The sequence below is a fragment of the Sesamum indicum genome, linkage group LG8 (genome assembly GCF_026168435.1).
Source record: "Sesamum indicum cultivar Baizhima isolate 11 linkage group LG8, ASM2616843v1, whole genome shotgun sequence".
Classification (NCBI taxonomy): domain Eukaryota; kingdom Viridiplantae; phylum Streptophyta; class Magnoliopsida; order Lamiales; family Pedaliaceae; genus Sesamum; species Sesamum indicum.
Window position 1 is genome coordinate 20,992,190 of NC_142664.1, and position 70,451 is coordinate 21,062,640.

At 32.0% G+C, this 70,451-nt stretch overlaps 4 protein-coding genes across 4 annotated transcripts; 3 read left to right on the plus strand and 1 right to left on the minus strand.

Annotated features, from left to right (window-relative positions):
* The first annotated feature begins 21,323 nt into the window (after positions 1-21,323).
* LOC105168295 (protein DETOXIFICATION 30) lies at positions 21,324-29,498 on the plus strand. Its single transcript, XM_011088318.3, has 8 exons — positions 21,324-21,999; positions 22,519-23,060; positions 24,064-24,150; positions 25,503-25,559; positions 25,915-26,153; positions 26,651-26,769; positions 26,902-26,988; positions 29,036-29,498. The coding sequence occupies exons 1-8, from the start codon at positions 21,610-21,612 to the stop codon at positions 29,117-29,119; spliced, it is 1,605 nt and encodes a 534-aa protein (XP_011086620.1). The 5' UTR covers positions 21,324-21,609; the 3' UTR covers positions 29,120-29,498.
* A 20,538-nt stretch (positions 29,499-50,036) lies between these two features.
* LOC105168661 (uncharacterized) lies at positions 50,037-51,305 on the minus strand. Its single transcript, XM_011088794.2, has one exon. It carries the CDS (start codon positions 51,303-51,305, stop codon positions 50,037-50,039), a length of 1,269 nt encoding a protein of 422 aa, XP_011087096.2.
* Positions 51,306-58,249: 6,944 nt separating this feature from the next.
* Positions 58,250-59,040, plus strand: LOC105168662 (uncharacterized). The gene is made up of 2 exons (XM_011088795.1): positions 58,250-58,298; positions 58,388-59,040. Exons 1-2 carry the CDS (start codon positions 58,250-58,252, stop codon positions 59,038-59,040), a joined length of 702 nt encoding a protein of 233 aa, XP_011087097.1.
* A 4,365-nt stretch (positions 59,041-63,405) lies between these two features.
* Positions 63,406-67,322, plus strand: LOC105168296 (protein DETOXIFICATION 30). Its single transcript, XM_011088319.3, has 8 exons — positions 63,406-63,871; positions 64,305-64,846; positions 65,430-65,516; positions 66,062-66,118; positions 66,251-66,489; positions 66,580-66,698; positions 66,813-66,899; positions 67,003-67,322. Exons 1-8 carry the CDS (start codon positions 63,515-63,517, stop codon positions 67,105-67,107), a joined length of 1,593 nt encoding a protein of 530 aa, XP_011086621.1. The 5' UTR covers positions 63,406-63,514; the 3' UTR covers positions 67,108-67,322.
* The last annotated feature ends 3,129 nt before the right edge of the window (positions 67,323-70,451 follow it).

Consider the following 70,451-nt stretch of genomic DNA (forward strand, 5'->3'; position numbering starts at 1 on the left):
CAAATGGGAGATTATGCGGAAAAAATGCCTCTGATGAGGGTGCTTTTAGAAAGACCAATCTGCCCCTCAAGCGAGCAAGGATAGTATATCCATAAAAATGGCAAGAATCCCATTAAGCACTCTACTGATTTATTTATGGCTGCTATTAAGGGATCTCAACTATGATCCAGGAGCATGATGTTAGCATAGTTGCTACTCTTCAGCTATTTCTTAATATATTTGGATAAGGATTATAAATATGAGGAGAGAGAGATATGGTTAGGCCGATATATCACCTACTCTTCAATAAAAAAAGAGTAAAGAGAAAACCGAGAGTGAAGAAGAAAGAGTGTAAAGATAGAAGATGTGTAGAAGGCGGGGATGAGTGTGATATTGGTATTAAATATGAGCGTGTGAGAGCTCTCAGAATCAAAGAGAATTTGGAAAAAATGAAGCAATTGGGTCTGAATATGAATCTTTTAGATCAAGCAAAAAGAGTATTCTGTCAAGACGTTCCACTCTCAATGATGGAAAAGAAAAAGCCTAAAGTCCCCACTGTTCCTCGTCTTCATAAGGATGCCATCAATCGTCGTACTTCTCAAAGGTTAATGAAGAAGCATCCATCATCGTCGGCGGGGGATGTAATTTGCATAGAAGACAAGGGAAAAATGAAGGTTGAAAATGAAGAGATTTATATGTCGGAACATGAGAAGCTGTTGGATGACTGCAACAGTCCGTGGACCTTGTTTGATGACCAAAGTGTCAAACGTTTCTACGATTCTAGTAATGGGATTACTTGTCATCATTGTAGGCAGAAGACACTTGGTCAACGCACTGAATGTAGCCTATGTCATCGTTCACATGGGAGATTATGCGGAAAATGCCTCTGATGAGGGTACTTTTAGAAAGACCAATTGCCCCTCAAGCGAGCAAGGATAGTATATCCATAAAAATGGCAAGAATCCAATTAAGCACTCTACTGATTTATTTATGGCTGCTATTAAGGGATCTTAACTATGATCCAGGAGCATGATGTTTGCATAATTGCTACTCTTCAGCTATTTATTAATATATTTGGATAAGGATTATAAATATGAGGAGAGAGAGATATCGTTAGGGTGATATATCACCTACTCTTGCATAAAGAAAGAGTAAAGAGAAAACCGAGAGTGAAGAAGAAAGAGTGTAAAGATAGAAGATGTGTAGAAGGCGGGGATGAGTGTGATATTGGTATTAAATATGAGCGTGTGAGAGCTCTCAGAATCAAAGAGAATTTGGAAAAAATGAAGCAATTGGGTCTGAATATGAATCTTTTAGATCAAGCGAAACGAGTATTCCGTCAAGACGTTCGACTCCCAATGATGGAAAAGAAAAAGCCTAAAGTCCCCATTGTTCCTCGTCTTCATAAGGATGCCATCAATCGTCGTACTTCTCCAAGGTTAATGAAGAAGCATCCATCATCGTCGGCGGGGGAAGGAATTTGCATAGAAGACAAGGGAAAAATGAAGGTTGAAAATGAAGAGGTTTATATGTCGGAACATGAGAAGCTGTTGGGTGACTGCAACAGTCCTTGGACCTTGTTTGATGACCAAAGTGTCAAACGTTTGTACGATTCTATTAATGGGATTACTTGTCATCATTGTAGGCAGAAGACATCTTGTCAACGCACTGAATGTAGCCTATGTCATCGTTCACATGGGAGATTATGCGGAAAATGCCTCTCATAAGGGTACTTTTAGAAAGACCAATCTGCCCCTCAAGCGAGCAAGGATAGTATATCCATAAAAATGGCAAGAATCCCATTAAGTACTCTACTGATTTATTTATGGCTGCTATTAAGGGATCTTAACTATGATCCAGGAGCACGATGTTAGCATAATTGCTACTCTTCAGCCATTTCTCAATATATTTTGATAAGGATTATAAATATGAGGAGAGAGAGATATGGTTAGGGTGATATATCACCTACTCTTGCATAAAAAAAGAGTAAAGATAAACTGAGAGTGAAGAAGAAATAGTGTAAAGATAGAAGATGTGTAGAAGGCGGGGATGAGTGTGATATTGGTATTAAATATGAGCGTGTGAGAGCTCTCAGAATCAAAGAGAATTTGGAAAAAATGAAGCAATTGGGTCTGAATATGAATATTTTAGATCAAGCGAAACGAGTATTCCGTCAAAACGTTCGACTCCCAATGATGGAAAAGAAAAAGCCTAAAGTCCCCACTGTCCCTCGTCTTCATAAGGATGTCATCAATCGTCGTACTTCTCCAAGGTTAATGAAGAAGCATCCATCATCGTCGGCGGGGGATGGAATTTGCATAGAAGACAAGGGAAAAATTAAGGTTGAAAATGAAGAGGTTTATATGTCGGAGCATAAGAAGCTGTTGGGTAACTGCAACATTCCGTGGACCTTGTTTGATGACCAAAGTGTCAAACATTTGAACGATTCTATTAATGGGATTACTTGTCATCAATCTAGGCAAGAGACACTTGGTCCATGCACTGAATGTAGCTTATGTCATCGTCCACATGGGAGATTATGCGGAAAATGCCTCTGATGAGGGTACTTTTAGAAAGACCAATCTGCCCCTCAAGCGAGCAAGGATAGTATATCCATAAAAATGGCAAGAATCCCATTAAGCACTCTACTGATTTATTTATGGATTCTATTAAGGGATCTTAACTATGCTCTAGGAGCATGATGTTAGCATAATTGCTACTCTTCAGCTATTTCTTAATATATTTGGATAAGGATTATAAATATGTGGAGAGAGAGATATGGGTAGGGTGATATATCACTTGCTCTTGCATAAAAAAAGAGTAAAGAGAAAACCGAGAGTGAAGAAGAAAGAGTATAAAGATAGAAGATGTGTAGAAGTCGGGGATGAGTGTGATATGGGAATTCAATGTGAGCGTGTGAGAGCTCTTACAATCAAAGAGAATTTGGAAAAAATGAAGCAATTGGGTCTGAATATGAATATTTTAGATCAAGCAAAAAGAGTATTCCATCAAGACGTTCCACTCCCAATGATGGAAAAGAAAAAGCATAAAGTCCCCACTGTCCCTCGTTTTCATAAGGATGCCATCAATCGTCGTACTTTTCCAAGGTTAATGAAGAAGCATCCGTCATCGCCGACGGGGAAAGGAATTTGCATAGATGACAACGGAAAAATGAAGGTTGAAAATGAAAAGGTTTATACGTCGGAGCATGAGAAGCTGTTGGGTAACTCCAACAGTCTGTGGACCTTATTTGATGACCAAAGTGTCAAACGTTTGTACGATTCTATTAATGGGATTACTTGTCATCAATGCAGGCAGAAGACAATTGATCCACGCACTGAATGTAGCCTATGTCATCGTTCACATGGGAGATTATGCGGAAAATACCTCTGATGAGGATACTTTTAGATAGACCAATCTGCCCCTCGAGCGAGCAAGGATACTATATCAATAAAAATGGCAAGAATCCCATTAAGCACTCTACTGATTTATTTATGGCTGCTATTAAGGGATCTTAACTATGATCCAGGAGCATGATGTTAGCATAATTGCTACTCTTCAGCTATTTCTTAATATATTTGGATAAGGATTATAAATATGTGGAGAGAGAGATATGGGTAGGGTGATATATCACTTGCTCTTGCATAAAAAAAGAGTAAAGAGAAAACCAAGAGTGAAGAAGAAAGAGTATAAAGATAGAAGATGTGTAGATGGCGGGGATGAGTGTGATATAGGTATTAAATATGAGCGGGTGAGAGCTCTCAGAATCAAAGAGAATTTGGAAAAAATGAAGCAATTGGGTCTGAATATGAATATTTTAGATCAAACAAAAAGAGTATTCCCGTCAATACGTTCAACTCCCAATGATGGAAAAGAAAAAGCCTAAAGTCCCAACTGTCCCTCGTCTTCATAAGGATGCCATCAATCGTCGTACTTCTCCAAGGTTAATGAAGAAGCATCCGTCATCGCCGACAGGGGATGGAATTTGCATAGATGATAAGGGAAAAATGAAGGTTGAAAATGAAGAGGTTTATACATCGGAGCATGAGAAGCTGTTGGGTGACTGCAACAGTTCCCGGACCTTGTTTGATGATCAAAGTGTCAAACGTTTGTACGATTCTATTAATGGGATTACTTGTCATCAATGCAGGCAAAAGACACTTGGTCCACGCACTGAATGTAGCCTATCTCATCGTTCACATAGGAGATTATGCAGAAAATGCCTCTGATGAGGGTACTTTTAGAAAGACCAATCTGCCCCTCAAGCGAGCAAGGATAGTATATCCATAAAAATGACAAGAATCCCATTTAGCACTCTACTGATTTATTTATGGCTGCTATTAAGGGATCTTAACTATGATCCAGGAGCATGATGTTAGCATAATTGCTACTCTTCAGCCATTTCTCAATATATTTTGATAAGGATTATAAATATGAGGAGAGAGAGATATGGTTATGGTGATATATCACCTACTCTTGCATAAAAAAAGAGTAAAGAGAAACCGAGAATGAAGAAGAAAGAGTGTAAAGATAGAAGACGTGTATAAGGCGGTGATGAGTGTGATATTGGTATTAAATATGAGCGTGTGAGAGCTCTCAGAATCAAAGAGAATTTGGAAAGAATGAAGCAATTGGGTCTGAATATGAAAATTTTAGATCAAGCAAAAAGAGTATTCCGTCAAGACGTTCCACTCCCAATGATGGAAAAGAAAAAGCCTAAAGTCCCCACTGTCCCTCGTCTTTATAAGGATGCCATCAATCGTCGTACTTCTCCAAGGTTAATGAAGAAGCATCCGTCATCGCCGACGGGGGATGTAATTTGCATAGATGACAAGGGAAAAATGAAGGTTGAAAATGAAGAGGTTTATACGTCGGAGCATGAGAAGCTGTTGGGTGACTGCAACAGTTCCCGGACCTTGTTTGATGACCAAAGTGTCAAACGTTTGTACGATTCTGTTAATGGGATTACTTGTCATTAATGCAGGCAAAAGACACTTGGTCCACGCACTGAATGTAGCCTATGTCATCGTTCACATGGGAGATTATGCGGAAAATGCCTCTGATGAGGGTACTTTTCTAAAGACCAATCTGCCCCTCAAGCGAGCAAGGATAGTATATCCATAAAAATGGCAACAATCCCATTAAGCACTCTATTGATTTATTTATGGCTGCTATTAAGGGATCTTAACTATGATTCAGGAGCATGATTGTAGCATAATTGCTACTCTTCAGCCATTTCTCAATATATTTTGATAAGGATTATAAATATGAGGAGAGAGAGATATGGTTATGGTGATATATCACCTACTCTTGCATAAAAAAAGAGTAATGAGAAACCGAGAATGAAGAAGAAAGAGTTTAAAGATAGAAGACGTGTTGAAGGTGGGGATGAGTGTGATATTGGTATTAAATATGAGCGTGTGAGAGCTCTCAGAATCAAAGAGAATTTGGAAAAAATGAAGCAATTGGGTCTGAATATGAATATTTTAGATCAAGCAAAAAGAGTATTCCGTCAAGACGTTCCACTCCCAATAATGGAAAAGAAAAAGCCTAAAGTCCCCACTGTCCCTCGTCTTCATAAGGATGCCATCAATCGTCGTACTTCTCCAAGGTTAATGAAGAAGCATCCGTCATCGCCGACGGGGGATGGAATTTGCATAGATGACAAGGGAAAAATGAAGGTTGAAAATGAAGAGGTTTATACGTTGGAGCATGAGAAGCTGTTGGGTGACTGCAACAGTCCGTGGACCTTGTTTGATGACCAAAGTGTCAAACGTTTGTACGATTCTGTTAATGGGATTACTTGTCATGAATGCAGGCAAAAGACACTTGGTCCACGCACTGAATGTAGCTTATGTCATCGTTCACATGGGAGATTATGCGGAAACTGCCTCTGATGAGGGTACTTTTAGAAACACCAATCTGCCCCTCAAGCAAGCAAGGATAGCATATCCATAAAAATGGCAAGAATCCCATTAAGCACTCTACTTATTTATTTATGGCTTCTATTAAGGGATCTTAACTATGATCCAGGAGCATGATGTTAGCATAATTGCTACTCTTCAGCTATTTCTTAATATATTTGGATAAGGATTATAAATATGTGGAGAGAGAGATATGGTTAGGGTGATATATCACTTACTCTTGCATAAAAAAAGAGTAAAGAGAAAACCGAGAGTGAAGAAGAGTGTAAAGATAGAAGATGTGTAGAAGGCGGGGGTGAGTGTGATATGGGTATTAAATGTGAGCGTGTGAGAGCTCTCAGAATCAAAGAGAATTTGGAAAAAATGAAGCAATTGGGTCTGAATATGAATATTTTAGATCAAGCGAAACGAGTATTCCGTCAAGACGTTCGACTCCCAATGATGGAAAAGAAAAAGCCTAAAATCCCTCCCTCGTCTTCATAAGGATGCCATCAATCGTCGTACTTCTCCAAGGTTAATGAAGAAGCATCCATCATCGCCGGCGGGGGATGGAATTTGCATAGATGACAACGGAAAAATGAAGGTTGAAAATGAAAAGGTTTATACGTCGGAGCATGAGAAGCTGTTGGGTAACTCCAACAGTCTGTGGACCTTGTTTGATGACCAAAGTGTCAAACGTTTGTACGATTCTGTTAATGGGATTACTTGTCATCAATGCAGGCAGAAGACACTTGGTCCACGCACTGAATGTAGCCTATGTCATCGTTCACATGGGAGATTATGCGGAAAATGCCTCTGATGAGGATACTTTTAGAAAGACCAATCTGCCCCTCAAGCTAGCAAGGATAGTATATCAATAAAAATGGCAAGAATCCCATTAAGCACTCTACTGATTGATTTATGGCTGCTATTAAGGGATTTTAACTATGATCCAGGAGCATGATGTTAGCATAATTGCTACTCTTCAGCTATTTCTTAATATATTTGGATAAGGATTATAAATATGAGTAGAAATATTCATTAAGAGGTAATGTTCACATACGTAAAAATTATTATTCTCTATTAATCCTTTGATATCGCAATTCTGACTTGAGCGTCGGAGTGTCCTCGCTGGGGATACGCCCTGCTAGTTTGATTATCTTTCTCAGGATCTTGGGACCGTTCGGGAATTTGACCACGATCGATACAACAATCTTAGAACTCATTTTCTTGGACGGATCAGTGACGATTTAGTGATAACAAATATGGTTGTCATTATATTAGTGATACTTAGCATATCCGCTTTCTTAAATTCCCAAAGTGTTGTCCAACCTAATTGATCCAAGAGCGGAAGCTCGTTTAAGGTAAAATCAGCATACTAAAGTACGCCAGGTCCTAAAGGCAAAGGATTACCTCTAGTCCAACTAAAACCCTCTATGAAGATCTGCAGTGCATGGATATGGACAAGGCGATACAAAAAATATAAAAAAATTAAAACACAACACAGCACTAACACGACTATATAATATATATTTTTATTATATATATTCTTAATTTCTCATAAAATTAAAATATGCAATATGAACGATATCAAGATAAAATATAAAATAGGCATGTCCTACATCTATATGTTTAACAAAATGTGGCTTCAAAGATATACATAATCAATTTATTTTAAAAAGTACACAACGAAAAATATTTAATATTGAAATTAATTAAATCATCATGACCATCTCTAAAAGTTTTTGGTAATTTCTTTTCAAAACATTTTAGTTGAGATTAATGAGTTAATTCTTTTTATTTTTTACTAGTCAAAATTCTTTTTTTCCCTTAAAAAAAATAGTCCACAACTTTTTGAAATTATAAAAAAAAATTCAAAATGTGTTTAAAACGTGTCCGACGATGTGTCTTTTTTTTTTTTTTAATTTTCTCACATGTCCAACATGTGTCCGAAGAGTGTCAGTGTCCAACACTGCATCGAGCAATTTTTCAAACTGTCCGTACACTAAAGATGGAGATTGGGTTAGTCCAAGTCCAAAATTCAAGCTAGCCCAATAATGGTCCAACCAGCCCATCTGACACGTCAAACAACACTTTTCACATTGGGTGATAAATTACATGTTAGCAAGCGATAAGCCTACCAGTCAAAATTTTTGTGATAAGATCAACAGGTAACTAAAACCCTAACTAGGCCACTTTCTTGCTGAGTGGCAAGTTACGTTCTTACGCACATGAAGCATAAATGACGTGGCATGCAATTGACCGAGATATTTCATAAAACAAGACTTCACAATCAATCCAGGGATATTCAGATCGTGCTCAACCACCTCCCTATTCTTCTCATCCAATTCCTATAAATAGGAATTTAGATAAGTTAAGGAAGTAACTCTACACTAACTTTACACTTATCTTCAGCTCACTTAAGCTCCTTTTTCTACAAAACATTTAATTTTCTTAGCATTCCACACATTCTTCACACGAATCATCATTAAACCTACGGACTCACACAAATAAGTATTCTTATTTTAATTTTCACTACGATAGTTACTATTTAAGTGTAACAATTCTAACCCCTATTTTGCATATTAATTTTCCAAAAAATTTAAAATTCTCAATCGACCATTCGACATTACATTGTGGTCGGTAAATTCCAATATGCACCAATTAATATCATCATTAAATGGTCGGTAACTAACTTAATAGACACGTGCGTGAGAATGCATGACCCCATGCAATTATACACTCCACTAAACCAAGTGGATGAACCGTACCCCTTGGACCACTAATCCAGATCCCATGCATCAATTCCAAACTTTAATTAATGGAAAAGGGTCACGATCTCTCAATAAGATGGAACAAGCCAAATTAATAAATGTCCCACTGACGATTCAACATCAACCATTTCAATAACTTATTCCACACACTCTCGAGAATTAATTTTAAGTTGGTTGTAAACTAATAAATAATTATATAAGTAAACAAAGATATTACATTAATATGACCATATATTATTATGATTAAATGCAATTTATCTTCCTATAATATAAAAAATAAGTACAAAAAAAATTCTTGGAAAAAAATATAACAATTTATCCATGTGTTTTGAGAAATGTCACAAATTACCTCCCTACCAATGGTTCAAACAGAGAGTTTTTGGGGTATTTTAATCGATTAATACATATGATCAATATTAGAGATAATTATTGTCGTATTATTATCTACTGTTTTGTCATTGTATAGTATAGTACATATGTTACTAATGTCAATCATGATCCTAAATCATTGCAACTCTTTGAAAATTAAAAAATTAATCAATATTTATTTAATTTTATGACTTTTTGGAGAGTTTTGTGCCCCGAAGAATAATGATTAGACATTAATAGAGTTGGACAAGTTTTTAAATGATTAATTAGTAAGTATATGAAAGGTGACATTTGCTAGCTACCTTCAGTTAATCAAATATATAACAAATGACAGACGAAACGAGACACCTACATCCTAAGGGATAAATTTGCAAATAAGGAAATAAATACATTATATATAGTATATACATTAGCAAAATTTGATTATGAATAACTATCGTTTTTCTCCATTCCAACTACGCCAGTAAATACGTATCCAATTAAAAAATTGAAAATTACAGTCATATTTTATTTAAAAAAAAGGGGGCGAGTAATATATATTCTAGCGTTCGAATTAGGCATGAAAAAATATTTAGCACAAATAATTTTGAGCATGAGTTTCAGCCCGATAGCCAAAAACAAAAAGAATATAGTGAGTTAATTAAACCATAAATTATCGAAGTTTGGGGTATTAAAGACTACGATTTCATCAATGTATATCGATTGGGCTCATACAACTGCACACATTTTGTTATGGGATCAATGTAGAGATTTGTAATAGCATAATTTTGTTATAGCATCAATGTAGACATTTCATACACCTGCAGACATTTTGGTATGGTGGCGTCAATGCTGACGTCTTGAATAAGTGTTTATCACTTCATACAATTGTCCATATATTCATAATAATTTCAATAAATATCGTAGACTTTCATAAAATAACCACTAAGCATAACATAGAGCGCACTAAGCAAATAAATTACAAAAAATGCATAAAGTCAAAAGATCAAGAGGTTATTTCACAGAGAAATAAAAAATACATGACGACGATCTTATCGGTATCAGAGATAGAACTTAAAGGCTCTGATACCACTGTTGGGTATATCCACCAGCAGTGAACCCAAAAAAGGAAAGCCCACAAGTCCTAATCAGACTATTACAGATAATTATGGGTTACGAAAATATCCTTTTACTATAAACCAATAATTACATACAACTATTTACAGATCTAATTAGTAAATGAGGAACAAGAACAGCAAGGAGATAATGGCTCAGAGAGCCAGATCCGGTCATGGGTAGCCTACATCCACCAAGACCGGCAACCATTACACCAGTTGCTTTACACCTAAAACAGCCACGAAACCTCAATTACTCAAACAACCATCAAGGCTTAGTCACAAAGACCCAAATCAACCACTCAGATTTCCATTTAGGAGATTGTTCACGAAAAACACTTTTATCAGAGGAAAGAGAGAGAGAGAGAGAGAGAGAGAGAGAAATTCCACTATTTTCTACCATTATATTTCTCCAGAAAACTGGCGGCTTAAATAAGGGGTAAGATATTGAAGAGGGAGAGAGAGGGAGACAGTGGGACAAGAAATCAAAAAGAGATCCGAGGTAGAAAATCGAGGGAGAGGAAAAAACAAGAAGAGGGAAAGAGACGCAGTGGAAGAAACAATGGGTTGGTGGAAATGGAATAGGATTAGGGTTTTACTAGATATAAGAGAAATTGGATCGGATCAGAGTGGGCCGAGAAATGAGTATGGCTATAGGCCAAGCCTTCCAGGTGAGTGGGCTTTAGACATTTGTGGGCTGGACCTACCAAATTATCTTGGGCCATAAATTTTTTCAACAAAAATTATGTATATTATATATATATATATATATAACACAATCACGTGTGAAAAGTATTTCATATTAGAAAAGATAAATCACGTTGAGCTATCTTAAAATTTGATATAATTATGATGAAATTGATAATTATTTTTATTTAAATACATATCATTAATGATAGCTTTCATATATTATCTACCAGACTACTATATTATACATATATCACTAACTAGTCATAATCCTGGTAAAAAAAAAAAAAACTACTAATCATAATAATAAATGCAGCTATTATGCTAACTAAAAAGAAAGTGGTCAATATTTATTTATTTGTATAATTTTTTGGAGATTTTTGTTCATGAAAGAATAATGATCGAACAATATTTGAGTACGACAAGTATTTAAATGATATTTGCTTGTTGTTCCTAATCAAATATTAAAGTATTAAAGGAAGAAGAAATTAGATGCGTACTTTGTAAGGGATAAATAATTTACAAAAAGGAAAACACTACGTTGTAGTATATAATTATGGACTAAACAAATACATTTAGCAGAATTTGCTTGTGAATAATTGTCATTTTTCTCCATTCTGACTAGCCCATGCATACATACCTAAATAAAAATTAACTGAATATTGCACTCATAATTTAGAGAAAAGAATCAAATAGTATTTTAGCATTCAATGTAGGCATAAAATTTATTTAGCACAAACAAATTTTGAGGTCGAGCTTAAGTTCGAAAGAAAAAAAAAATAGCAGAGTTTGATTAAACTATAAAATTGTCGAAGTTCGGGTTATTTTTAAATTTTTTTTAGCAAAGATTACATTAATATTTCAATAAACTGCACAATACATTCGGTCGACCAATTTGTTTATAGGACCTTAGTTTTAACCATAGGCTAAAATATAATTGATACGTTTGGGGTATTAATGACCACAATTCCATAAGCTTAATTCTTAAATATTTTTTTGGTCCTTTAACTTAGATTATTTGCGTTTCGTCTTTAACTTTTTAGGTTATGAATTAAGTTGGGCATTTTTTAAATTTTCATGATTTTAATACTTCGGAGTTCACCCTTCTCATCGAAAAAATACTTTTTTTTTCTCACGTGATACTTTAAAATGGGGGCTTTTATTCTTATTGGTCAATTTTAGTTAGTATTTTTTTATCATTAAACTTTTTAAAGTTGTGTTTTAGTCCTGCGTCTTTTTAATTTTTGCAATTTTAATCCTTTTTTTTTGCCAAAGTTCACCCTTCTCACCCGTGAAAGTAAACTCCAATGAACAAGAATACTACAATCGAGAAAATTAAAAGATTATAGTACTAAAATACTAATCTAATAAGTTAAAAAGACAAAAAGCCCAAATAATTTGTATCACGGGATAAAAGATACATTTAATCTTTCATTAATATCAATTGGCCTCAAGCGTAATAACCAAGTTTATTAAATTTCTAGATAGCTACACATTTATTTAATTAAGCTGTACATTTAATTTTATTTGGTACTTTGTCCTATCGACTAGTCGATATTTATGATATATCTTTCACTTGTATTAATGTTCACATGACTCAATACTTTGATGCCATTCATTATATTAATGCATACAACTGCACACATTTTGTTATGAATTGATAGACATTTCATACAACTGCATACATATAGTTATGTCATTAATCCAGAGATTTTGAATAAGTGTTCAACACTCCTTACAGTTGGTACAACAACTGCATGCTTATCGTTATTTCAGCATGCGAGATCAAAATACTGAGATTAAAATATTAATTATAATTAAAATAATAACAACTTATTTTTATCAAATCTAGAAATCAATCGGTAAAACTATTTTAACTAAAGTCATTATAAATTTAAAATAACTTTGGCTAAACTATTAAGTTTTTACGTTGGTACTGAATTTCTTTGCAAAGTTGTCTGTATTATACATTATATCACAAGCGAATGTATAATTACATATTAAGAAACCAATTTTCACTGTCCATAGGAATCTAACTGTTGATTGTCGCAAGTAGGATGTTCATAGTTTGATAAACGGATTGTATCTATAGAACCAGAAAATTTAGTAATAAATTTTGGCAATTTTGGTACGGTATTGAATTTGGGACCGATATACCGTACCGTATCGAATATTAATTTTTTAAAAATATATATTATATTATAATTATTTATTTTATATTTAATTATTTACAAAATAGAAAATAAATAATTATACTAAGCTCTGTAACGGACATATTTTTGCTACTATATATGATGCAATATATATTAATGGTTTTTATGTTAGAATTGCGACAGCTTATATGTGATGGAATGATACAGAAAAACAAAGACATGCATTTAATTGTAATAGACAAATTAAGTTCTATTCCAACCATCCCAACTCAAATCAAATTAATTATTTCCTCATTTGATCACATTTCTCTTTTTTTTCTTTCCACCCAAAAAGGTCCCACTTCCAATATTGTGTAAACAATGACAAGAAACAGCTTTCTGAAAAGACTTTTTAATTAAGTTTTTAAATATAAAGTTCCATTAATAGAAAAAATATTGACTATTTGGTTGTTATAATTAAAAAAAAAACCCTTAAAATAGGTCATATTTTTAAAAGTCAATTTTCAGAAAATAAAGAATTAGTGACTTTTTCAAACGCACTTATTGTATTTTTTTTTTAGGAAAGAGTGTAAATGTCATATATAGTACTTGAATTTTGTTGTGTCTAAAATCAGTTTAACCCTTCACCTTTATTTTCAAGTACTATAAAACATATGAATTTTTGTAATAGTTAATTACGCTACAAAAAATCAAAACATTTAATTATGGCTAAATAGTTAAAGACAAAATAGCCATAGCAAATAGTCATAGACCACGATCATGCAACAGTTGTTAGCCATAGTATCTGTGAGGGTGACTAAAACATTTGTCATGGCTAAAAACCATGACAAATAACTTTTTTTTGGTAGAAAATCCATGTTTTTATATCAATTTTATTTAACTATGGTCAATAAAAATTATTTACTATGATTTTTAGTCCATAGTTATTAAAATTGTAGCCAATAGTCATTTTTTTTTCTAGTGTTATCATAACCAAAAATAAAATTTATGGTGAATACTAATTAACCACGATTGTACAACAATAATTAACTATTATCTTTGTAGGCGATGTCAAAATATTAGTAACAATTTATTTTATACAAATTATTATTAGTAAGGATTAATGACATAAAATTATCACTAAAAACAATTAGTGGCATATATATAGTAACAAAAAATAATTATTATCATTATATCGTATACCATTATAAATGGATCATTAATTATATAAAGTAACAGCTTTATGCAATAATAATATAGTGAAAAAATCAAAACTAATTAGATGTAATATTTATATTTAATGATAAGTTTAAAATCATGATTTAACATTTTGTCATTAATAGTAGATTTTTGCAGCGCCGTGTAGAAAAGAAAAATTAATGAAAGCATGTTTTTTCATAATCAAGATGGCTCTTGATTATTTTTATTTTTATAAAAATAATTTTAACTCAAATGTACTATTTTTAATTTATTTTCAGAACTATACATCAAAAGTTGATATCAAAATTTTTAAATAATTTAAATTGTTTAAACTAATAAGCTTATACTTTCACGTATTTAATGTTTTAGAATTTTATATGTGTTTAGCTATAGTATCTAATATTATTTTGTTATCATAGAAAAATATAATTATATTTCTATAATTAATTACTAAAAACTATTTTTATTTTGCATGAATTAATGAACAATTATATTACTTACTGGAAATATTATTAAATTGAATATTTATTTTTTTATTATTATTCAATATTATAATAATATAAATGATAAATATTTATAAAAAAATTTATAAATGTCTAACATAGATTTAAGAAAATTTTACTCAAGTCATCATCGTACCTGAAATGAATTTTGAAATAATTGACCATCTCCCAAGAAATTAAAGTGAATCCGTCACACTCAATGATGTGAGTGCAGGAAATAAAGTTGTTAAGTAACGCTTAGCATTTACCACTTCAAGAGAACAAAATCAATTAATAAATAAATTATAAGGAGCTTCTTGAAAATTGAAATAATTATAAATATTTTTTATTATTTAAAAAATTAGCAATAGACTCTGTCTTTAGCAACCATCTAACTATTAGTTCAATCTTTAGTATTCGTTAAGTTTCGATCAATTTGTTATGATGAACTGATTAAAGTGCCTTATGGATTGATTATAAATTATAATTTTATTTATTTTTTAAAGTTTTCTGAATTTTTTATGGATTAAATGGATAATGATTTTGAAATTTTTAAAATTTGTCATCCATCACGTCTGATTTTTTTTTGAAAAAATACAACAGAATAGATCATTTCAAATCTCTATTCAAAAATAACATAATTTCAACAAATATCATGAGGTATTTATAATTTTTTAAATAATAAGGAAATTTTGATAATTGTAACAAACATCATAAGAAGTGGTTGTTATTTATCCCAAAAAAAAAAAGGGACAGTTACATTTATACCCCTCCCCTATTGTCTTTTTATACAGATCACCCATATCTTTTGAAAATTTACAGAAACCACCCCTAACTGTCTTTAAAATCCAAAAATGCCCCTATTGGCTAGGTCAATCTTTAAAATATTTTTCAACAATAGAAATGCCCTTAGGGCGTGTCTATAATTATCAAAAGGTGGAAGGGGTGGCAAAGTAATATTAATGAAGATGAGTAATATGACCCTATACATATTTTTTTATTATTTATTTTTAATATAAATTCAAATTATTTTATTAACTTTTTTGTTATTGAATCTCTATATAAAATTATACATTTTAATAATTAAAATGTTAGATTATTCAATTAATATATAAATAAAATTAGTTAAATCCTTTTTTGTGTATGGACGGGTTATTCAATCTCTATGTTATTCAATTTGTTGTTCTGTGTATGGACGGGTTAAATCCTTTTTTGTGTTGCCCGTAATTTATGCTTTTATTTTGATGAATGTAATGAAAAGTCTTACTACTTGTAAACTCTAGATTCCGCCATTTTCTTGGGCTACTTAGAAATTTAATTTTCTAAAGTTTCGTGCGTCTCCCGTCAGTTTTGTATGCATCATCATGTTTCGGCTATTTAGAAATACAAAACTGACATTTACTTATATAAAATAAATATTCTACAGTTTGGTATGCATCTTAGGCAATTTAATGACCATTATTTAACATAAAACTAACTTGTACTTGTATAAAATAAATACAATATTTCTCCTACTGCAATTCAGAGTTGTACCACAAAATAAAATTAACGAACTAGGCTAATGTAATGATTATTACTTAATAGCAACCTAACTTGTACTTCTATAAAATTAAAAAGAATTCCTAAAGCAATCCAAGGTTTAACATAAATTCAAAATTATCAACCAACCGAAATATGGTTGGCACCAAAAAAATGAAGCTGACATGCAACCATTCATATTAATTGGAGAATAGTTAATTTGCATAATTCCCTGTAATTTAAGTGCTGCCTCACTCCCCGGTATGGTGATAAGAAGCCTTCCTCGCCATTGAACCCGCTATCAACCAAATAATAAGTTCCTACAAAAATATCAGTATAATTTTTAGACACGTTAAAAAGATACTCAATGGTGCTAACAATGATATAAAGAGAAGACAATGAATTAGCCTTTGTTTTTTTACCTCTTGATATTTTTAGACATGTCGGCCTACTAATTGTATGTCGAAGCACTTTACTGTCTGCCACACTACCCTCCCACCCGGCTAAGACATATGAAATGCATGTACCTATTGCACACACCAAGTAAATTGACTGCAATCGAGCCTTTATAGGTTAGGTACCGAGCTCTATCTTCACAGGAACGCTTACGTCAATATAAGTGTCATCTAATACACCCAAACATCCTTTTAAAATTAATTTGAATAACTATGATTACTAAGCATTCAAATAACTAGCATTTATATAAATGGTTACACAAATTCATATGTAATTGCTAACCTCAAATCATTTTCATCTGGGGCAATTGCTGTCGGCTGAAATCGAGATAGGTTTGGCAAGCAATAGTGAGTGGAGTCCCAAAACGGCATTTAGTACAACATGAAAATGTTTGCTTATTGTTCGAGAAGACCGAATGAAGTCGTACTTAACAGTACAGTTTTTCTTATAATGTGCTAACACACTTAAGAACATCGCCACCTATTCACTAATTGAAACATATTTAGCTTCCTTTAACCGGTCTTGGTTTTGCAAGATAAGGCACAATCTTTCAAATCATTTCTACTCAAAGAGCCTAACTTCTCTTGATACCGCACCCTAACATTAAAATTATAATCATATTTACATATTATTTTATTTTTAAAAAACAACATATCAATACTTGGGGGAAATATAATTTAATTTTATTTTCGATTTTAAGTGTAACCTAAAATACCCAACAAAAAAAAAATAAAAGAACATATTATATAATATGAAGAAAATGTGTATCATGTAATTGTCACAAATAAACTATATATAAATTAATACCCCATTAAAATAAATAACCAGGACAAAATAAATACCCAATACACACTATATACCATGCAAAAATCAAACAACAAAATCCTAATAAAAATAAGATATATAACGCAGCACAGGAACATGGAAGTCTGACATATATGAACAATTAAAATTTATGCAAAAATCTAACACAAAAACTTAACACAGAAACAAACAAGTAATGTTTCAGAAAAAATTTAAAAAAATAAAAAAGAGGTACCATTTCATATAAAATAAATAATAAAAAAATAACAATAAGTTACCTTGACGATGAGCTCATATTTCACTTTCGGCACCATAATTTGCCCAAAAAAATAAAAAAACAAACATAAATTAAATATGAAATGGAGGTAACCCAAAAATCTGGAAAAATGGGTCTCCAAAGGTCACCAAAACTTCAGTCTTATATTTTTCAGCTTCGGTTCAAGTTTTTCACAAAAAGAAAAGGCAAGAAAGTGAAACTTAGAGATGGTAGGAGATGCTTGAGGAAGGAAGAAAATGGAAGACCACTTCCAAGAGTGCAAAAATGTGTGCAAGAAACAAAATGTACCAGCAAACACTTTTTGACACAAAGTAAAGGGTTATTTTGGAAGATTAAAAAAAAGGCCAGCCTTGTACTAAATTAATACCACCTCTTTAGGTGGTATTACTTATATAAATGAAACAGTAAATAATACCGGGCTTTGTATTCGTACATGGCCCCGTATAAGAAAGTAAACATCATATTAATCAATACTAATTTTTTTATACAGACTAATATATCAAAGTAAATGGAGCCTAAGTTCATTTCCTACTTTCAACTTTACGAGCCTGTCAGTGAGGCTTTTCTGTTACATAACCAAAATCGTTAATCGTAAAAAAATTGCTAGTTGGAAAATAAAAATTGTAACATGTGATTTAAGAGGTACCAAAAGTGAACAGACAGTGTAGGAATCAAAAGTGCAATTCCCCCATTCATATACTATAATTATACAATAATATCTAAACATTAACCATCAATAGAGGAAGTAGTGTAGCACACATCAAATGTTTTATGATGCTTTGTGACATCATTAACCAAGTTGCATCAACAGATAGGTACGAATTATTATAAATTACCCGTGGTAGCATGTTGTTTCTGCATGCATATAATAGTTAATTTTTTATATTTTAAATATATTATAAGTAAGGATAAAATATATATGTAAGGTGTGTATCGGTCCTTTTGGGTTAAACAAACCCCTATAACAAATTACAATGAATCTAGTAAACTGAAATATCAATACAAAGAATAACCCTAAAAATTGTAGAATAAGAGAGACAAAGAATATAACAGAGTAACCCTATCTTAGGCTCAGATAGCCAAGATCCTTAATCCATGAAGGCCAAAGGTCACAACCCTTAAACACGGTTGCTTAAACTCACAGAGCCGCAAAGGCTACACCACTTAGGCTATTTACAGAACCCACCAAGTTTCGGCCACTAAGGCTTCAGAGCCACCAAGGTTTTGCCACAAAGGCTATTAGTTAATCTTGTGACTTCAAGCTTTTAGAGCATGAAGGACTAGGTAAAATCTCAGAGAAGAGGGAAGAAGAAGATAGGGCATAAATCAACTGATACCATGAACCATTTCGTACCAGCCGTATAAAGAGGTTGGACATTAAATAGCGTATAATAGCCATTGTTGGAGAAGGAGAAATTACAGAGGTATATGAGGAGAAGGGGGAGATCCAAAGGGCCGTTTGGGATGAGGGAGAGAGAAGACAGACGACGGATTAAGGGGTAGGATTAGGGTTTGAGAGAATGAGAGTGAGGGAGGTTAAAATAGGCAGCAGACGGGTCAAACTTTTAGTGGGCCGAGTTAGTGGGTTAAGTGACCTGATGGGCTTTAGTGAGTTTAGCCATCTAGTGCAAGAGCCTTGCCAATGGTTTGGGCCATTTTTATTTACAATATAGATAATCAATATATTACATTAAGAAAAGAAAAAATAATAATTTATTAGTTAATGTAAAGTTTGAAGAGTTGAATAAGTTAGTTATCTAATCAGTTGAAAGATATTTTTGACTTCATAAAAAACTGGTGTGATGGTGTCGTTAATTGCCGTTTTAGAGTGTGAAGGAACTTTTTTTTTTTATATTAGTATAGATAAATTTATACAATATTCACACAAAAAATTCTTAATTTATAGAACGGTGTACTAAAATCAGTCATGTATCAGCTCTCGTCGTAACATGACATAACCCATGATCAGTTCGGCAAGTATCAGAATTCTAGAGTACGACTCGTTTTGACTTCAAGATGTACTTCTTGCATATATAGAACTTGTCCTCTTAGGTTCAAGAACTAGCTCACACTTGCAGAGCACTTTGTTCTACGCAGCATTCAGTTCCCACTTCTTCTGGACGATCGAATGATCTTATATCACTTCTCGCAAATTGAAATTGTAACCCGATCGAACATAAGAATTGCCTACTAACTTATAAAAAATTCAATTATAAAAAACTTATCCAAAAAAAATATATATATATCGATAGGACGTTCTTATATATAATTAAATCATTTAGCAAAAACTTATAAGCTGTCTATTTCATGGCCGTCAATATATTTAAGATGAGACATAACACAGTTGATTAAGAATGTTGCTCCACTTTGCTAAGCAATTTGATTGCAACTTACATTTCTGGGAAAAGTGGAGTCCTGATTGATTGAAGTCAATGCTTATTTCACTGTCGCTTGTGTGAATATTTCTCATTTTGCTTTAATGTATGCCGTTTACATTCTGGATTCACATCTTTTGATCGATTTATTTATTTATTTAATTTTAAGTATAACAGTGTCTTAATAAATTAGATTAATCCATCACTATTAGCGGAAATGGAACTTTTAATCCCGTAACTTAATTAAGGCATTTCCATTTTTGATCCTATTGATTACGGGATTATCACTTTTGATCCCGCAACTTCTACAAAGTAACACTTTTGGTCCCATAACGCATTTTACTACAAGAAAAAAATGTTATGAAAAGATTTTACTAATTTGGTAATAAAATTAAATTATTAACTATTTATTCTTTTAGATAAAAATGAGTAATCAAATAGTTTTTCTGAATATGTTTTCTTTAAAAGAATATGACAAAATGTATATTTATGTTTATTAATTTGTTTAATAAATATATTATTTTCTAAAAATAAATTAGTGAAATTACACTTTTACTCCTATAGGACAAGAGGCTCAATACTTTTGATTCTCTATTTATAAAATTTTTAAAATAATCTCAAAATTAAAAAAAATTAACACATTTAACCCTCTACTTTATTAAATTTTCAAAAATAGTCTCGAAATTGAGAAAGTTCAATATAGTTAATTATTCCTATACTCTATGAAATTTATGGGACTAAACATTGAGTGTTCTCAACTTAAGAACCATTTTTAAGAATTTCATAAAATAGAGAACTAAAAGTATTAAACTCACTATCTTATGACTAAAAATAATTTTGTCTTATTAGTAACTACGAGTTACAAATTATGTGAAATAAATACTATCTACGGTGGTAAAAAAAATTATGCGAAAATTAAAGTTTTCGACATGATTTTACCAATAACAAAATTATTTGTCATTATCTTTAGTTATATCTAAAAGTTTAAAATACTTGCAAAAATGACAATTCATATACATTTTACGGCTATTATTAATCAATATCTGCCACAATTTTCAACTTTTAACTTTAATACATAATTATTTTTCTCGATGTTAGAGTATGTGAACACATGCAAGGATTTCACATACCAGTCAGAACACTTTATATAGCCGTCGTTGTGTTTGGTGGGTATAAATCAACGATCGATCAAGCTTTGTATGTTCGGGAAGCGTCTGAGTCCTTTTTGACTAACAGTCAGGGGTATTAAATTAGGTCTTAAATTAGCATCTCTGTAGACAAAATATTACCATTCATGATTTCAACCCCCATAATTTAGGAGCATTGCCCAAGAATTCCATCGTATGCTGTCCCATTCTTTAATTACACGACTTCACTGTTCCCCCATTACATAATCTCAACTCAAGTGATCATCCACACATCCCAGAATTTTCGTTCCCACTATATATATACAGCTACAACTCCTTGCATAGAATCCATCCATCTTTCCCAATTCTAACGAAAATATCTCTCTCTCTCTCTCTTTCTCATACTCTCTCTCTCTCTCTCTCTCTGAATTAATGGAGAATACTATGGAGAAGCCACTACTTTCGGACTCAGACGATGAACAGGTGTACTCCGTGAAAAACCGTTCTTTCACATCGTCTTTCCTTTCGGACACAGACGGGGAACAGCAAACGCACTCTATCAGAAACCGGTCTTTTACTGCATCCTTTGTGATTGACAGCGATGACATCCCTCCCATCACAGGAATCCGCCAGTTTTTCTTCGAATTCTTGGTGGAGTCGAGAAAGCTCTGGTACCTAGCCGGCCCCGCCATTTTCACCAACATATGTCAGTACTCACTCGGCGCCTTTACCCAAACCTTCGCCGGCCATGTCGGCACCCTCCAGCTCGACGCCTTCTCCATTGAGAACTCTGTCATCGCCGGTTTGTCCCTCGGCGTCTTGGTAAGACAACCATTTACATAAATATTTGATAATATTGTTGCTCACATTGATTCCATATACACCTGCATGTGTTATATTTTTCCTTTTTCCTGATTTTTCTACCATTTTGAGTAAAGATAGGAAAACTGTATTTTTCGCCTTGTAAGTGTCCGCAGCACTTTTAATCCACTTACAATTTATTTTGACAATGAAACACAATAATTTTTAAAAAACGACACATTGAAGATACTTCATGTAGCCAAAATTACAAATTTGATCGGAAAATGTCACAAGCTGCAAATTTGAGACATCTTTAGGCTAAATTACCATTTTTCAGCAACAAATATTTTTTATAAGCCATTTTTTTAAAATTATTATCCATTATAGCTAAAATGAATTTCAAGTGCACAAAAAAGTTTACACGACCAAAATTGCAATGTTCTTCACTTTTTCAGAATTTTATTTGAAATTATTTGTATATATCGTGGTGGAATTGAAAATGGATCCGGGTTTTTAATTGGATGAGTAATTCTCGAGCAGCTGGGAATGGGAAGTGCGGTGGAAACGTTGTGCGGGCAGGCCTACGGGGCCGGTCAGCTAGAAATGCTGGGCGTCTATTTGCAGAGATCATGGGTTATCCTTCTCGGGACCTCATGTCTGCTAACATTTCTCTACATTTTCGCATTACCGTTCCTGCTACTGATCGGGCAGACAGAGAACATATCGCGGGCCGCCGGAAAGTTAGCCCTATGGATGATTCCTCAGCTATTCGCCTACGCCCTGAATTTTCCGACGGCCAAGTTCTTGCAGGCGCAGAGCAAAATCATGGCCATGGCCTTGATCTCCGCGGTGGCGTTGGGGTTACATATAGTGTTCAGCTGGCTGCTGATGCTGAAACTTGGGTGGGGAATGGCGGGCGGGGCGGCGATGCTGGACGCTTCATGGTGGTTCATAGTGGTGGCTCAGCTGATTTATATATTAAGCGGGACATGCGGGAAAGCTTGGACAGGGTTCACATTGCGGGCATTTCAGAATCTGTGGGGTTTTGTTAGGTTATCTGTTGCATCGGCCGTAATGCTGTGGTGAGTGATGTTATTAGTTTATGGTTTGAGTCAAATTTCCTCAGACTTTAGTACAAGAATGCTCCATTTATTTCTATTTTTTAAAAAAATAAAATTGAACTCTTACTGCTTTATTTAAGGGCTTTAGGGCCCGGAATTTGAACTAATCATTTCAAAATTAACTAGTCAATAAGTACCAAATGTTAGTATACATTTTATTTATTTATTATATTTTTAAATTATATATGGCACTAGGAGAAATGTATCTTTCTATATATATAATCTTTAGGATAAAAGACACTTTGTTCGACCTACTGAACTATTTTTAATGTAACATTTACTCCCAAACTAACAAATATAACACTTAACCCTTATAATTTATTGTCCTTATATTAAATGTATATAGTTCAAAGAATTTATTTTTTCTAACAATTTTGCACTTGTAAGTTTAATTAAAATTTTCTTAATTGGAAAAAATATCTTTTAATTATAATAATATATAATTTAGTCAATTAAATAGTTTGAATTTTATTATATTTTACGGATTCAAAGTTAAATAATGAATGAGTAAAAGAAATATAATAAAAAATTTATGAAAAGATTTTACTAATTTGATAATAAAAATTCTCCATTTGCAACTAACCCCTTCCCATTAGGTGGACAAAAAATGTTGATATCAACAAAAAAAATATAAAAAATTTTAATTTTAATTACCCCTTATCCATCATTTTTATAGTAATATTTATATACTTGTAAGGGATAAAAAATAATATATATATATATAAGTAAAAAAAGGTATGATTGTAGGAAAAATTTTGAATTATAATCATTGGATAGAAAGCAGTCGTTGGTAAATGAAAAAAAATTTCATCTTTTAGCATTTTTTTAACATCCTATATATATATGGTGAAATATACACCATTGTTGCATGTATTTGTGAAAATCTTCTAATTCTTTTTTCTTCTCCGAAATTAAGTACTTTTGGTAATAAATGAAATTTGGTTCTTACTTCATATGTCGACAGCTTAGAAACCTGGTATTTTATGGCTCTGGTTCTCTTCGCTGGATATTTGAAAGACGCAGAAGTTTCTGTTGCTGCATTATCTGTATGGTAAGTATCATATGCTTATTCAGATTATTTATTTGTTTTTCTTTGCTAATTAATCCTAACCTCAAATATTGGTAATTATTACCACCCATGATACTGTCATGATTTGACAAAGGAGATTGTATCCGCCACATACATAAAAATAATCTAATCCTGTCCAGACCCCAATATATTGTCCTAGAATGTTCCGTTTTCTGGTGGAGTGTCCCTTTGTCTAGAAACATCCAACAATAGCACTCTTTTTTAGCAGGTACAGATTTTTAGGTTAGAGAATTTAAAAATAATAACATTTTATTTTATATTATATTTTTAAAAGGGTAGATTTTCTTGTGCCCAAGAAAAACTAGGGTTTGAGATTATGAGATTTGGTTACTAGCTAATTAAAACAAGAATATTCTTTCAAGAAAATTTTGAAATTATGAAGATTTTTTTTACTAAAATTTAGGATGAAAATCTTAGTGTGATATATACATTAACATTCATTAATATATGATTTATTTACTCAAACTATCTTTTCCATTAATTTGAAAATTTATACATACAACCATTAGTAACCTCAACATCATTTACACAAATCATTTTTACTTTTTAAAAATAACACATACACCTCCAAGAACGTTAATATTATTACATAAATTATTTTTTTTTGGGTTGTTAGAGGTAATTTCTATAAATATGCAAAAGACAGGAATAATTTGTATAAATAAACTATAGATCAGGAGTTAAATGTAATTATCCTTATATTTATTATGTGGTTGATCATTTTTTTTGAATTACACATTAATTACATGATAAATGTGTTATACATGTAATATAATTACGGAAAAAATGCAAGCAACCCCTCTATAATATAGCAAATGAGCAAATTATCCCTTTATGAAAAAAATTAGCAATTTATTTCCCTATATTTTTTAAAATGCTACAATTTACCTCCTATATTTTTTTAAGTCTAGAGGATAAATTACTTCTTTCTAATTTATACTGTAAAATAAATTATTATTTATTTTTTATAAAAAAATAATTTACTCATTTGCAATATCAAATACAAAAAAATTGCGTTAAACCTTTTAAAATATGACTAAACCCAATTTAAGTTAGAGTTTGAGGTCAACTAATCTGGAAGCTTGTAGAGTGATGTGGGAGTGGCGAACAAAGGCTGGTTTGATGTGGACGACCACAATAACGCTAAGCACATACTAACCTTCTTTCTTGTTTTTTTACTGGGAATAACGTTAGTGTCATCGAAGTCTCTGTCAGTGCGTTACAGTGATGAAAAACAGATTTACTGTTTCACAGTGATTACTAACCTTACAACTAATATATATCAAATCATTTCGTTTAACTTAATTTTGCAGCACAAACATAATGGGGTGGACAAATATGATAGCCATCGGATTCAACGCAGCAATAAGGTAATTATTTCCGCAACCATTCATATACCGGAAATTAAAGTTCTTATTCAAATTAAAATTAATTAAGTTTAATCAATGTCTTAATTATATTTCTAGTCGTATAATTTTGACAGTTAACATTGTAAATGGTCCTTTCCCATATTTTTAATTTCGCAATTTTAAAATAACATAAATTTTTAAAGTGGGCCAGAATTATGATGTTACTTTCTGACCAACTTTGAAAATTAAAATGCGGAATGATATAATTATAAAATACAATTAAACACAAGATAATTAAAGTAAAACAATCACGTGACAGTATAAATTAATTTCTCATTTTTCCTTTCTTTTCTTTTCGAAAAAAATTATTATGCAGTGTAAGAGTATCAAATGAACTGGGAGCAGGTCATCCAAGAACAGCAAAATTCTCTGTGGTGGTGATGGTGATATCAGCCTTCTTGATTGGCCTCTTTTTTTCTATCCTTATTCTCATCTTCCAGGGACAATACCCTTCTCTCTTTACTGAAAGTTCAGCAGTCAAACAAGTTGTCTACGATCTCTCACCATTGCTTGCATTTTGCATTCTCGTCAACAGCATTCAACCTGCTTTATCAGGTAATTTATCTACATACTACCAAAAATTTCTCTACATTATAAATGACCACGTCTTAAAATTATAATAAATCAACACTTTCTACCACGATCAAACAAAATCAATGCAAAAACTTAAATTCTGAGGTAGTTATCAACATTTGCTATAATTTTAGCTACGGTCAAACCATTTGCCATAAATTTTAAAAACGTCAAACTAACCCTGATTTTATTTGCAGAAATAACGACTAATAGCCGTTGCACAATCATTGTCAATTAGTATTCCCCATAATTTTTTACTTTTAATCGTAATACTTAATTATGACAAAAAAAAATCATATTTTAATGACATAAAATTATAATCATAATTTTATTTATCAATATGGCTAAACAGAAAACAAATTGCTGCAATTTTATAAATAATAAAAATAAAATAAAACCCTAACATGCTATTTTATTATAAATTTTAAAGTATTTATAAAGTCATGAGATGCACACTAAATATTTGTGGCTGGATGCAGGAGTGGCTATTGGGGCTGGATGGCAATCTTTGATTGCGTATGTGAACATCGTATGCTACTACGTATTTGGTGTTCCTTTGGGTCTAATGCTGGGGTACAAACTCGACATGGGTGTTAGAGTAAGTTCACACATATAGATTATATTTAAAATAAATTTGAATTAATCATACTTCAATATATGTCGAAATTATATATACTCCATTTTTATTAAAACATGTGTGTATATTGACGGCTAATAATTAAATTTTCAGGGTATATGGTACGGAATGGTATCAGGAACAATAGTACAAACTTTGATACTCTTTTGGATTGTTTACAGAACTGATTGGAACAAAGAGGTATTAGTTTATTCAGCACTAAGCTCTTTATTTTATTTTAGGGTAAATTATAATGAATTTTTTTTAATTTGGTATAATTTTTCGAGAAAATTGCAATTTGCATTCGATAACTTATTCGTTTTTCGATTTTGGTCCCATTATTTTACGATTAAATAGATTTAGTCCTATAATTCCAACAAAAAGTGCAATTTACATTCCATTACCCATTTTCATTAAATTGTTAATGGAAGAAGCACGTGGAATGCTCATTCCGTTAACAATTTAACGAAAATAGATAATGGGACGTAAATTGCAACTTTTTCTGACTTGTGAGGCTAAATCTGCTGAGTCGTAACATAATGGGACCAAAATTGTGCATTGCACGTTCTTCTATTAACAATTTAACGAAAATGGGTAATGGGATATAAATTATAATTTTTTTTTGGACTTATAGGACTAAATCTGCTGAGTTGTAAGATAATGGGACCAAAATTATAAATGCATAAATCATGGGATGTAAATTGCAATTTTTTCTACAAATGGCGAATGAGAAATGGCAAATGGGGTTGTAACCTTGTACAAAAAATGTTTACATGGCTCATGTCCAACTGACCTAATTTCACATGTTAATTGTAGCTCTTGTCCTCTTTACTGCTTTCAAATAATAGGATTTATTAATATTTTCAAAAGTTGGATCATTTTCAATTAATGTACAAGTCTGTCTAATTCATACCAAAATACTTTCTCCATCTCTATTCTTCTCTCTCTAAATAAAATTTTGGTTTCAACAAAATAATTATTTTTGTGTGTATATTTCTGTATCAAAAAAGTTACTTATTTTAAATTAAATAGGATTTTAGTTGTTTTAGCCAAATAAAAATGGTAAAATACAATCAGATCTCTTGAAATTTGTTATTTACAAATATCTTCTCATTGTTTGAAAAATTATAAATACACTTTTGATTTTAACGTTTATCTAACAATGAGTTCATTTTGTTAGCTTCCATTATGTTTCTATATGTTGATTAGAGTAGTTGTTCATATCGATCTGATTTGTTGATTATTAAAAGAAAGAAACATTTAAAAGATAAGAGAAAGCAAATGACAAATGACAAATGATAGAAAAATTGCAATTTACATCCCATAACTTATCCATTTGTAATTTTGGTCCCATTATTTTACGATTAGTCCCATAAGTCTAAAAAAATTGTAATTTAGGTCCCATTACCCATTTTCGTTAATTTTTTAACAGAAGGAGCAATGCACGTGCTCTTTCCGCTCACCATTTAACGAAAATGGGTAATGGGATCTAAATTGCAACTTTTTTTTACTTATGAGACTAAATCTATTGAGTCGTAAAATAATGAGACCAAAATCACAAATAAGGTAACTTATAGAACGAAAATTGAAATTTTTCCTATATGATATGGAATGGTATAAGAAATGATAGTACAAACTTTGATGATCTTTTGGATTGTTTACAAAAGTAATTGGAACAAAGAGGTATTAATTATTTATGCAGCACTAAGCTCTTTATTTTATTTTAGAGTAAATTACAATGAATTTTTTTGAGATTTGATATAATTATAAATAACTTTTTTGTTATTTGAAAAATTATAAATACTCCTTGATTTTAACATCCGTCTAACGTAACAATGACTCATTCCGTTAATTAGGTTTTTATTTAATTTTTTGTGGTGAATTGAACAAAATTTCTTTTTAGATTATGAATTATAATTCTACATACATGTTTTACAAATTTTTTAAATATATTTTTATAGATTAATATGTTGTATGAATTATTTACTTTACTCATTTTCTCATTGTCTTAGAAACAAAAACAAAAATCAGCAATGGTAAAATAGTAATTTTTATCACATCATGTAGGACTACATAATTATTTTTCATTTGATTTGGGCATTTTTATTTTTCAAACAATAAAGGAATATTTAAAATTATGCCAAATCTTAGAAGAGGTAGCTGTAATTTACTACCCTTCATTTTAATTTTAAATATTTCTGTGTTTTTTATATAATTAATTAATAATTGTATGGTTTTATTAATCCAGGCTTCTATTTCTGCTCAAAGGATCAGGCACTGGAGAGCCGAAATAGATGTTAAAAGACAAAGCGCCGAGAAATTAACCATTTAAACTGTAGAAATATTTATATCAACTTTTGAAGTTTGAATAATCATATTTGCATATATATATATATATGTACGTATATGTGAGTTCATAAATCGTATATTGCAGTTGGGAGTGAGTCGCATTTATCCTTGTGATGTGTAAAACTTGGTGCATAGAGAAGCATTTACGATTTTCTGATAGTAACATCCCTAGTGTTTGGTTGAAAAATTAAGAGAAGAAATAAGGAGGTCGGTGCGGTCGGGATTGTAAATTCGTGTTCTGAGTTGCTTGTAACATATGGATCAGCTTCAAAGTTTTTGGTGAATATCTTACCAAACCAGATATAACTTTTGGTTATGATTAATTATTATAATTAAAAATAAAAATTCATAATTAATACTAATTAATTATATTTGTGCAATAGTTGTTAGTCATTATTTCTATTAATAAGATCAAATTATTAGATTTAACTGAAATTATTTCAAATTATTATGACTATATGTAAAATCATGATGGAAATTAATTAAATATAGTCAAAACTTAAGTTGCCGCATTGTTTTGGTTGACTATGGTAGTTAGTATTGATTCGTTGAGGTTTTTAAGTTGTAGTAATTTATTAGCATATAGAGTTTACTTTTTGTAGTGTCTATAAATATTTTTCCTCCCGAACTCCGAATAAATTATAATTCGTTTGCTATTAAAGCTTGTATCCGTACGAGAAAAATGTGATTTTTTTAAAAAAATTATATTCTCAATTATAAAATTAAAATTAAAGTGGACGAAAAGTACCAGAAATTATAGACGAAAAATACATTTTTGCCATCTACTTCAATACCTTTTGAATAGATTGTGAGCATGGTATGACTCAAATAATAGCATGAAATTTTGGGAGAAAATTGAAAAAGAAAAATACTGAATATGGGCACTATAACCCACAATTCAAATTAACTGATTTTAATTATTTCAAAATTTTGTTATTCTTTGTCACTTAAAATCTTTTAGTTATATATGTTCTTAAGTTATTATATAGGTAAAATTATAAAATTAGTTTTGTATGTATAGGAATGGTAAAATTAGTTTGATAAGTATTGGATTGGCAATTTTAATCCTTTAAGTTTCAATTTAATGGCAATTTAAGTCCTTTTAATAAAAAAATACCAGATTCTAGCCGAACAAATTAGGGTTTAAGGTTCTAACTACCAACTGGGCTCAAATTAAATACGTGGCATCCTTGTAGGATGTTAACATAAGAAAAAATTAAAAAATAAAAATAAAAAGACCTTCTTTCACCTTTCTCTCTCTACACCCATATGAGGGGAAGTGAATGGAAATGAAAATTGGTTGAGAGGAAATAATGAGTTGGCAAAGGCGAAGCTTTGATCAGAAGGATGGAGCCAGGGTCGTTCGCTGGAAAGAGAAATTGAGGGATGAAATGTTAGGGTTCAAATTCACTCTACCCGTATGAGGGGAAGTTCATGAAAATAAAAATTGGTTGAGGGGGAGTGAATGGAAAGGGAAATTGGTTGAGGGGAAATAATGGGTAGAGAGAGAGAGAGAGGTGAAAGAGGGGGTTTTTTCTTTTCTTTTTTTTTAGGTCTTTTAATGTCAGCATCTTACTAGGATACAATGTATTTAATTCGAGCTCAGTTGGCAATTGGAATCTTAAGCCCCAATTTGTCCGACAAAAATTTGACAAGTTTTGCTTGGAAGGACTTAAATTGCAATTAAATTGAAATTTACAGGATTAAAATTGTCAATCCAATACTTACAGGACTAATTTTGCCACCCCATATGCATACAAGACTAATTTTGCCATTTTGTCTATTATAAATTTGACTTCAACTATTTCAGTAATTTATAACATTTTTTTGTCAATTAAAGAGTTTTAACAATTTATATTCTTACATTTTGTTATTCTTAAGTTCTTGTTTTTGTTATAAGTGTTAAAACAGCAAAATCGCTTTAAGTTTCCAACACCACTTGAAACCGTGTAAAATCACACTTTTGATTTTGGTTTTGCAGATGGCAATGGACAATTTTCTTCATAAAATTACTAATGACAATTCAATTCGAAAATATATACTAACAAATAACTTAAAAAATCAAGACAATACCGTAATCATCCTTCCAAAAAACCACACGGCCCAAAATTTAAGCACCATCATGTGTGATTTTCCAACCGATTTTGAAATTTCCGCCAACATGTGTCCTCAATTCCCAAGTAATAAAAAATTAGTGGGCTACATTGCCATTTATATGTTTAAAAGGATTAAAATGTCAAATATATATACTTATAGGACTAAAATTGCAATTAAACTCGTACAGCTGCAAGTGTCAATCATAATCGCGCCAGCAAGTAACCTGCTACAGAAGCATCTCGCCATCTTCTGAACTTAACGAAACAAAGGGACCCTTTACCCAGCTTGATTAAGGGGCCCGCCTATGCTTCGGGCCAGTAATCGGGCCCTCTTATATATTAATGTAACTTGCATTGTCTTTTCATAAAAGGAGAAAGGGAGCAATGATTCATTTGGAACTATGAAGGCAACAGATCCGATTTTCTATTACGATTTATATTGTATTTTTTCATTCATTTTATATATACACATCACTTATATAAGATATTTTTTTAAATAAAATTAATAACGTAATATTTATTCATGTTTGCGTATATATAAAACAAAATAATAATATAATAGAAAATCCAGTCCGATCAAGCTATGGTGTATCACTATTCTTTCTGTCTTGGCCAATTTCGTAGATATGTGATTCTTTGTACTCGGGAGAAGTTGTGGAGGGGGAAATTAATGCAACATTCATTTTACAAATTTCTTGCAGTGCTGTCTCGTGAGAGGGTATTTGGATAAATTTATAAGCTTTTCAAATTATTATTTAAAATATTTGATAACTTATCAGATTTTGAAAAGTATTTGATTAAATTTTTGAAAAACGAGCATATAAGATCGATCTATAAATAAGATGTTATATAGGAACTTAGTTCCCAACTTATTTTTATAATTTTAGCGAACTGCTTTCAATTTTGATCTTAATGATTACAATTACTAATCTCTTATAAGTTTCAAAATGTCATTTTATCCAAATATTTAAAAAATTTATCTTTAAAATTAAAATCTAACATTTTATAAACTCTAATAATATTTTAGGAGATGTATGAACTAAGATGCTCTAATTAAATTCAGCCAATCACCCTCTTATATATTTACATTAATTTTTTTTAAAAAATAGTTGTTTGTATTTGACATATCAATTAATGTAGGTCGCGTCATTGTCCGCACTTGATAATAAATTCCAAATATCATATCATAACTATATATATATATATCAGTAATATAAAAATACTTATAATAAAGATATAAAAATAAATTTTTTTAAATAAAATACAACATAAATACGTGCAATCTACCATACACAAACAATCTCAACCCTACTATAAAAACCACAAATATTATTATAGTGAGGGAACATAAACCAACCCACATACAAAACTTCTCTCTCTAAAAAAAAAATCGAGAAAGCATCAATCGTGTCGGGAGTAATTTTCCCGATTTTTCCACTACTCAAATCAGAACCAAATCACATAATTAAGATGTGTTTTTTTTCTTGATAGAGACATTTCATTTGCATTGGGCCTGATATTTAAGGCCAGTTGCCCCAACTCAATTTCAACTTGCCTACTTAAATTTTTGATTTCCCAATTTGTATATACTCTTCAATCTTCAATGCTTTGCCCGATCCACCATTTTCCATAAATGTAAACATACCCACCCCGCACGGCTCAGACCATGTGAACATGACGACTCAGTACTATGTGGGACATGAAATTTGTTGTACTAATATAGGTTTATCATCCATGTGATGTTCTTAGTTGGAGGGGCTATGCTGCTTCATAGAACACAAACCCTTACATGTGAAATTCACATGAAGATGATTTAAAGTTTGTAGTTGTGATTCTTTAATTAATAGTTAAAGAATTCCCTGATTAAAGCAGTCACGTGCCGACCACATGCTAATTTCGGCAATATTTGAACTACATGTGTTAAAAAAAGTTAAAGTATAGTCATGAAATTATAAATTTGAAATCGAAGAGGACCAGTAGTGTCACTTTCTCTTTCTATAAGTAGAAGATCAAAATTGTTTTTTTTTTCCCGAAAAAAATACAAGCAACTTCCTTGTAATATTACAAATGAACAAATTATCGCCCTACAAAAATATAGCAATTTACCTCTCTATGTTTCTAAAAATGCAGCAATTTACTCCTCCCTCCTCTCATATTTTTTAAAATGAAGCAATTTACTCGTTTATAATATCACAGAAAAATAAATTATATTAAATTCATGTTTTTCTGTACGCCACATATGCAAAAATGATTTCATTTATTTTATTAATTTAAAAAAAATTCATTTACACGACAGGTGTATATTAAATGCAATAAATGATGTGCATGATTTGAAATAAGACATTAAAGTCGCAAAACGAAAAGGTCAACAATGTTATAATTAATTAATCAAGTGGATATTAATAAAAGAGGGCAACAAATTATCAAGAACTTGTAACGCAGGGTTTCTTTAATTACAACTTTGTCGGTCCTTAAAGACATGTCTTGTTCCATTTGATAGTTACAAGACAAATATAACGTGTTCTAAAGATTCTCCTATGCCCATGATTGCTCGATATGGGCATCTAATTTCATATGAATTGCAATAAACGTCACTCATCAACTTTTATTGCTAGCTACATTACAAGAAATATAGTTTTTTATTATGATTAATTATCTTTATTAAAAATAAAAAAATTATGAGGTATTAATTAACTATGATTGTACAATAATTATTTATAAACGAAGTTAAAAATATGTGCTACAATTAAAAATTATGATTGATATTTTGGACATAAATAAAATAATAACTAATTTTGATCAATCATAGTCAAAATATAAAGTTTTCACATAAATTTTGTCTGACTGCGGTAGATAATAGTAATTTATTATAATTTTAAACCATATTAAATTGTAATATAGTGATAATCAATTTTTTTTGGAGTGATACTTGTAAGAAAATTGTAAAATTATAATTTTACCCCTATCAAAATCTCCTTGGATCTACAATTATTGAACCTAAATGAATATATATTGAGCATGCTCCGAACTCCAACACTGTCTAAATTTTTGTTTCAGTTCATATGAAGTTACTTTTTTCGCAGAATTTGCAAACAAGCGTATTCTAAATATACCTATAATTCAATTTCACAAAATTATCCCAATATACACTTTTCTGGATTCTTTAACTATTTTTGGACATTCTTTTATTAAATGCAATCAACTCCCTTGTAAAAATACTAACAAATAAAAATCTTCCCTGAATGAGAAAAAGGGCAACGGGGCCCTGTAAATTTTTAAGAAAACGACAACACAATCCCCAAATGCAGAAACAGCGAGCTTCTTTTTTTAAAAAAATTGATGGTTTGGTATAGTTGAATGATTATTATATTTCAGGCATCGTTTTCAGGTTAAAACAAGAACACAATTGTACACTCTAGAATCGTATAACTCATAAATATTAATATTAATATTTTAAGACGTCATCCTCATGTACAAATTTGCACGTAAAATCTTTTTTTTTTTTTGTTTTTCTATAAGTGCGGGACAACAAAATTCAAATTTAGGACCTCTTCTTCGGTTTGATTCTAAAATCATATTAAACGATTATCTTATCTAAAAATTATAACAGCTGAAAAGGTGAATTATTTAATATTAATATATTAACACTTAAAACAAAAAATTCAGAATAAGACAACAAAAATTTAATCATTAAGAGGGAACATACAATTCTCCGATGAAGTACTGTTTGGCATCTTGGAAGAAACCAGCAGGTTGTCTCGTGGATTTCTAGCAACCACAGCCTTAACTAATGCTATAAGTCCTATGACTATGAGATATTTTTGCAATTAAAAGGACAAAATAAGAAATGTACGAACTGCCTGTTGATTCCCCGACTACAGTTCTATATTAATTGCCTTTGAGAACTGACTCTACTTAATTTGTCTTATTCTCTCTCTTCTCCTTCTTTTTTTTTTTTTTTTTAATAATAATATCTATATTTCAATAAATTAAGTAATTGATGAATTCAATCAATATATCAATATAATTAAAATCAATAAAATGTATTACAATAAACTCATACAAAATGAAACAGATACCCAGTTATCTGATGAGACTCGAACTCAATTTCTCAAACTTGTTCATGGGACCTCAACCTTAACCATTAAGATAAGACATCATTAAGTGTAATTTGTCATAATCTGTTCTTCTCAAAATTATGGATTTTTATATTAAAATCTTATTGTTTTTAATAGTAGTTATTGAAAATTTATAATGTTTATTATTACTTTAATTGTAAAATAGTAATATATATTAAAATTATTGTAAGTAGAATTTTGCTTCGAGACATCCAAATTAGGGGGAGAAATTAATAGATAAATGGGAACATATATGGACGCTTATTTTTACAAATATTTGTCTAATTTTATATAAGTTTTTGTGATTTATTATATAATTATTGGTTATATTAATATATTGATCAAATCACCATATTTGTGAATTTATTGGAAATTGATTCTCATGCTTTAGGTTGTCCTAAGATTCCTATCTATACCATTAAAGTTGTTTTTATCCCATATTAAGATTAATTAAGATAAAAAAATTTAGTTGCAGCAGTGAATATAATACTCAAATCTACACTTTAGAGGAATTAGTTAAGTTAGAGTATAAAGTCTTACCCAATATTATATATATAAATGACGAGAAACATTTTATTATTATTCATTCGAAATTATCCTCAAGGGCATTTATTTTACCCAATATGAGTTTATTAATCAAATTAGGCTTTATCATGACTAATCATATATTTGGTTAGTATTATTAGAGTTCAGTATTAATACCGGATTCGGTCTTATTTATCACGATATATGGTATTATGAGTCAAGTCCGTTTAGCTGGTCTAGTAATCGCATAAACTAATATTATTTTTTTTTCTAATTTACCTTTAGACTCTCTCCTCTTTCTCCCCTTTTCTCTATCTTTTCCTAATGATAATAGAGCACATTCCTTCATATAATCTAAGATAGGATTAATAATCATTCAATTTTTTATCCTATTTAATTCTACCATACGAACCAAACAAGTTCTTAATGTATTGCTAATTTACAGATATTGACTCTTCAAGAAAAGAATAAAATTTACACGAGATATTGGTATGAGGATGTAATTATCGTTTTTATAGAAAAACAAGAAAGAAAGACAGACTATCATTCATTACACCGGTCCAACGTAAAACAACATAAACCAATCCTTGTAGGGCTAAACTTTCACGATGTGTCTCCATTTGGGCCACTGAAATTGTTCCTCAGACATGAATTTTCCAACTCAAAAGATGTAATAATGCATGCCAAATCGCCCTTTTCAAGTTTTTGGGTCCCTGCTCTGCTGCAAATGACACGTGCTTCATAAAGCTCGTAAATCAAGCAGCCCAGCACCCACCACGCCACTCTACACTTTTAAATGGTTCAGTGTGGGGCTGATTGCTCTTTTCTCTTTCCTTTTTTTTTGGGGGGGTGGGGGGTGGGGGTGGGGGTGGGGGTATTTGCTTGAATACAGTTAAATAAAAAATTAATTCAATATATCGAAATACTTTTAAAATCAACAATATATTCAAACAAAAATCAAAAAAATAAGAAATTATCATTAAAAGTAGGCTATAATATGACATCACTTACCAAGCAGATGGTGTTTTGACTTAACGGTTAAAATTAAATTTTTAAGAACAAGCATGATGTTACGGGTTCTAATATGTCAAATATGTTGATATTTATTGCACTTTATACGTAGTTTTAAGCTGTTGAATAAAGTGATAAATATGATAAAAAAACGAAAAATTTGACGAGAAGGAAGCGAAAAACTATTAGGCTTGTGGGCATGCATAAATTATTTTTCCGTATTTACTAATACAAGTAATTTGCAGCACACTCTACTGACATTCATAACTTTAAATTTATTTAAAAAATAGAATATATATATATATATATAATTTTTTTACTGTTCAATAAAGTACAAATTGACATTTATAATAAAATTTGATATAAGGAGTTAACTATACAATACTAAAAAGTGATAAAACAAAATGCATAAATAATATTTAAAAAATAAACTACTGAAATATAATAATTATATATGCAGACGACACCACGATACCAATTCCTCCGCGATCAAGTCTTGATGTTGACAAATACAGTTTGGCAGAAAGTACGAACGCTACATTCAATCGGTATTAATGCAAAGTAGGTCAAATTATTGGTATGATAAGTACAACTATCTAATGCATGTCTTTTACTTTGGTGGATAGTCATGGAAGCAAATGATACGGGAATTTAGGTTCGAACAGGAAACGACGTAATGACCTAACAAGATATTTTCTGTCCTTCCAATGTTACGTTTTTCATTTAAAACACTTGATTGACGAGTTAGATCTTTTTCACATCTCACTTTATATATTAGACATAAATCAAGATCGTCGAATTTGTTGTCCGATTCGAACATCCTGGAACACTGATCATATAATTTAGGCTTAGGTTTGATGTTTTCCAACTTCTATCTACATATGCAAAAGTGTGTCGACCAACTTCCTTAGCGCAGTGGTTAAAATTGAGATTTTCATAAAGGGAAAAATTCAAGCAATCCTCTTTTGATATCGTAAATGAGCAAATTACCTCTTTATGAAAAAATAAATGACGATTTATCTCTTTGTATTTTTAAAAATACAATAATTTACGCCCCTATAATTTTTAAAATGAAGCAATTTATCTCCCTATATAAGGAGGTAAATTGCTTCATTTTAAAAAGTAAATGGGGATAAATTGCTATGTTTTTTTCATAGGGAGTAGTGTGCTCATTTTCAATATCACATGGGGATAAATTGCTATTCACCCTTTTCATAAATAAATTTGACTTAATTGGTTTTAATCCTAAAAAATATATGAGTATTTATCTCACTTAATGTTATTTTTTAATCATTTATATTTTGCAATTTATTGTAATCAAATCAATATATTGTACATTTTATTGATATTGGGCAGAGTTGAATTTTCAAAAGGACCACTCTGCGATGTTGTGCCTGCCAAAATTCAGATTGGATTTCTATTTAAAATTCTATTATAAATCTAACGCATCATTAACGAAAATACCAATCGATATGTGTCACAATGACCATTGCTGATTTCTATACGTTCCAAATATTTGTGACAGTTGTGATTTTGAATATACCTACAGACTGTTCATTGTTCGTCGAACAATCGTGGCAAATTTCATTATTCGTTAGTATATTACTTACTAGGCCAGATCGTTGAGAAATTCGTCGCAAGTATCCTTTACAATTTCAACAAAGTCTACACGGATTTATCTATTGGTTGCAATGTGTTGTGCCTGAGTATTATTTGTGATCACTTTGACTATTGGTTACAATTTTAATAGCCATGGATTAAAAATCGTGGTAAATAAGTTTTATTGACTATGATTAAATAAAATCATTGCAAGAACATAGATTTTCCATTAAAAAAAGTTATTTGTCATGGTAAAAATATTTGTCATGGCTAATGTTTTAATCCCCTCGCAGATACCACGGTCAACAACTGTTGCACATAGCCAATAACTATTTGCTATGATTTTTTTTATTTTTAACCATGACAATTAACCATAATTAAATGTTGCATTTTTATAGTGGATGAATGCTTTTACACGCGTCTATTTGATTCGTCGAAAATTCTATTGCAACTTTTATTTTGCAACATTTTCGCAAATTTACATGCCAATTAATTATTTTTTCATTGAGTGTCCTAATTCAGATTAGTTTTTGTTTCTCTTGGTTAATTTGGACTTCAGCAAAGTAAATTATTTGCAACATCAACCATTAGAATTCTCCAGAGGTGAAATTATTATTCATTTTGAATAAGCCGATTAAAATTATAAATATTAAATATTTGACAACTATCACCAACAATAACAATAATATACTATTCCTCAATATCGAATAATTCCATCTAATCAATACCTACAATTAAAGTATAATAACATTCAACACATTGGTGGAATTCGAACACGCGACCTTAGAGTCATGAGGCCTCAATTTCGCCAATTGAGTTATGCCTCATCGACCTACTACTAGAGTGTTTAGTCACCGTAGAAGTGCTAGTAAAGTTCCAATTAACTTAAAAAATATAAAAAATAAAAAAAAAATAGTTAATTAATTAAATCAGATTTTAGAGGACGTTAATACAATTTAAAACCGAATAAAAAATTGTATTACCAAATCAAAAACTCGAAACAGAATTGAAAAATATAAGAGATTAAATCGTACGCACTTGTAAAATTGTAAGAACATTGACACCTTATATTCCAACTGCCCCAGGAATTTAATTTATTTGTCCCCCCAAATCCATGACTCAGCTCCATATCACCCTATTTCGATGGGATTCCCCTAAAATATTATATGATCAACATAATTTCGTGCTCCAGTTATTAACGTGGAACATAATTTAGCCCTATAATAATTTTACTATATAAAAGAAATATTAAAAAAATGCTGAAGCACGTACCAAAGATGGACAGATAGATCGCATTTTCAACCATAAAATCGGCAGAGATATGGAGATTTACGTTATCCATCTATGCTTTTGGTCGAATTCAACCATATTCATTAATGCTTGTGGATTAATTCCAATTGAATGCATTTCTTCAACCGTATTCTTATTTTAAATTAAATGAATAAATTAATGTATTGCAGCAGCAAAAATTATAATTCAGTTATGAGATCGATGCGACTTGCGACTCAATTAGTGCTTTGTTGTGCGAGGTGTTGTCTGTTTTAACTTCCTATAAATATCACAATTTTGTCTTGGAAAGGCATCTCATTAGAGAGATGATGTCTTGAGATAGATTGTTAAGTTGCTAGTTCAACAAAAACATTAATAATAATAATAAATTAAGAAAAAAACATAATAATAAAAGTCGAATAATAAATGTCGGACGTCTCAATAAACAATAAATGTACTATATAACTGCATGCATAAAATTATTTTCTTGAAGACCAAACGCAGTCCCAACACAATAATTAATTATATATGTCCTTTCATTATTATTTAATTAAATCCATTTCCATTTTATTCCCAGCATCTCCATGTTCGCTGCGTCTGAACCGGAAAACATCCGTCGACATTGCCAATCAAGAATCACTATTTCCACACCTACATCAGTATATATATACACACTAAATTAATTAAAGAAAGAAAAGCTACAATTATTAGACTGAGCGTCACATGATCGACAGGAGAACAGATGATATCTTACACATATTAGAGTCAGCCCCATGTTACAAATAAGGGATAATTGTACTGTTTTTTTTTTTTTAAATTTAATATAATTATATGTGAATTCTCAATAGTTTTAAAAATTATATTTAATATTTTTAATATTTTTCTCAAATAAATAGATCACTCTGTTACTCAAAATTCATTCAATAATTTTGCTATATGAGCAAATTTTATGAATTTTGATTAATGAAAGGATCTATCTGCTGAATGGAAACAAACCGTCAGAAGTACTAACTGTAATTTTTTTAATTATATAAAATTTACGTATGATTATACTAAATTTTATGACGGTGTAATCATTCCTATAAATAATTAAGGATATCCGTAGCACGTGCCCTTCTTAGGTAGAAAGGCTAGAACAGTGACAAGATTCAAAGGATTTAATTAGGAATCTGGATTTGATTACTTAGAAAAGGTTAGGATGTGATGGAACTTTATTAAAAAGTGATTAAGTATATTATTGAAATAATAATTATGGGATTCGGGTTTATAAATATAAGCAAAAGGACATATAATTAATTATTTTTTGTCAGAAGTGTAAATAATTAATTTCGATGCCTAAAAGTTCCTTATCTTTTGAACTGGACATTTTAAGATAAATGAAGTAATAGAAAAGTATTAATAAGGCGCAAAATGCAAGTAATTCGTGATATTGCAAATAAATAAATTATTTTTTTATTTTTGAAAAATAGTAATTTATCCCTCTGTATTTTTTAAAATGAAACAATTTACCTCCCTAATATTTTCTAAAATGTAGTAATTTATTCTCCTGTATTTTTAAAATGAAGCAATTTGCCTCCCTAGAGCACATGGAGGTAAATCGCTATTTTTTTATCATAAGAGGGTAATTTGCTCATTTATAATATCATACGGAGTAAATTGTATTAAACCTTATTATTAAGTATTTGAAAAGGCTACATATAAGAAATGAAGTATTATTATTTATATTTACAAAAATTGTTAATTAAGTTTTATATCTAATATATATCAATAAGGTTGTATAGCTCATTACATTTTTTTCTATTATATCTATGCTACTATTTAAAAACAAAATGATCTTACCAATTTTTAGTTGCCCCAATTTACTTTTTAGTCCATTCTATTTTTTTAAAAAAATTATCCGCAATAGTAATTTAGATATTTTTTATCAGTTTACAATTACATTTTTTTTTTCAACCACTACTCCATATCTCTCAAGTCTCAACCCACTGCCCCATGTTTCCTCTCACCTTCTTTATATTTTTTTTCACTCACAAACTTTCATATTTTTAATAAATTCATAAGTTATAATTTATTTTTGTTATCTTTCAACTTGCCCTATATTTATTTCTTATCACATACTTCTTTCTTCCTTCTCACCTTAAACTACGTTTATATCTTTTCACAATTTGTTATGTTAATCTCATATTATATTTTTATATGTTCTTGAGGATCGCATGCAATAACGATCCGTAAACATAAATAAAAGTATACGTACAATTTATTAAATAACAAATATGAACTATTGATTTAAATCAAATAAAGATACAAATTATTTATTTTTATTAACAATCAGTGATTCAGTACTGGTTTTTCAATTCTGTCTGTTATAAGCTTTTAAAAGTTGTGGAAACGTAAAATATAATTTTGAATTATGGAAAAAACTTCAAAGAAACACAAATGTAACTTTTGCCAATAATAAATTCGAATCTTGTACTTCTTTATTTATATCAATCATACATAGCTACCTGCGACGTTCTGTCTCTGTTTTTTGTCTGTGTTTGGGCCCTATAAAGGGACTGAGAAACAAAACAACTGTATAAATAGACTTTCTACACTACAGTAAATAAATATACCATTACCCAAAATATATGTGTGTGTATATATATATATATAATATTAGTGTTTGCACAAATACATATATATATATAATATTAGTCGCAAGTTATTAAGTGATAATTTTAAAATTATCACTAAAATATTAAATGATAATAATTTTAATTTTAGTAACATATTCATAATGACAATAATTACTTGTTCTTATTAGATAGTCACTATATTGTCTTTAGTGGCAATATTATGTACAACTTTTTGGCACTATTACTTGCTAATGACAACTTTTTACACAATAATAGTCATTATTAAAATCACAAAATTCATTATTGTGATAAAATAAATTTTTTTATCACTAAATAAATGTAATTAGCGACAACATTAGAATTGTCACTTGATTTTTTTTGTTGCTATTTTTTTGTTTCTTTAGTGCTACTTTCTGCACAATATATTGGTTATATATTTTTTTTTATTAGACTTTCCAAAATAGGCCTCAATTTCAAATAACATATTATTTTTCGAAACTTACCCTCTAACTTAAAGTAATTATTTATAGATATTTATCTCATTTTATATGAATTCTTATAATTTTTATATTATTTTTAGCTATATTAATGTATTACTAGTTTATCGGGATGTTGATGTGGTCATTTATTTACTACCTCAAAGAAAAAAAAACTCCATACACAAACAAAAGCGTGCTTTTGAGGGAACGAAATGAAGAATGCAATTTCAATTTTTTTCCCTGCTAGTCAAACAACGCGAGCAAGACAATAAATCAAAAACTATTATCTAATTAAATAAATATCTTTACCCGTCAAACATGAACTCAAAATCTTCTGCCAAGTGAAGACTTTTGGAACCTCAACTTATTACCGTGACAAAGGCTTCATTGATCTCTCAAATAAGAAACTTCAATTTGACATAAGTAGCAATAGGAATAGTTTTTAGTGAACAAACAATCACGATACAAGTCTCCAGTCCTTATATTTTGGAGTCCGAACACACTACGTTGTTCTTCATCCTTCCAACTTAATTTTACACACATACAAATATATTTATCCATTCACAATTAAACATGTAAACAAAAAGACTTTGTATTTTCAATCCGAGATTACGAACTTGGTAATAAATCTTGTATTTGGAAACGGGCAGGGTCTAAAGTTAATAACTAAACAAGATTAAAGCAAATTCTCACAAATTTCACCCTTGTCTTTGCAATATCTCATTACAACGTTGTTTTTTTTTTTTCTTATTTATAAAAAAGGGCAGCTCGACGTCGTCTAATCAAGAATTAGTTAATGGAGAGATTGTAAAAATCTTGGATGGGTGAGGTTAGGAGCAACCTGCCCAATTAATGCCCACCCATTCAATATAATTGGATCAAAAGGAATATGGGTGAAAAATATATTCATCCAATAGCACTTCAGTTCACTCTGTCATATGAAACCCTACTCCAGCAATGACATGCTTCCACGTGCTCCGGTACCTACCACCAACGTTGTATACGGCATGACATCACAAAATGCTTATCAAGTTCGAGAAAGTATTCATTACTTTTTCTGGTTTTGAATATTATTATAGAATGTATGAAGTATTAATTGATGTTGAAATTGTGATATAATTATTGTTTTCATTTGGAAAATGAGAAGTATTAATCTATGGGTGCGAAAATACATGACCGTTATTTCTGATTTTAAGTTTGTCCGAGTCCATAGATAGTTAGAGTCGAGATCATTTATATTTTTTATGTATTAAAAAATATATATATGTGGGCGGTTGCTAGCTTTTGAAATCATCAAGAAAAATAAGATCAATTCAAAGAAAAACAAAATCAAGTCTTGTCAACAATCATATTATATAAAATTTTAATATGTTAGAAACAAAAATTATTTAATAACTCGCTTCTTTTGTGAGCAAAATAATATTTTATTTATAAATGGATGGCAATAAAATTTAAATTTGGGTCTGTTGTTTATCCTAATATTGATATCATATTAAACGATCGTCTAATTTAAAATTTTAAATAATTAAATAAAAACGTTATTTAACATTAATATGTTTAATAAGTTTCCATGACCATATTGCCTCCTTGCCTAATTGATGTGGACGTCATTTATTACAAGGGAAAAAGAAAAATACATAAGATAAAGTCACGATAAAAGAATGCATTCTTGATTAATCATTGAAGCTGCTGGTCTAAAAGTAGTATAATTAAAACCTAAAATTCGGATGTTTGGTTTGCTAACAAGAAAATATCTAATCCCCCACTTTAATATTATAAAATAACTTCGAAAATAAACATAATAATTGTGAGCTGGTTAGCACAGTGGAGACAACATGATGGGTAAGATTTGTTTAAGATTTTTGTTCAGATCTTGTGAAATCAATGTAATTATCTCCTCAAAATTTGGATTCTTGCTCGAAATTTGAGATTAATTAGGTGGCAATTAGTTAAATATTGATAATTTAAACTCCCAGTAAAAAATAAGGCCTTTACATAAAAGAATAGTTAAATATCACGCGTGCCTAGTTACTGGTGATGGATTCCGTTTTTTTTTTAAATGCGATTTATTACGTTACTCAGTATATTTATTCAAATTCAAATGCTGATTCAATTTATTAATAATTTAAATTAATAAATATGTTCAAACTAAATAAAAATAATAATAAATTACTATAGAAATAGATCAATACACTCATATTCTTGAAATATGCATTGATTAGGACGTTTAATATATTACCTGTATGTCAGAAACCCATATATATATATACACACACACTGCAATTTTTATATTTCGTAGATGTATGTTTAAATAATTTTGTCGTGGAGAAATAATTATTCAGTTGCAGTTATTAATTTCATATTAATAAATAAAATGAAATTGATGAGTGTAGTACGGTTTTCTCGACTTTCGACAATCGTTTATATATATTTTTCAAATCTTAATTACTTTATATAAAAAAAGCTATGAGACGGGAGAAGACCAATCATGTAACGGGCTTCATTACAACATTAAAAGTGAAATAAATACTTGGGAGTTTGCGGAAAACTTCCAACAAAGCTGGTATTATTCCGGTTTCAGGCCAATAATTGCACTTAAATCAACTAAAATGCTATCAATTTGCTTCTTTTATTGTAAATTAATTTGACTTTTATATTACATTTTCTCATGCATTCACACCACAAATAAAAGTAATGTCACGTACATTTTAAAAAAGAAAAAAGAAAAGAAACAATTTATTAGCAATGATTTTGGAAAGTAAAAATTTAGTTGCAAATAGCGACGATTTTGATGTGACGTTAGGATAGATAATAAACATGTAAAAGATGCCTAAAAAATATATGGCAGAGAATTGATGAATTCTCTGCCGTGATATACTTGTCAAAATATTTGCAATAATAGTGCCTTCACTAGTTTTGACACATTTTGGAACAATATTATGAAAAATAATAATTAATCATGACAACAATAGCTATTAGTTGTTGTTTTTACAGGTAAAATCAAAGTATTGGTCACAACTAAAATTACAACAAATATTTCCTTTGCTAAAACAATGCATGAAAAGTATTCATTTAGTATGGTAAAATTATCATAGTAAAAAGTATTAATCTATCATAATTTTAAAATTATAATTATTTATAATATGATGAATAATTCTTTCTTTTTTTTTGAGGGGGGAAGGGGGGGTGTGGGCCGATTGCGTGATAAAGGGGAACACCTATAAGTCGTCACTCTCCGACCCCTTCCAATACTGCCTCAGTCTGAACACCTTAAACCCAAAAATACAACATGCACATGTATATATATATAGAGAGAGAGAGAGAGAGTGTGGGTGTGTGTGAACACTCTTATTTGATCATGTTTATGCTGCTGCTATTATTAGGGCCTTCCGAGTAATGGGTGTCACGTCCCGGATCATCAAGGGTCACGACACGGTCATGCCATCAAGTCTATATCCTCACTAGCATGAAGCTCTCATTATTGAAAATGAATCCAAATTCAACAATATTAATGCTAAGCAATAAAATTATTTTTCGCAACAAAAAAATATAAATCTGAAAGTTTAACTATAGAAACAAGTCCTACTAACTAGATAGAAGAAGAAGTAACTCCAAAAAAAAAATTATTTATAGAACTTATGCATCGACGCCACATGTGGATTCCTTGATTAGCTACTAACCCCAAGATAGCTCCTCCTAACATTCCTCATACCCTCATTTGCAAGATACAATAAGTGGCATGAGTGACTAATCGCCCAGTAAGCGGTCCCTACATTTTAGCTAATGCGAGAATAACACATTGATAATGCATAAGTACTATATTTGCCAGCGTGTTCAAAACCAAATGAAATAAATAAGGAAAATATAACACTTAGAAACATTTGCAAAAGGATGAGAACTCTAAACTTTATAATAAAAATAAATGTGTACAAAATAATCGTGTGTGACAACAATAATCTTATTTAAATAGTGCAAGTGCTTTCGTAAATAAACCATTTTTAGTTAAATAGGTATGCTCTCATTCACTAACTACATAACACAAATCATACTTATTTCTGACTATTATTATAGCCCATAGTCCGGGCCTTAATCTTTAACTCCGATTGAGAGCGTCAAACAGAAGTTCTCCATTTATAGCCTGATTGAAAAGGTCAAAAAGAAGTTCTCAATTTATTACTCCAACTGAGAGGATCAAACAGAAGTTTTCAGTTTTTAACCCCAACTGAGAGGGTTCGGAATAATTTTAGTTTTTCCCCAATTAACAGTAATTTCGTTAATGGTTGAGCATATTCCATCTACCAGTCGATGAAATTGAGCATACTTTATTATTACTTTAAAAAAAAAAGTAACATAATATTTGTCACACGTGTCTCAATTTTGAAAAAAGGTCAAAAGCATAATGCACAATAGAGTAATTTTGACACAATGTAATGATTTTCAATTTTGAAAATTTACAAAGTGCTTAAATAAGTATTTGATGGAAATACCTACCGCATGTACCTCAATTTTGGACTTCTAACCCCTTGATCTTGCAGTATCTCCATTCGTAGATAAGTCTCCTATCCTTTCTTCTAACGAAAGCTTTTTTAAAATCATGTCCAATGAGAAAGTAGATGAGCAGCCGATAGAGGATTTCCTCATTGACTTGGCAGCTCTATTCGATAAGTCCAAATCCGATCACCAAGAAGAGAGAGGTGGGGAGGAAGTCAGTTGTAGTAGGAAACATATATCTAGGGAAGAGTCAGAGAGAAGAAAATTCGAGGACCTGATGGTCGCGTCTGGTTGTCGCTTCTTATAGGGTTTTTTCTTCCTGCATAAAAGAGAGAGTTAGGTGTGATTCGAGCTTAATTTGGGATATCTGATGACTTTATGATTCAAGTCCCTGCTTCATTTGAGCGCCTTTATTCACCACCTAAGAGCTTTGTATGCTTCTATGTGGCTCAGCTAGAGGCTGGGCTAGAATTTCCCATACCAACTTTCTTTTCGGAAGTTTGTATTCTATTCAAAATTTCTTTGAATCAACTCATTCTCAAAGCTTTTAGCATTCTTGCTGGATTTTATATGTTGGTGAGAAATTTAGTCGAGAACTCCTCTGCCGCTCAATTTCATTCCTTCTTCATGCTGAAGAAAGCGAGCCCTTGTCTGTTCTAGAGATGCTCATTTCTTTCCTTCTGACTCACCTGTTAAAAAATAGAAGAGACATTATTTCTTTGTATCTTCTCCTATTCCATGATTTTTTTCCCACAGAATTGATTCCAACTGCGCCTAACTCTCCTAGGTACTCCACTCGTACCCGTCCTATTGCTTTTCAGGTTTCAGGCACGATTAGAACGATTGAATACTTTCCATTATGCATAAGAAATGTTTATTAGGACAAATTGGGATGGGGAAATACTATCCCTGTAAAAGGAAAAACAACTTGAAAGGCAAGAATAAGAATTAATGAATCTCTTTTGTTTATATATATAGAAAAATTATATCAATTTAATTAATATATTAAAAATAATAAATATTAATTATAATAACTCTCGTTCAATTAATATACTAATATAATTATAAATAAATTGCAATAACTTACCACTCACTTAATTAACTCACTAGTCATATTAATGAATCTCCATCGTGGTAAATTGGACAATATAAGGTAATATTCTTACATTACCATGTGCAAGTATTCAATGGACATCTATGGTGATGTGGTCGAGGTTTTTTGCTAAGGAATAAATCGGGATTTTACCACGACGGAATTTTACACCAGGTGAAATATAGTTTCCGCAAAATGTGTAATCCTCAAGGAGGGGTCTTGTCAATGAGTAGTAGTCTTGAATTAAAAAATTAGTATTTTGGTATTTATAGGGGTGTTGGAAATTATATGGTGTGATAGATTTTATGTACTTATGGTGTGCCTCCTATATATCCAATTACTCTTTTGCCCTTATAATTTTATATATTTTTTTACTAATGTATATCATACAGCCCCCCACTCTCGGACGGAATATGAACTTTCTGGTAGAATATTTTGTGCGAGAGTAAATATTTTTCTGAATTGAGTTAACACATGGGAGTGGGTGCACCTCGGTCGTAGGGTGCACCAGGGGGTGCACCTCGAACCCAGCTCGAGGCTGGGGCTGGCGCGGCCGGGGGGGGGGGGGAGGGGTGCACCAGGAGGTCACCCCGAGCCCCGCTCGTGCCTCGAGTTGGTGCACCAGGTGGAGTGCGGCGCACCAGGCGATGTAACTCGAGCTCTCCTCAAGCTTAGCTTGAGTCTTCAAGTGTTGTGAGGAGGTGCTAATTTTTGCGTCACCTGGGTTTTGAACGCAGGTTAAAAGGGTGGTAAGTAGGAACTCCTCCTACCACTACACCATCAAATATTTTTTAACAATACTTGCTCTCATTTTTTATTGGTAGTGGTTATTCAGAATTTACTCATCTTTCGCGACAAACTCTTCCATTTATTTTGAGAAATTCGACGTCATCTTCAAGAGATGAGATTCCCCATAAACAATTCTTACATTTGGTAATGGAGCCCCCCCAAGATTTCGGAGAGGGTGAAGCGGCGCAATTTTTTTTAAGGCGTAGCCTCTTGGGGTGATTTCTTCACCATCCATTAGGTTGAACTTTTGGTAGAGAACTCGATAGTACTCCATATTGCCTCTAGTGATGTTTTTGCTCAAGCCCCATAGTTAGGTTTTTACCAACTTCGGACGGTGGGGGCAAAATTTTCCGATTCCAAGGCAAAATTTTCCGATTCCAATAATTTTTAAGAGGGGATGTTGCCTCAAAGGATACTTCATGTCCCGGAGTCGGTCTTTCACCAACTTCAAAGGGATGTAAAGTTTCCGGGGCGACATTATTAACGAGGATCTCAATGAAAGTTCCATTTAGGGGGTCCCGGGGCAATAGCGACTTTTGTCTATATGACAATGACGATTTTTGCCTCTAGGGTCCTCGTGAAACTTCAAGGATCTCTATGTCTAAGTTTGTTTTGTTTGTTGGGACGACGACAAGAAAACCAACTTCATTACTCAAAATTTGGAATACAAAGTTTTTCGGAAAATCAAAAGGGGATAAGGATATGTCGAGCTACTACTCGAGTTTTCTCCTATTACAAGTGACTAGCCAAAAAATAATTTTTTCCGCTACGTGAACTTTGAGTTCCTCCTTCATGGCTTGTTGATCTTTTTGAGGTCACGGGATGACTCCTGCGGTGGGATAGTTATCGTCACGAGGAGTTCGCACATTCGGCCCACGGTCAAATTGGCGTCCTTGTGCATAGTGGTTGACATATTCCTTTAAGTATCCCTGCTGGATCAATTTTTCTATCTCATTCTTCAGGTGATGGCATTCCTCCATCATGTGTCCCCTGTCTCGGTGAAAATGACAATATTTGTCGGATTTAAATCTCTTGGGGTTATCTTTCATCTTTGCCGGCCATTGACTGATTATCCCTTGTTGTTCCGCCACCATTAATATCTCCCCCTTGGGAGCATTCAAAGGGGTATAGTGAGCAAACCCCGCCGGAGGTACATGCTTGCGTTCCTCTTTCTTTTTCGGCACTTTTTCCTCTTCCCGACCCTTCCTTTTGCCACTAAGGGAAGGATCCAAAGCATTAGACTCCTCAATCCGGATGTATTTCTGGGAGCGCACGAGTAAGTCTTCCATGGTGCTAGGGGGCTTGCCGGCTATAGACTCTTTGAATCTTCCCGGTTGTAGATTCTGTTGGACAATACTGGCTAACAACTCTTGATTAACATGAGGAACCTCATGCACTGCATCTACGAACCTTTGCATGAAGTCTCTCAGAGTCTCGTCTTCCCTCTGACGAATAGTAAATAGATATGCCGCTGTTTTCGGGACTTTTTTGTTCATGGAGAAGTGGTGCAAAAAGCATTGAACCAACTGCTCGAGGCTGGAAATAGTTCCAGCGGGCAGTTGGTTAAACCAAGCCAACGCTCGTTTTGAGAGTGTAGTGCGGAAAACCTTACAATAGGCGGCATCACTCAGATCATACCAATCAATCTTGGCATAAAATTTGTCTAAGTGTTCTTGTGGGTCTCCCGTTCCATCATACTCCGATAGATTCGACACCTTGAGACCAGCTGGGAGCGCCTCGGCCAGAATGTTGGAGGCAAATGGGCTCCGTCTTGGAGGTGCCACAGCCAACAGCGAGTAGGAATCCTCGGCTCTTCGAGTTGGTGGGGGGGCGGAAGATTCTCGATTATGGAGATTCCGATCTTGAGTTTGTGCAACTTCGGGTCTGGAGATCCGACTGTTTACTTCCTCTCGCCTCTGCTCCTCCTCCTCGGGAGCCGAGGATAGTTCTCGACTTCTGCAAGGGGAAGGAGGGGGCGGGTTCACTGGTTGTTGCGCCACAAATTGGGCCACGGCTTGAGCCGCAGCTCGTGTAGACGCGTCTCGTATCAAGGTTAGCAAGGCCTCCTGTGTCAGCTGGATCATCGGTTCTTAGGGTGGAGCCTCCGGGGGGAGCACTCCGGTTGGGGGCACGGCCGAAAATTTTTTATGTGACGAGGGGAGTCCCCCATTGAGGGGTGTTTGCTGGTGCGTTAGGGGGGTTACCTCCTGAGCAACTGGCTGTTCGCCAGGGGGGTTCTGTTCATGGAGAAGTGGTGCAAAAAGCGTTGAACCAACTGCTCGAGGCTGGAAATAGTTCCAGCGGGCAGTTGGTTAAACCAAGCCAACGCTCGTTTTGAGAGTGTAGTGCGGAAAACCTTACAATAGGCGGCATCACTCAGATCATACCAATCAATCTTGGCATAAAATTTGTCTAAGTGTTCTTGTGGGTCTCCCGTTCCATCATACTTCGATAGATTCGACACCTTGAGACCAGCTGGGAGCGCCTCGGCCAGAATGTTGGAGGCAAATGGGCTCCGTCTTGGAGGTGCCACAGCCAACAGCGAGTAGGAATCCTCGGCTCTTCGAGTTGGTGGGGGGGCGGAAGATTCTCGATTATGGAGATTCCGATCTTGAGTTTGTGCAACTTCGGGTCTGGAGATCCGACTGTTTACTTCCTCTCGCCTCTGCTCCTCCTCCTCGGGAGCCGAGGATAGTTCTCGACTTCTGCAAGGGGAAGGAGGGGGCGGGTTCACTGGTTGTTGCGCCACAAATTGGGCCACGGCTTGAGCCGCAGCTCGTGTAGACGCGTCTCGTATCAAGGTTAGCAAGGCCTCCTGTGTCAGCTGGATCATCGGTTCTTAGGGTGGAGCCTCCGGGGGGAGCACTCCGGTTGGGGGCACGGCCGAAAATTTTTTATGTGACGAGGGGAGTCCCCCATTGAGGGGTGTTTGCTGGTGCGTTAGGGGGGTTACCTCCTGAGCAACTGGCTGTTCGCCAGGGGGGTTCTGTTCCATTCCGTTTCTCGCGTTTAGATCGTGTACGTCACGGATTGCATTTAGATCGTGTACGTCACGGGCTCGGGACCTGGTGTGCATGCTCAACGTCGAGGTGAAATTTGTTCCCACAGACGGCGCCAATGATGTGGTCGAGATTTTTTGCTAAGGAATAAATTGGGATTTTACCACGACGGAATTTTACACCAGGTGAAATATAGTTTCTGCAAAATGTGTAATCCTCAAGAAGGAGGGGTCTTGTCAATGAGTAGTAGTCTTGGATTAAAAATTAGTATTTTGGTATTTATAGGGGTGTTGGAAATTATATGGTGTGATAGGTTTTATGTACTTATGGTGTGCCTCCTATATATCCAATTACTCTTTTGCCCTTATAATTTTATATATTTTTTTACTAATGTATATCATATGGATTTATTTATTTAACTATTTATAAATATAATTATTATTTTATTTAATATATTTAGTTTAAATATATAAAAGACTTATTATTGTATTGATAGTTTCAAATTAAAGAGTACATTCAAATAAAATAAGTATATAAATTATTATAAAACTTAACTGTACTCATTTTTCAAACGAGTTATATTTGGATTGATGGATTTAGATGGTATGAAAAATATAGAGAAAACATTACAAAAAAAAAATAATTTTTTCCATTAAATCAATACTACGAACTATAACAAAACAAAATCAATGAAAAATTTAAATTTCTATCACGATTAATTAATATTTTTCATGATTTTAGCTCTAATTTAACTAATTTTCACCTCACTTGCATAAACATCGAGTAATGAGCGATGCACAATCATAATTAGTTTGTATTTACCATGGTTTTCTTTTTCTTCTTTTGACTACCAATTAATTATAGTAAAAAATTATATTTTATTAGACTATGATAATTAGTATTGATTTGCTCTGATGTTTAGTCGCAGTGTTTTCATATTTTTTACTACCTAAAGAATGCTAATATTCACACACACACACACACATATATATATATATATATATCATTACAATACGTCAAATTTTACCATGTGAAAATGAGTTGGACAAGACATAAGTGGAATTTAGTGTCCAAAAGGTGAAAAGGATATGAATCCCACTTTAATGAGTAAGAGCCACTTACGGCGAGAGATGAATTTGTTTCAATTCTCTAAGGTTCCATCAAAAATATAAAAAACTGTAAATTTGTTTTCATTTACTATGTCGATTGGAAAGTTCTATAATTTGATATGACATTTATTGTTTTAGATACATTTTTAGTTTAATTCACATATATATATATATATATAATTCAGCAAAGATGTTTTATGATTGTAGACTTTGATAATAATACTTTATATTTACTACAACAAAATATAATATTAATGATAAAATAATAAGTACAATGTAAAATTTTCACTAAAAATATATATTAAATGATAATAATTTTTATCTTGTCACTATATAAATTATTAATAATAAAAATTCTGCATATAGTTGCACTACAAAAAAAAAGCCTTATTGGGACAGATTTCTGGGACGGCTAACACATGTCCAAAATCCGACCCAATTGGGACGACTTCATATGAAATTGGAACGGAATGTCTCGTTCTAATATTCACTGTCCTAAAATAACAAGGTCGTCCGAACATCCGTCCCAAAATAGACAAAAAGTTAGTAATCGTCCAAAAGCGTCCCAAATGTTGTTCCAAGATTTTGGTCGGTAATAGTTTGGGACGATATTTGTGACGATGGCAAAATTGTTCCACATTTGGGACAACCTGAAGATGTCCAATTTTCTAATAGAATATTCTCCAAAATGTCATCCCAACAAGCCAGCCATAATTCCATACACCACAATTTCAACAATTAAATTTTAACAGCCACTTTGTGTCATCCTAAATTTAATATTTTGTACTTATTTTGGAAAAATAAATTCAAACATTTGGGATGAAAATTGGAACAGAGTCGTCCCAAAGACCATCCCAATAGTTTTTAAATTCCCGCGACAACCTAAAAATCTCGAAAAATTCAAATTCAAATTAAATTCAATTTTCGCAAACCATCCCAAAATTGTCCAAAAGTGCGTCCTAAAATCAATCCGAGGGGTAAAAATTTCAAAAATCCCAAAAATTTAGGACTGCATTTGGGACGGAGTTTGGGACAGTTGTTCATCTCCCGTCCCAAAGTCTCTCCTAACGTGGCATCCCATTTCGTCCTTAAATAATAGTCTAATTTTTCAAATACGATATATTGATGTCCGTAATCTAGATTGGCTTGAAATTTCAAGTAATATAACATCAATGTGATCATATCTAGTGGTCGAATCTAAAATTGGTTGCTTCCATCGAATAATTTACTATAATGATGGTTGAATACAAAAGCAGTTTTATAAGTATCAACATTGAATTATCATATTCCTTCTTAGTAAACATATGATATAATTTTTTTAATTTCTATGAAATTCAATTGAGTTGTAATACAAATATTAATAATTAATTTACACAATTCGGTGTAGTACATGTATTTTTTTATGATTTTTTCTAATTTTTTAAATTGATAAATAATTTTAATAAATTATTTTGGGACGAAATTTAGGATGATTCCATTATATTTCGGATGGATATTGTTAAATATGACATCATTTTGTTAAGTTACTATCTTTGAATAACAACTACTAATGTCATTCGAAAATACTAATAAAGAATTTGAATTTAGACCCCAAATCCCTAAACTCATTTCCCTTTTCACCACATTTCTGTCCGGAAAACCGCATCTCTCACTCTGCTCAAACATCTGGTAATTTTTTTAAAAAAAAACTTATAACGAAGTCTTTACCGATTGATGTTTTGATCTATTTTACGCTACTGGTACAACAACTTTCTGCTAAATTCCAGTTAAATATCTTATTTTAGAACACTGTTTTGGGAGAAAGCAGGGCTGAGTCTTTTGTATGGTTTTCAAGGCATTGACATTAGATACCGCTCGCCCGTGGACCAGAGACTACAGAGCATCGACATCCAATGCTGCCTCACTGCCCAAACCTCCCGTCTCAACGCAGCTTCAGAAAATCAAACTTATGTTGAACATGCTCTTTAACAAGATGGGGATCTAGATGTTGCGCTCCGACAAGCCACAGGCTGCTAATACCCCAATTGAGGAGTCCACACAGCAGCAAAACGAAGAAGCTGCAAATCCTCAGCCAACCGACCAGCATTCGCCCTAGTCATTACATTAGGATTTAAATTTTAATACTTTTTTTTTTTGAAATTAGAATTGTTAACTATATACTTTGGATCTAAATTATTCGGCTAATTTTAATTTCTTTCATATGAAAAATATTGTCTTCAAACATAAATTTAATATAGTAAAATTTTGCCCAACAAAAAAATATAAAAATAAAAAAGAATTTTTTTAAAAAATTTAAATAAACACAGGGATGGAATTTGGGACGAAATACAAAAAGAAAAAAAAAAAACACGTCCTAAAAGCCATCCAAAACACTGTCCCAAAATCGTTCAAAAAATACTACGTCTGATTTAAAAGTTACATCCCAAATCGAACTTATATTTTAATTAAAAGTCCCAAATGGAATTTGGGGAGACATTCCGTCCCAAATAAAAAAAGAAAATATGTCGGCAAGGTTGTACCAAACGTCGTCACAAACTGGCCGTAAGGCGGTCCCAAACTTATATTTCAATTATTCGTCCTTTTGACGGATTTTGGGACGGCTTTTGTTGTCGTCCCAAATTGTGGGACGACTTCAACAAACCTTCCGAAAGTCGTCCGCAATTTTTTTCAATAGGGTATTTCGAATGGACATCGTTTCATCCCAAAACCGTCATAAATGCCATCCCAAAAATAAAATAGGACTTCAATCCATTTCGAAATTCGTCCCAAACAACCGTTCTGATAAAATCTATTTTTTGTAGTGTTACTAAAAATAATTAATGGCACATCTACAGTAACAACATTATTTGTTATCAATAGATTTCATTATATATCCAATTATCTAATCCCAACTTTATGCATGATTTTTTATTACTAACTTTATTAACAAAAGCTTTTACAAAATAATACTTACTATTAAAACCACAAAATTTATTATTATGACAAGATAAAAGTTGTTGTAACTAAATAATAATTATAAGATCTTCAATTTCATATATACATATTATATTAAAATATATATATATATTTGAAAGGGATACAAAAGAGAATTATGTATTTTTTTTCTTTATATTCTACGTTTATATATAAACATATGCATCAAATACACAAAAATTATAGGTGGTTTTATTCAACCAATGGAATAATATTCAACTTATATATGTCTGTTTGTTAACTAATTGGTTGAAAATAATAGCCGTCCCTAACCATTGATTACATTACCGGTCATGAATATATATGAGGACCGTCAGTTCATGGTCCCTAGCAGTAATTTAAACTATATATATATATATGTATGTATATATATATATGTATATATATATATTTATTTTTTGACGTTTCATTTTGTAATTTTCAAAGTCTACCCATCGATCCTTTTGATATGCGTCTCTCGTAAACTTAATATAAAATTATAATATACTAGTTATGTATTTTTACAAATTGCTTAGATAATTTCTTCCGTCAAATAATTTTTCGTACAAGCTTCGAAGAATATAAGATGATAAATTCTTAACGGACGGAATAGGTCTAATGAAATTTTTGGGTAAACTAGATTAACATCCCTAAAGTTAGATCAAATTATACAAACAGTTCCTGTGTTTTATAAAATTACAGCTACACCTCTTGAGGGGGGTTAGTGTAATATTTTCAGAGGGTGTTTTTGTAAATTTTTCATTTAAATAGGGAGTGCAGTTGTATTTGCAACTATAACCTCAAAGGGTGTAACTGTAATTTTATAAAAAATTGGAGGTATTTGTATATTTTAGCCTAATCTCAAAGGGTGTCCATGTAATTTGCCCAATTATATATATTAATCTTTGGAGGGTTGATGTTAATCTTGAATATTATCGCATGTTAAAACAATGAGTAATTGCTTAATTGTATTACAATATTAGATTTCAAAAAATGAATTATAATATTTGTGATGCAAAATATTCGTGATATTTACTAAAATTTCCATTCTAGTGGTTGAAATTTTTGCACTTTTATCGAATATAACAGTATAACACATTACGACCACAATAAGTATGAATCCAGTATGACTATATATTGTGAACATAATTTTAATTGTGAGAAATTAAAAACATATATATCAAATTAATAATTATTCATCATTAATTTATGATCTCAAAATTATATTTCTGATAATACATAATTGTATCATGCATACATATTTTCTTGTATTTTCAAACATATACATATAGGATTTTTTTTTAGTAAGAACGATGAACTATTATTAATTGAATTGATTATAATTATTCTTGTCAAATATCGATCATTTCAATAATCATACTCTGATCAATAATATCATATAAATAAAATATAATCTATACCTACCATTACAGTAAAAACAACACCTACTATTAATAGACTTCCCACACATAAGGCGGGGTTCGAATCCATGATCTGTAAGAAAAACTTAACACCTTTAGTTTAACATTAAGTTGGTGTTTGAAGAAAGAATTGTAAGTTGAGCTGTAACAAAATTTGAGTATTTGAAAACAAAAGTGGAAAGTAAAAAGAGTTAGCTTAATAAAGTAGTTGAAAACTGCTTATACCTTTTGATTTAAATTAAATTATTTTAAACATGTCAAAAACTAAAATTATAAATAAAAAATACACTTTAAAATTTATTTTCAATAATAAAATTAGGGAAATTGCAATTTTCGTCCAGTTTTTTAGGGGCGGTGGCGTTTCCAGTCCAGGTCTATTCTAAAATAGAATTGTAGAACAGTAATTAAAAAAAATTGGCAATTTTAGGACAAATTACCCTAAATCAGCCGGAATTGTGCACGTTTGGGCACGTGAGTGTATGAAAATTGGGGGAAGCATACGTGCCCGGTTAAATAGATCACGTGTAAAAAAAAAGAGGGAGGCAACATGACGTGGCAAGCTGACGTGGAAAAAAAGGCCACGTCAGCTTGCCAACGTGGAAAGTTCTGGAGGGAAAACAGAGGGCACGTCTTGCTTCCCTCAAATCCCTCTTGTCCGAAATCTCGGATTCCCCTCACTGGTCAGAAAACCCTCTTCTGCCTCCACTTCTGCTGGCCTTGCTCTCCACCCTCCGCCGAGTCGAGACCCTCTGCCAGCACTGCTCCGACGCTTCTTTCAGTCGCGGGAAGCTGTTGATGCAATCCGACCTTGATATGGCTGCCGGTTGGTTGTCGAAGCAGATTAACGATCTCGAGCTCTTACTTCGCTCCGGCGTTCTCCACCAGTCCACCGCCATTGTTCTCTCTCGCCCCAATCCGAGTTCCTCGAAAGAGGAACTAACGTTTTTCATCAAAGACCTCTTCACTAGGCTCCAGATCGGTGGGCTGGAGTTCAAGCGGAAGGGCTTGGAGTCGTTAATTCAGCTTCTATCGGATGACGATAAGTCTGCCGCTCTTGTCGCGAAAGAAGGGAATGTGGGCTGCTTGATTTCTCTGCTCGATCTAAATGCTCATGATTCCCTCAGAGAACTGGCGGTTCACGCAGTTTCCTTGCTCGTTTCCTCCGGCGATTTGCCGCGGAAAATTGTTTTTGAGGAGGGGGCTCTTGGCCCCTTGTTGAGAATTATCGACTACAGCTCAGCACCGATAAAGGAAAAGGCCTCCATAGCTGTGGAGTCCATCACTGCTGATCCCGATAAAGGAAAAGGCCTCCATAGCTGTGGAGTCCATCACTGCTGATCCCGATAAAGGAAAAGGCCTCCTTACTCTGTAAAAGAGGTGAGAAGACGACGGCACGTGAGAAAGACGTGCCCTCTGTTTTCCCTCCAAAACTTTCCACGTTGGCAAGCTGACGTGGCCTTTTTTCCACGTCAGCTTGCCACGTCATGTTGCCCCCCCTTTTTTTTTTACACGTAATCTATTTAACCGGCCACGTATGCTTCCCCCAATTTTCAGACGCTCACGTGACCCAAACATGCACAATTCCGGCTGATTTAGGGTAATTTGTCCTAAAATTGCCAATTTTTTTTAATTACTGTTCTACAATTCTATTTTGGAATAGATCTGGACTGAAAACGCCACCGCCTCTAAGAAACTGGACGAAAATTACAATTTGCCCATAAAATTATAAGCATTTATCTTAAGTCATTGCAAGCACCACTACACTTTAAAAAAAAAAAAAAAAAAAAAACCTTGATTTTGATTGATGCATTAATTTACATGATTAAGTAAATATTTCAATAAATTGATTGATACATCATATAATTACAAACTATGAAATAAATTATAACAAACTCACTTTAACAAATACCGATAGAATTCAAGCTTATGATTTCGAATTAGTTCATGTTACTTCAACCTTAAAAACTAGGGTTAATTACACTTCCTCTCCTTCTCCACTCCCAAATTTGGCGTAATTATATGTAGGCTTCTTGTAGTTTGAAAAATGACATCTAACACTCTGAGATTTGCTTTCATCTAACAAATAAGTCATTCCGTTAGTCAAAGTTCACCTAGTTTGTTGATATTAATAAAAAAATTAGAAAAATAATTTATATTTACCGTCATTTGACCTGCAATAAGTCAGTATTAAGTTAATTTAGGGTAAATATGAATTGTCATTCAATTGTTTTATTAATATCAGCAAATTCAGTAAAATCTAACTAATGGAGAAATTTATTTGTTAGATAGAAACAAATTTAAAAAGTATTAAATATAATTTGCTAGATCATAAAATAATTAACATGTAATTACACTAAATTTCACATAAAGATGATGAAATTATCTCTACCAACTATGCTAAGACATCATGTGCTCTTTCTTACCTTGACGAGCGTGCATACATATTGAAAGGAGGTCTGTGCAAGGCCCTGAGTCCATGTGACCTCTGCCTTACATAATTAGACTAGTTTATAGGCAAATTGTGGGTTGATTCCAAAGCCTCACGGTCTATAAAAACTTTATTTTTTTTATTGGATTCAGTAAAATCATTTTGAATTCCATGGAGTAATGAGTAATCTAATATATTATTTTATAAATTTATGTATGAAATATTAATTTGACACACTTTACATACATATATATTAACGTAAATTACAATTAATTTCCTTAAAGTTTGATATAATTACAAATATCTTTTCATTATTTAAAAATTACGAATATTCTTTAATGGTCGTCTAATAATTAGCCCAATACATTAATTTTTATTAAGTTTCCACCTATTTTTGTGATAAATTGAATAAATTCTTGATGAACTATAAATTATTATTTTACTTATTTTTTAAAATTCTTTATGTGCTTCTTGTTTTGAGTTATTGATATATTAAATCCATTTTGAATTTATATATATTGGATAATGTAATAAATTACGTATTATTAGAAAAGCTGATAAATTTAGAAATTAAAGCATTGTTTCCAATTTGACGTTCTACAATTATTAAAAAGAGTTGAACAAATCACAGTCTTGAAAATACAGTTGCATTTTTATATATTTAATTGAGACCAATCAAATTGAAGTTGTAGTTATTCACTGCAACAAAAAATACGGTTCCTTCAATATAATTACGTACGAGTGATGTGTACTTTTCTAAATATTCCCCTTAATTTGTTGGGATAATTGTACCACTTTTTCTCATGTTTGATATAACTATACGTAATTTTTTTATAATTTAAAAAATTATATTTAGTACTCTTGAGATTTTTTACTATCTAAATAAATAAATCGTTCCATTAATCAAAATTCAACACCAAATTTGTTGGTTTTAGCAAAAAAAACAATTAAACGAGAATATATATTTATTCTCTATTAACTTATTACCAACTTATTGCATGTCAAACAAATTTTTTCTAGCCAAACAACTCTTGTAAATTTTTACACGCTAATGCATGTGATGATGTATACTTTCACCCTTATAAGTAACTTTGATCAGAAAAGAGTTGTTTGACATGCAATAAAATAAGTCAATCAAGAATAATGAATTTTCATTCAACGATTTTACAAATTTCATGAATTTTACAAATGAAGGGATCTATTTATAATTAAAAAACAAACATAATGGGCGTTAATTGTAATTTCCAGACAATATAATTTACGTATTAAATTTTGGAAAAAAAAAAACACGATGCATTACGTTACATTGTAATGATTAGGAATTCGTACATGATCATAATGAATTTGGATAGCTAATTAGGTCAATCTTAGGAAGATTGGACTTAGAATATTCCTGTGATTAATTTTCCACATTCACATTGACAACTTCCGAAATTACAAAAACATGTCCTATGTGGTCAAATAAAATCAAACTAGGCTCGGTTTATAATTTTATCCCAAAGAAATTAGTAAGAGTCAGACACAAACGTTTCTCCAAGATATAGTTTTAATATTCGAAAATTTTTAGTTCAAATCAAATTTTAATTAGACTTACATAAGTCGCGTAATAAATATAATATATCTATTATCTAATTAATGTAAAATCCAAAAAAAAATTTAATCATGCAACTACTATGTTATATTTGATGTTTGATTAATTCAATTCAAACAGACAAAAATTTTCCTCTGACTTTCTTATATTTTAATCACGAATTGTGTAATAATTTTGAGCTTACGTTGACTGAGGTCAAGATGCAAAATCAGGTTCAAATACGGCATCTGGTGGAGTAATAATTAATAACAAGATATGATTAATTAAATTGAATTAAATTAATTACATAAGTAGGGACCAAAACACGTGAATAGCCACACCATCAAGGTAAGATTGATACAAGTTCGGCATGTAACTTTTTTCTATAAAATAACGAAAGGTAATTTATTCCAATGATGTTTTAGTTTTGTGGTTAGGATTTAGATTGAGATTTTACGAACAAGTTCGAGATCATGAGTTCGAGTCACTTCAAATGTATGAGTATTTATCTCACTTTATGTGAATTATTGTAATTTATTTGTCCTTAGTTATTTGCTGAATCGATGTGATTCGTCTACTAATTTTGGTTATGATGTATTAGTTGAATAGATGTATTACTGAAATAATAAAAAATAATTTATATTTTGTCTTTTATGCTTTCTGTCTAAATTGTTCTTTTTGATACTTTATCAACCAAAATACATGAAATTTACAGTTTGTTGTGTAAAATCACTTTCTTATAGTTAATTTCATTAAAAAAAATGATCACATACATGTCATTTGTTATTTTGAACGGAATAAAAACGTCAATTCTAAAATATTTTTTTTAGATGTATTCATTTTATAGCCTTTGGAGTGACGAATTTATCCAAAAATAATTTCTAAAAAATTAATGTTTCAACTCTTAAAAAAATAACATGTGATGCACATGTAATCGCTTTTCCACCGCAAAATGATTATGGACAGGTACAGGTGAAAATGTATAAAAAGCATCCCAGGTGAAATGTTATAAGTGTAAATTGTAAATTTGGTATACTTTGGATGGTAAAGTGTAATTTAATCACACAAATAATAAATTAAGTAGAAAAATACAAATAATTTGCTTGTAATATTAAAAATGTGCAAATTATTCATTATAAAAAAAAAATAACAATTTACGACTTTGTATTTTTAAAAATACAGCAATTTAATCTATGTAATTTTAAAATAAAATAATTTATTTCCTTAAATAGGGAGCTAAATTATTATTTTTTTTATAAAAAAATTTAATCATTTACAATATCACATACATATAAATTACATTAAACTTGATGAATTAATCTTTACTCAAAGCTATTTTTTTGTAGAAAAAGGGTAATGATTAGTGGGGCTCCTGAGGTGGGCATTGGCTTGGCATTCACCGCGTTCACATTCACATTCACATACACATTCACATTACGCGTCGGTCTTGAGAGCACATGTTGAATTAGACCTTTGTTCTGGCTCTGAATGATAATTAGGTCCCCCCGATAACCGTGTTTCAAAACATGTGTTCTTACAATTTTTATCTTTAAAACGTCAGCGCGTCTTTTGACGCAAAATATTTTATTGCAGGTAAGAAAACAGTAGGGATTTGGAAGGGCTGCCCAATTTGTACACTCGTTTCTTTTGCTTCCTGGTTCGTCGCTTTGTGTACGACAGCTCACTCCCTCACAATAAATACCCCTCGAACCCCCTTTCTTCTGCAACTTCCAGCCTTCTCTCTTTCTCTCTCTTCTTCTCTCTCTCTCTCAATCTTTGAGTGTGTGTGAGTGTGAGTGCGTGTAGGAGCAGGCATGGAGGATAATTCAAAGCAGCCACTTCTTGTACACGAGGAAGAAGACCAAGTCCCGGATCTTATCTCCGTGCCGAGGTACTCGTTCCAGAGGCTATCGAACTTGTCGTTCTTCTCGTCGTTCGTCGCCGACGAAGATGACATTGCTCCGATCGAGAGCTTTGGTGGGTTTATGTCAGCGTTCAAGGAGGAGTCGGGCAAGCTCTGGTACTTGGCGGGCCCAGCTATTTTCAGCTCCGTTGCCCAGTACGCACTCGGTGCCATGACTCAGACCTTCGCGGGACATGTCGGGACCCTTGACCTTGCCGCCTTCTCCATCGAGAACTCTGTCATCGCCGGTTTATCTCTCGGCGTTATGGTACGTATATGTAACCTTTTCCCTCTACTGTGTTGCTCTTGTTTTAACAGGTTTTGGGTGATTACGTCCTTCGGACATTTAATTCTTGAGATAATCATAATTAGATCAATGTTTTGTAATACCTGGAAACTTGAAGCATATGTGGTAATGATGTACCCTCCTTTTGGTTCAAGAGGGATATTCGTTTAAAGCGTGAATCGGTTCCACAAACATGTGCATACTTTTTGTGTGAGTTGAAAGAAAAAACCCTTTTTCGATTCAAGTTTTTATTCAACTTCTGCAAGTCTATTTAATATAATATATATATTCTGTGTACAAAATAATTGGATTAAAAATGGAAAATTCAGTGGGTCGTTTGTATACGTGTTACCTTTCTAGTATATTCTGTTTGCTTTCTTGAACTGGGTTTGAATTGGATGAGTATGTGGAGCAGCTGGGAATGGGAAGCGCGGTAGAAACCCTCTGCGGACAGGCCTTCGGGGCCGGGCAGCTGGACATGCTGGGCGTCTATTTGCAGAGATCATGGATCATCCTCCTCGCCACCGCATTCGTCATGATGTTTCTCTACATCTTCGCATTACCATTCTTGCTAGTAATCGGGCAGACGCCAAGCATCTCGCGGACCGCCGGAAAGTTTGCCATCTGGATGATTCCTCAGCTCTTTGCCTACGCCTTGAATTTCCCGACGGCCAAGTTCTTGCAGGCCCAGAGTAAAATCTTGGCCATGGCCGTGATCTCCGCGGTGGCGTTGGTGTTGCACATACTCTTCAGCTGGTTGCTGATGCTGAAACTCGGGTGGGGGATGGCCGCCGGCGCGGCGGTGCTGGACGCTTCTTGGTGGTTCATCGTCATAGCCCAAGTGATTTACATATTCAGCGGGACATGTGGTAAAGCGTGGCCTGGATTTACCTTGAGGTCATTTCAAAACATCTGGGGTTTTGTGAGACTGTCTCTTGCATCAGCCGTTATGTTGTGGTAAGTAGATTGTCGCATGATGTTCTTGTCAATTCTTAAATTCTTACTAATCCAGGGAACATAATAATTAACAAAACCATTTTCGTGTGAAATTCTTACATTTTGCGACTATACTTTTGAGGATTCTCTTTAACTCATGCACCCTTTTAATCTTGAATTCCGTGTTTCATATAAACTTGTCTATTCTTCAAGTATTTTTTACATGGATCGAGTACCAAAATATCACTACTTGCTGCTTATTATATAACTTTTGTAGTTAGATTTATAATATACTGATATGATATGATATATAATATTAATAATTTTATTGTCCACTCGTATAAAAAAAATCAATCACCGATTATTATCTTTTTATACCGTTTTCATATAAAGATATATTCATTAAAGATATAACTCAAATTATTTGTAAGCATAAAATAAAAGATTAATTTGATATTTAGGAATGTTTGTGGTTTCTATTGCCATAGGAACCGAGAGATGGTTGTTTAGTGTCACCCCCCAATTATTTATCATTGAAAAGGACAGTTTTGTTTCTACAGGGACGAGGGTGTAATTAATTAAACTCTACTTCTTATGTTTACAGCTTGGAAACCTGGTACTTCATGGCATTGGTCCTCTTTGCTGGATATCTCAAGAACGCAGAAGTTGCTGTAGCTGCTTTGTCTGTATGGTAAGTAGTGGTGGGGCCATCTTTACATCTATTCATTAATGGCCGTTGATTTGGCAGTAGAATTTTTTAATCTTATGAGCCTGAACTAATAGGAAATTCTAGTACATACCATCGGTCGAATTTGAACCAATCATATAGCAAGCGTAATACACTTATTGTATGATTGATGTATAATTTAAAAAAAGTAACCAATCATATAATAAATATGATGTACTTGTTTTGTAATTAATTTGATTTGACCAAATATGATGGAACAACAATTTTGTGTGAATTACTTGACATGGTCCAAATTAAAGATGTTGGACCACTTCACATCTAACCTAGACTGCGACAAGAAAAATACAGTTGGGTGCTTTTGTTTTATTGTCACACTTATTGAGTGGAATTTAATTATTTTATTGTCGTCTCGAATAGGATTAGTTTTATCTGTATTTTGAAATAAGTAATAATTTTAACTTTTCAATCTGATCATTGTGAACCAACTGTGTGTTTTTTATATACTGATCCGTGCAAGAATCTCACGAAACATCTATGAACTTTTGCAGCACGAACATACTAGGATTGACAAACACTATTGCAGTCGGATTCAACGCAGCAATAAGGTAATGCCGTTTTTCATACACATGAATTAATATTATGATTACATACGAATATTTTTTTTTGATATAATTAGTTACGTAATAAGATATATTAATTTCTCAAGACAATTTTCTTCTTTATTTACGATCGTGCAGTGTAAGAGTGTCGAACGAATTGGGAGCATCTCATCCAAGAACTGCTAAATTCTCAGTGGTGGTGATGGTGATATCGGTGTTCTTGATTGCCCTCATGAGTTCTGTCATCCTCCTCGTCTTTCAAGATGAATACCCTTCTTTATTCTCCGACAGCCCTGATGTCAAAGAAGTCGTATATGAACTCACACCTCTCCTCGCCTTCTCCATTGTTGTTAACAGCATTCAGCCGGCCCTGTCAGGTTAATTTTACTCCTCATTCATCATCTCAACATCGTACCTCAGTCTTGACTTACAAACGGGCAAGAAATTAACGTTTTTGCTTAATGCAGGAGTGGCGATCGGAGCCGGATGGCAAGGTTTGATTGCCAAAGTCAACATCCTGTCCTACTATGCATTCGGTGTTCCCCTCGGTCTCGTGATGGGCTATAAACTCGACATGGGAGTCAAAGTAAGCACACATTCTATGTGTATAAATAATTTGAGATTAAATAATTCTATGTTGAAACTATAATTTATTTTATTTTTACAAATATTAATTGCTACTATTGGATCTTACTTCCAGGGCATATGGTACGGAATGGTAGCAGGAACAGTTGTACAAACATTGGTCCTCTTTTGGATTGTTTACAGAACTGACTGGAACAAAGAGGTATTTTTGTTTAAAAAAAGAAAATCACCCCCCAATTTGACATTTTTTTTTAAAAATTAATTCCTTTACTTATTTAAAAATCCGAGTTTAAATTTTATTGCAGGCGTCGATTGCTGCTAGAAGGATCAAATACTGGAGAGGGGAGACAGAAGCTGCTAAAGCGAAGGACGTCGAGAAAGTTGCAAATCAAACAGAAGAAGTTCAATGAAATTTACGGGGCTGCAACTTTCGACGAAATTTTTTATTTTTTCCTTTTTTTGGTAATTAAAAAGATAGTGAAGAGGGGGTGTGATGGATGATGCATTGGATGTTAGTTCTTGGCGCTGTATGTTGTGAATGAGTGATCGATGGGGATGGATGTGCCTCATCATAGTGATGAGTTTGTACATGTTATGGGTTATAAACCATTTGCTCACATTTCAATTTTCGTGTTCTTACCTTTGCTAAATAGTGTAATAAATTAAGTCAACTTACCTTTGTATTTCGTCCAGCATCGACTAAAATTTATTACTTGTTAAACGATTATTTCATTTAAAATTTTAAAATTGTCAGTAAAATATATCAAATATCTCTTTTCTAACAGAACAAATTTTTAAATATGATGATCGTTTAATAAAATATTAACTGATAATTTAAAATTATCATTAAATTTTATATATTAAGTGATGATAATATTTATATATTTATCACTATACAGTAAATAACAAGAATTATATATAAATTTATTATTGTAAATAATTGACGACAGCACAATTTGATGACATTAATTATTCGTTGTCGCTAGTCCGTCACTATAAACGGGTCACTAGTTGTCTTTAAACAAATTTATTAATAATTTATTATTGCGATAAAATAAAAATTGTTATCACGAAATATATATAGTAAAAATAACAATAATAAAATTGTCACTTAAACTTTTCTTTTTCTTTATCGGTAATTCGCTCTTGTTTTGTTATGAAAAACAGGAAATATGGAACAACACAATTATAGGCCACATTATTATGACAGGAAGCTGATCATCCGTTGGGTGTGGGGCAAAATGGTTCACCAGCTTCGGCTGTCTTACAGATACGCAGCAGCACAATCAAGATTTTCTCTTAATTGCTTCATTCCGATGTATGGCCCATCGCAAACTGAAAGCAACCACATCGAGGGTTGGATTTAAGGTCGCTATAGATATTCTTAATGTTTGAAGGTGTGGTCGGAATCATATTGCTAATATCATTTATTTCTCATCCTTTCATATCCCTTTCACAGATAAGCCAAATGTCTGTCGGCTTAGTTGTAATGACGGATAGAGAATTAATAATATATTTAGATAGAAATATTTAGTAATTTTTTATATTAGTTAGAATGATGTACGTAGTCATTAGAATTTCTTAAATTTTTAACTTTGCCTAGTCGAGTTCTGTTCTGTTATTAGATTATGTCTCTTTTATTGTACGTTTGTAAATATTTGGCCTAAATTCATTACTCGATACTTTCTCATTAATCAAAGAATATTTCTCTAGAAATCCTATATTTTAGCATAATTTATTAGTTTAGTTATGTCAAGTTTTAAGACAAGGCTGCAGAACAAACTAATATGTGTTTTATCATATCGTGGATAGTTTATAAGTAGGAAGGTAAGCGAGCTATCATTACCAAGACATCACTGTAATGAATGAGCATCACAAGAGAACGTGAGGGGAAAAGGGATCGGATGTGTATAACCCAAATACAGAAGTTAGCATGTCGCTTGTTTCCCTCCAACCCTAGAGATTTTATTATTCCATGGGACATTCATGACCAAATTATTTTGTCTGAAATCCATAAATATTTATTTTTTTTAATTAATGTAATAAAATTCTATTGTTATGTCTTATAATGTATGGAATATTAATTGAGAAAATAAAGTTCTGCAACCAACAACTTTTCTTCTTTCATTTATATACTTTTACGTATTTTGCTTATTTATAAATAAATAAAATTAAAAAAAATCTTATAAATACTGTATTTAAAAAAATTACACTCGGATATAGAATTGATGTATATCTAATTAACTACCCTAAACTAACTCCTCGAAACGAAAGGCCGGGGAGTTAAAGTTATGCGTCTAAAAAAATTCAAGGGGATGAAATTATAAATAAAATAAAAAAATAAAAATGCGACAGAGACAAAAATTGAATATAAATTTTTTCAAGGAGAATCAAAATTGGTCTTCCAATTTCTTGATAGAACTCAAATCTATGATCTAAAAATAGACGTCAGGAGATTGAAGGCAAACCATTTGCTCAGAAAAAATAATAAATCCAAATCTTTCTAATATTTAAATTTTGAATAGTTAGACTTATTACCAATGCATGCAAGTATGAAATTGATTTATACTAAATTGAGGTGTGTACGAATTATAAAATTCACGTTCATAAAGACTCTTCAATTGATTTTAGCCGTCGAATACAAAAATTTACAGAATACGATTTTTGTGGTTCTCAACGGATAGTATCTTAATTCAACTTAATCGTCAGAATTGAGGTTTATAAATAAGTTTGAGGTCATTAATTCAAATTTTATTGAACATGTGTAGGTATTTATCTCACCGTATGTGAATTGTTACCTCACTTCATTTGATTTTATTATAATTTATTTCATGATGATGCATTATTTAATTACTTAATTTATTATAATATTAATGTAAATCATATAATGATCGCTTCTATTTAAAAAAAAAAACTACTGTCCGTCATTGACCACAATTATATTAATTAGCCTGACTGAAGTTGGTTTTCTTCAGGCAATGGTGCCTGACAAGTTAAAAGATTAGGTTATGACTTTTTTATTTGTATTTATTTATTTTTAATAAATGAAGAAGAAACTACCACTTGAATAATAAATTACTTGAAATAATTAGTCAAAAGCACTTAAAAAATTCACTATTTGCAACAACATTTCGAGAAGACTTTTATAACTAAAGTTGCGATCGGTGTGACGATAGCCAGAGGACATCGTAACAGTACCGTGGGCAAAAAATAAAACAAATGAGGCAGTTTAAAAATAATGCATGAGGAGGTACATTTTCACTACTAAAAAAAATTTAGTAAAAATATTATTTGATATGCACTAAGTTAGTATTTTGCCAATCACGGATAAATAAGTTCATTCAATTTTATCACATATATCCGTAAATTTCTTGAATTTTGATTGACGAATGGATCTGTTTTATTAAACTGAAACAAACACTACGAGTACTAAATGTAACTTTTCGAATAACGAAGATTTATGTATGATTATGCTAAATCTCGACAAAAAGTGGTATTATTATCCCTAAAATTTATGCAACATTGGTATGTGTATTCAAAATTGTTGTGGTTGTCAATGAATACTCATTGGTCATTGTCCATAAATATATTAGGATAATTACACTCTTCTCCTCCTGAGGTTTGATATAATTATACCTAGATTCTATATGGTTTGAGAAATTACATCTAGCACCTCTGATGTTTGTTTTCGTCTAACAAAGTAGTTCCTCCGTCAGTCAAAATTAACTAAATTTGCTGATATTAGCAGAAAAAT

Coding starts and splice junctions, on each gene's coding strand:
- LOC105168662 (XM_011088795.1), top strand. CDS start 58,250: ATGACGTGGCAAGCTGACGTGGAAAAAAAGGCCACGTCAGCTTGCCAA. Junction 58,299..58,387: donor GGCCACGTCAGCTTGCCAAC/GTGGAAAGTTCT, acceptor CTCACTGGTCAG/AAAACCCTCTTCTGCCTCCA.
- LOC105168661 (XM_011088794.2), bottom strand. CDS start 51,305: ATGATCCAGCTGACACAGGAGGCCTTGCTAACCTTGATACGAGACGCG.
- LOC105168296 (XM_011088319.3), top strand. CDS start 63,515: ATGGAGGATAATTCAAAGCAGCCACTTCTTGTACACGAGGAAGAAGAC. Junction 64,847..65,429: donor GCATCAGCCGTTATGTTGTG/GTAAGTAGATTG, acceptor TTATGTTTACAG/CTTGGAAACCTGGTACTTCA. Junction 66,699..66,812: donor AACTCGACATGGGAGTCAAA/GTAAGCACACAT, acceptor TCTTACTTCCAG/GGCATATGGTACGGAATGGT.
- LOC105168295 (XM_011088318.3), top strand. CDS start 21,610: ATGGAGAATACTATGGAGAAGCCACTACTTTCGGACTCAGACGATGAA. Junction 23,061..24,063: donor GCATCGGCCGTAATGCTGTG/GTGAGTGATGTT, acceptor ATATGTCGACAG/CTTAGAAACCTGGTATTTTA. Junction 25,560..25,914: donor GGATTCAACGCAGCAATAAG/GTAATTATTTCC, acceptor ATTATTATGCAG/TGTAAGAGTATCAAATGAAC.